Consider the following 72,089-nt stretch of genomic DNA (forward strand, 5'->3'; position numbering starts at 1 on the left):
TATGAGTTTTGCAAAAACCAAAGCACAAGTTTAATATTTAATAATTTAATACTTAAGCTAAGCCAGGAACTGAGGAACCACATCTCTGGTCTATATGATTAATTGATTGATTAATCATGTTTAATTATTTACTATTATCTAAATAGATAGGGTAGGCTTACAAATCGCTGAGTGTAAGAGCACCAATAACATTTGTTTGACTATAATTTTTTATTTTTCATTATAAAATTTCCTCGTTAGAATATCTGTCTGCCAATAGGGAAAAAGTCCACCAAAATCAACTTAAAATATTCAGCGACCCTATATATATAAACACCTAGGAAGAGGAGTTTTTGATGAATTATTTGTTATTTTTATATATAACTTTCAATTAAGTTAATTATCACCCGACTTAAGGACATGTTGCCTCGGCAAAATGTATTTGAAAAATCGAATCACTTTTAGTTGGTAAACCACCAATTTAATATTCGAAAATTTAATTTCTCAGATAAGATAAATCTCAAAAGAAATAGAATCATAAATGGGTAGACTAGAGTAAGGTTTGGACTTTATCATAAATTTATTCGTGAGTTGAAAATTTTTTTAAAATTTTATCTTATTCTATCCGCAGATTGAAAATTTTTCAACCTTAACCCTACCCGCACCCTAAAGTTCTAAACTCTACCCTATTCGACTCTATTAGTAGAAAAATAAAAAAATTTCAAGTAAATATAAAATTCAACTATTCCAAATTTCATACATATTAATAAAATAGAAAATAAGAACAAAGTTCAAATTAAAATTAAAAATAATAAAATTTTAAAAAAATTTAACATAAAATTACAAATAATATGATCATCAACTAGTTTAGTGGTTATTTTAAGTTTTTGTAAGAGAAAGATTGTAAATTCAATACTCACTTTCTTCACTACATACATAACTTATATATATATATATATATATAATATTAGGGATGCGGGTAGGGTAGGGTAGGATAAGATATACCCTTAATCCGTACCCTACCCTACCTGAGACGAATTCGTACTGCACCCTATCCTACTCGCAGCGGGTCGGGTAGACAACCCTACCCGAATAAATTGGTCCGAATTGGATACCTACGAATAAGTATAGATTACCAGCTCTAATCATATATGTCTCGAAAAAAATATAAAATACTTTTGCAGTTTATAAATTGTCAAAACAATGTGGGTTTTTTTTTAAAAGAATACTTTTCAAGATCACTAATTGTTAATATTTTTACAACACTTTTATTAATATTTAATCATTATTAACAGTAAATAATAAATTAATAATATTTATATTTTTATAGTCTATTAAAATAATGACTTTTCTAGTAAGTGTGTTAAATAAGGACATTATTTAAAGTTTCTATTAGAAATTTTTTTTTTGTCTTAATAAATGTATTATAAGTATATTGATAACTCCAATTATTTATTTTTTTTGTATAAAATGTTTTCTATTAAGGATTTTTTTTCTAAAGATAGTATGTTATATTTCATTAATTATTAAAAAATAAAATATAAAGATGTCCAAAAGTAGGACAGTATAATAAAAGGTGGGGATTTCTCAAAACAATACACTGAAGGTATTCATCTAACGGTGCATAGTTGAAAAACGAAAAAAAATCTTAAAGAAGAAAGAATGATAAATCAAATTGAATGAAACTAAGAGATTGCCTCATGGAGATGACGATCTAAATTGGGAGTTCTTTGGATTTCACGAAACAACTTGACAGAGCTTGCTAGAATCGCAGACGGCATTGAAGTAGAACCTTCAAAAATTAACTGGTTGCAAGCTTTCCAGCAGTTCCAACAAATGATGGCAAGCAATATAATTGAGGATTATGGTCAACATTCTTCAACGGGTTAAGCATATATATTGATGCAGTCCATCATGTCCAAAAGTCGTTAGGACTCTGAGGGGGAAGACAATCACGAAGATAACTCTGAGACTATACTTCTTTGATTCTAGAGCAATCGATCAAACAATGAGTGATTGTTTCTGTTACTTCATGACAACAGAGGCATATTGGCGATATAGATGGGATGCGATGGTGAATCTGAGCAAGCACCGGAAGCTGACTATGGAGAGCTTTCCAGATAAATAGCTTAATTTTATGAGGCAAGTTCAACTTTCATAGATCAATCTATGGCTTTTTTTGCTACATATAATTAGGGCAAAGCTCCAAAGGTGGATGGTGAAATAAATAGCCAATTTTGTAACCTAAAACTGTATCATATTACTTGAATTTATTCAAATTCCATTACAACTTGTTCCTACTCTACTAAATTTTAACTGACAAAATTCTATCTGCAACGTCTTGAAAATATAATTTTTGAATGAGATTCTGATTTTAATTCCTGTTTTCAATAATTAGATCTTTATTTAACTTTTGCAACTAACTCAGAAATAGGCTATTTGTTTAACATATTAGAAATCATTAGAAGATACAAAAGAGACGACTAAAAATTCTCAAAGATTCGGATATTCTCTCTAGTTACCATAGTTTAATTAAGACATTTTTCAGGCATTTGTATTTGACAAGACTCTTGTTTTTACTCATTGCTAATAATGATATTTTCTTCCTTATAATGTAAATTTTGCTCATAAACAACTGTTCATACTCTACCCCAACACTAAGACCCAAGTCTAAATAAAAGGTCCAATTCAAATATTAGTCCTCACTGGACACCGATCTTCTCTCAAGAAGTCGGATCCAACGACGACTTGCTCTAAGGAAGTCGGGAGCGAAGATTAGTTGGCAGATAATCCTTATTCAAATAAATAACTGCCCCTAAAATCTCTCAACCCACTTTGAGGAGCCATATCTCAATTTCCCTAAGATAAAGGGACGATTATCCTCCTTAAAAGGTGGAACTACTCCAATGGTGGTTATTGATTCACCACTATAAATACACTGACACCCATCAGGTATTTCTAAGTTCTAATACTCTTTAAACTTGCTTAGATCCTTGCTGACTTAGGTATCGAAGTATCTTTGCAGGTACCACCCCCCATTTTTTTACACACACAACTCGGACAGCGACTCCCTAACGCAAACCTAGTCGAGAACCTCCTCCTTTAAGCGATTGGGCGAACCTTATAAGTCCAGCCATTAATCTCCAGTTATCCATCGTAACAACAACCATGATAGAAAGTACATTCTTTAAATGTTTAAAAAACTGTTACACACACAAATGTATGTATGTATATCGATCTAGCTTCAGGTGCCGATTTGAATAACAAAATGGGATATAAAATATAAACAACTGCAAAGTTCACATTAAAGACAAATGGATGGACCATGCACTGTTATAGGTGTGACATATCCCATAATAATACTGCCTTTCATTATTAGTTTTCAAATTATGATTACAAAATACTATAGCATTAATCATGTTTTGTTAGCAGCAATGAATCTAACCAATGCATGTCTTATCACATTATATTACTTATATTATGTCAAACTATATAATATTCTACAAATTAACCAAATACTAAGGCTACGATGGTTTATAAGTACCAAATAAAACAGAAATACAAAGACATAAAATTATATTTAACAATAAAATATAGATAAAATTATATTTAAAAATATTAAATTAATATATTTTATATTTATTTTTATAAAACAAATACAAAAATACTAAAAAAAATATAATTTATTTTTTATTTTATTTTTTTTATTATTTTATCAAAATTTTTATAATTATATTTTTATTATTATATTTTTTTTTAAATTTTTTTACATTAAAAAAAATTTTTATAATTTATTTTAATTTATTATTAAATAAAATATAAAAATATTAATTTTTGTACTTTTATCTTTAATATTTTATTCTTAATATTTTATTTTAATCTATTCTCAAAACTAAACGCAATCTAAACATCTGGAGCATATGTATATGTATGAGAGGATAATTAAGTAGAAAAAACAAAATTAACAATCATGTGTCATAATGGAGAATGAGTTAAATACCAAAAACAAAAGAACAAATATATTCAGATCGTTTTTCCTTTTTGGCCACTACACTCAGATTCTTTTTTCTAACAAAAGGACATTTTCATTTTTATTTTCTAATATTAGAACTACAAGTATTTTTTTTTTCCTTTCTAAAAGCAAATAATTATGTTTAAACATGAGATTTCATATTAGGAATATGACTCTTTCGGCATCATACTCTGATTACTCTCTGTCCAAATCCCAAATTAGAGACCATTGATTAAAATAAAAAATTAATTAAGGATTGATTAACTATTTTATCACTTTAATGGGACAAGCGTTGATTCTTCTGGAAACTTATTATTGATTGCTATTTCATCACTATTGAAATTGTGTGATAGACCACATAAGATTGCAACTTCGTTCTCCACTTGCATTGCTCCTTGGCCCTTGCTATTAGTGTTTAGCCTCATTGTTGCTTTCTTCCAACTACTTGCTATCACTGTTCAACTAATGTTGCCACCATTGCCATGCATTCATATTATTTATTTATTTATTTAATTAAACGCTCATCATCATCATCATCTCATATTTGTCACTCGCCATTCATTCATTGAATGATTTATTTATTATTGAATGGCAATTTATTAACAATGAGTATAAACTAGTGATCTTGAATAACCTCTCTTTCTTTTATTTGTTACGAATAAATTATTATTTTAATCCTCAAAAGTTAATTTTTGATGAAATATTGTCCCAAAAAAAAAATATTTTGATATTATAAAAGTATATTAATTTAATAAATTGCACCATTTTTTCTTTTTATAAGTGACAAATAAATTATGTATTTGACTACTTTTTTATTAGAATATTTAAAAAATATTTAGAATATGTATGAAAAACAGAAAAAGTTTAATCTCTAAACGTAGTTTTCAATTTTTTTAATTCATATAAAAATTATTAAAAGAAATTTGCTTATAAAAATAGAAAAATCTTATTTTTCTAACACCACATGGAAATTTGATTATTAATTATTTCTGACTCCTTTTTCAAATATATGTTTTTCTATACTTGATAGATTTATAAGTGATTTTTTTTAACTTTTAATTTATGAAAATGTGGAGTATTAATGTCTGGTACAATTTTTAAAATAAAATTGCAACTTTTTAAAAAGTTATTTTAGTGCTTAAGGAGAAGTTAAAAAAATGACTTCTCTCATAATAAAAAGCTTTTTATCACTTTTAAAACTAAAAAACTAAATACAAAATAACTTATTTATAAGTTACTTTTAATATAAATATTTATTATTTAAGCTATTTTTTCAAAAGTAACTTAATTAAGTTGTTATTCAAACTAGATCTTAATGCATTTTGTCCATCTAAGATCAATTTTGGAGAGTTACAATGTCATTTTTTTAAGGATGATTTTGTTAAAAATTGAAATTTTTTGAATCAGAGTGATAGTTTTCTCTAATTTATTAGCACCTAATGTCTTGAGCTCTCATAATGACGTAATGAGTTAGTATTTAAATTTGTTTCTGAATAGGTCCCTAAAATTTTAACTTACTCCATTTAAACTCCAAAATTTATATTTGTAGCTCAATTTAATTTTTCGACTATTAACGTGGATGGCTAGTGTCACGTATCAAAATATTATTTGTTTAGATATATTAGGATGATAGTCAATCATACATAATATGTCAACATAAATAATAATACTATGTAGTAGAATACAGTTTATCTACGTGTCACTTTGATGTCACGTATTGTAATATTATTTATTTACGTGTCACCAATTTGTCATCATTATAAATAACTCAGTTTGGTCATTGAATTTTTTTAAGACGCCTCGATTTAGTCTTTAAAATTAGAGTACAAGAATTAAAATATTCGCAAGATCAATTTTTTTTTATAAATTTAAAATTCTCAATATTTTAAATATATTATTTTTTTATTTTCACCTATTATTTAAATACAAACATTTTTATAAATATGTTAACTTTTAAATTTTAATCATATAGTTTTTTATAATAATTTAATATTAATAAATTGACAATATATAATTATGTCATTTCAATATGATTGACTAAAATATACATAAAAAATAAACGTAACAAATTAAGAAAATGTAAACTTTCTTTTATTATTATCATCATATTATATATTTGGGTAAAATATATTTTTTATTTCTGAAATTTGATAAAAAAATTTAAGAATATTCCTAAGTTTTATTTTATTTCAATTTTGTCCCAAAAGTTTTCGATTTGCATCAGATATACTACCCTTGACGATTAATTTTTCAAAAAATTTAAGACCAATTCAACAATAATTTCATAAGAACAACCCTCAACACAAGCAAATCAAGCATAATTTTTATGCATTATTGTTATATTGGTCTTAAATTTTTTGAAAATTTAGCCGTCGAGAGTATATTTGATGCAAATCGAAAAATTTTGGGACAAAATTAAAACAAAATAAAACTTAAAAATATTTTTGAAACTTTTGCTAAACTTTAAAAACAAAAAATATACTTTACCCAATATATTTTTAAACATAGTTTGATTTAATTAGTGATCATGTATTACATCAACTAAAATGGTATCACTTTTAGAATGACTATTCAATATTTTTATATTTGAGAAACAATGAAAATTATTCAATTCAATAGAAAAAGAGAATAGTATTTATGTAAAGAGAATAATTTTTTAATACTTTTTAATATATAAATTATGTTATTATTATTTTTATAAAATAAATTGTTGTATCGTAAGTTTTTTAAATAGTTTTTTTATTATTATATGATGATAATATTATTTAAGTTACATGTAAAAAATATAAGAAAAATTAGTATGCTAAAAAAAATGAAAAAAAAAAGGTTTAGGTACCACTTTAATTTACGATTTTTAATTTTTAAAATTAAATTGAGTGGGTTAGTAAAATTTAGAGACTGACTTGAGTTACGTAACAAAATTCAGAGATTAAATTGAGTCATTTGTAATGATGGCATATTAATATATGGACAAATTATGTTGTAACATGTGGATAAATTGTGTTCTATCACATGGCAACACCATCAATGTTGGCATGTCATGTGTCACTAATTGCCACATTAGCATCCTATTATTACGTGGTCAAATTATGTTGACACGTGGTATTGATGGTCCACATCAGCATGTCATATCAATATGTCGTTAATGAAAAATAGTCGAGAGACTAATTAATTTGAGTTACGTATGTAAATTTTAGAAACTAAATTGAATAAATTAAAATTTCAGAGAGAGATCAATTTAAATATTAACTCTACTATAAATAGTTTTTGTGGAGATAGTTTTTCAAAGTATCTGTAGTTTATTGTATTGATGTTATTATAAAATATATTTTTTTAAAAAGATTATTCTTTAATCAAAGATTAATCATATAAAACAGTACTAATTCAAGTGGTTTACATATTTTTGTTGGTTCTTTTGTTACTAAGTTTCAGACATACAACTAAACTGAACAGGTCAATAATTCTCAATTAATCTAGTCCAACTAACTGGTTCAGTCTAATAAATAGATCGGTTGCAACGATAATAAGTGGTGATGAGTTCTTGAGGAAGAGGGTGGAAACAAGGTTGTAAGGGAGAGCATTGAGAAAATTAAGATGACAACCCCAAAAGGTTACATCTAACAAATGAAATCGAATTGGTAGACGTGACATTACAAATTTGAGTACAACCCCAACAAGTTCAAATGTTCAGCAAAAATCAATTAAGATAAATAAGTTAGCATCCAAAGACATTTAATTTAGTCTTGGAGAAAGAAGAAATTAAAAGGTTTCAATTAACATGATTTTGGTGTCATTTGATCTTAACTTTCTCTTATTAGTTGCCTAACATACATGTTGTCAGCCATCTTTACTACTCTCATCACATTTCAGCAAAAATAATAAGCAACCTAAAGAAATACAATCCGTAAAGTAACCAATATGGATATATACAGCCAATTTCAACCAACTCTTATTGTATTACATTTCAAAATCCACTAAAGCAAAAAAACATCTCACTCCATTTATTCTTCTCTTAACCCTAGTTTTAACTTTATATAATTGATACTTTGATAGTGAAGTAAAAGAAAAATACCGCAGCTAGCCGTCTCACTCTCCTACTTAGCACACTGTTACCTGCGCCGTCAGCCTTCGCTCCAGTGCTTCCGTGAATGAGCCCATTGCGCTGTGTTGCTTTTGCTGCGAGGACGTCATTTACCATGATCGAGAAGTCATGCCGAGTTGTACACCTCTTCTGCCGCGCTGCACAGCCTTCCGATTCGTCGCCACTCGTGTGTCGTCTGCCTCTTCCATCCCGTCGTGTCTCAACCGTCTCTGCCATGAAGCCGTGACACAGCATCTCTTCCTCCTCCTTCGTCGTGCCTTGCCTCCTCTTTCTCTTTCGTTGCGTCGTCGAGCCACGTTCCATCCTTCAAAAGTTAGTGAATGTTTCTTCTCTATTTCGGGTTCAGTAGAGTATACGTTCATGTGAGAAGAAAACATTCAATAACTGAAGAGAGAAACATCCCATATATTATATACAAATATCTACTCACACTAAAAAAGGAAACATCCAGTAACTTAAAACAAGATACATCCATATATTTATAGAGGAACATACACTTACTTGAAAAGAAATCTTTCATAAGGCAAAAAAAAAAAAAACATCCTACCAACTAATAAAAGAAACATCCAACATTATAACTAAGGAAACATCCAATAACTAAAGAAAGAAATATCACATATCACTGCAATGGCGCACTTCGAAAATGCAGGGGCCGTCACATAACACCTGCACGACGGTTAGTTGGCGTTGACGTCCCAACAACGTGATGATAGAACTTCACATCCACGTAGCATAACTACTAATTAGAAAAGGGTATAATTACGTTGCTTAATCCTAATTATTTAAAATTTTATTTTTAAAAATTTTAAAAATTAATTGTTAATTAAGTTCTTTAAATTAGCTGATTAGGGAGTTAACCCCTTATACTTTCTCAAACAAATAATATAAACCTAGTTAATTTGACAATATCCACATTCGATGACCAAATTTAAAAATAGATCATGTTAGGGTGAAACTCTCTTGTTCAATCAATTATGATCCATAAAATAGCTCTCCAATCCTTAACGACACATTCCATTATAACCATTTGAAAATCAATCACCACATTAGCATATTTGTGTTTTAGGCTTATACCACTTTGTCTTATATGGTTTCTTTTCCTTTGATCATAGTTATCAAAATCGAATTGATAATCGAACCAATCAGATCATTAAGTTACTAATTTAATCGGTGGATTTCAGGTTAAATTGTTTGATTCGGTCATAATTAAATAATTATATAAAATTTTATTTTATTTTTTATTTTCATAATAAATATTTTTAGTTTTATCTTATATTCAATTAATTATTATTTTTAAATTTTAATAACTCATCAATTAGTTTATATTTATTATACTCTTCAAGTATTTATAAAATTTATATTTATTATACTCTTTAAATATTTATAAAAAATAAAAATAACAATTATAAAAATAGAAAATAATTGTAATTAATAAAATTTTTTTTAAATTTATAAATATAATTAAATTTTATTTACATAATACATTTAAATAAAAAAATACGTATAAAAAAATAATTTTATTTAGCTCAACCGAATTTGGCCGGATTGATTTTAACCGATTTGAACAAATTTGACCAAGTTTTATCGTATTTGACTATCTTTAACCGGATTAATTACTTAACCAGTTTAAATAAAAATCCAACTTGAATTAATGACTGAATGACCGAATTTTTTATCCGACCGACCAAGTCGGTTCGAGTTTAATAACTACGTCTTAATGACATTCATTCCATGTGGTTTATTTTGCTAGAAGTTAGGGTTCGCAATGGGGCGGATAGGGACGGGTTTTTGCCCTGCCCTACAATAACCCGTATAAAACCCATTCTATTCAAACTCGCAGATAGTAAAAAGTTGAACATTAACCCATCCCCGCGGACTCCTGCCCCAGTGGATACCCACCCCGTCTCTATCCGCCCTTATAATTATTAAAATCCAACAAATAAAATAAAAGTTTAAAATTTATATAACTATCATCATATACATAACATAAATTAAGGTAAAAATTTAAATATGATACAATATTATTAATTATTTTACATATATCACATATATTATATATATCGGAGCGAGTAGGAGCGGCTAATATCTAAACCCGACCCCGCTCCGCCCTATTCAAGATCCGGCTCTATACCGGAGCGGGTAATTACCAATCCCGAGCGGATAGGGACGGAGTGGATACCCGCAACTTCGGGTAGTGTTGTCACCCCAACCTAGGAGTGTGTATTGCATGTTCTGCAATAACATATTCGTGATCAGTCCCAAGAAGATCAAATATTGCTCTTATTAATGTTCTTCTTGATTTTTTTAGATTTCGTTTTGGTAATTTATCATCTTGACAAGACACATTAATTACACTTAAGTTCTTACAATCTTCTATTTTTGGTTGAAATTTGTTGTGTCTTTTAACGAATATCTTTTCATCTTTTCAATACACACCGTCACTGTCCAAACATTATTCTTTATCATGCTCTCTTTGATTTCTTGGCTTCATTTTGATAATGTACCGTCTTGATTAGACACGTTAATTGCATGAGTTCTTGCTATCTCTTATTTTTTGTCGATATCCTTTCTAATTTGTAATGGATACCCACGTTGATTTCTCATCTTTTCGAGGCACTGAGGCAATGTTCAAGCATTGTTTTTATCATACTCTTCTTGATTTTTAGGCTTTATTTTGATAACTTACTATTTTGATAAGACACATTAATTACATTCAAATTCTTACTATCTCTTATTTTCTACTGCGATGCATTGTGATTTTTAATGGATATCCACGTTGATTTTTCATATTTTCAACACAGGGAGTATTGCTCTTTATCATGCTCTTCTTGATTTCTAAATTTTATTTGACGATCTACTATTTTGATTAGATTCATTAATTACATTCGAATTCTTGTTATTTCCTATTTTCTATTGATCGAGTTCCCTTTTTAATTTTTAATAGATACTCACATTGATTTCTCATCTTTTCAAGGCACGTAGTCAATGTTCAAGTATTATTTTTTAATTATACTATGTGTACACTAAAATCAGTCACTAAAATTAGTTACATATTAAAATATAATACACATTAAAAATAAATTAAACTACACATGTATTTATATATAAATATATTAATGACTGATTTTAGTTTGAGAATAGTATTTTTGTATTTTTTTTTATCATGCTCTTCTTGATTTCTAGGTTTCATTTTGATAATCTACTATTTTGACGAGACACGTTAATTACATTTAAGTTCTTGCTATCTTTTATTTTTCATCGAGATCTCTTCTAATTTTGATTAGATACTCACGTTGATTTGAAGTATATTTCAAAACTTATAGTTATCAAAATCAAATAATGGATACAATAAAAGCACTCAGTCAATGTTTAAATATCACTCTTTGTCATTCTCTTTTTTTATTTTTAGGTTTTATTTTGACAATTTACCATCTTAATGAGACACATTAATTGCATTCAAGTTCTTGCTATCTCTTATTTTCCGCCGAGATCTCTTCTAACTTTAATGGATAACCACGCGATTTCTCATCTTTTCAAGGCACCGAGGCAATGTCTAAGCAGGGACGGACTTAATTAGAGGTGGGCGAGTAGTAGTCTTGTTCCCAAAATTTTTAGAAACTATATTTATATATGAGATATGTATTTAAGAATATAAAAAATATTATATAATTTAGTATTTTTATATTTATTAATTTTTATTATATGATAGATTTATATTTTAATTATTTAATTCACTAATATTTTTTACTTAACTAATTTAATATTATATTCTCAAGTCTTTGTAATTTTTAAATTAGTTTTTATATAATAATTTTTATATTTATTTAAAAAAAATTATTTATTTATTTTATATTAATATATTTAAAATTTATATTATTATATTAATAATAACTTACGTAGTTATATTTTAGTAATCACATTATATATTTTAAATATTTTTTTCTTATAAAAAATACTTATTTTTCTTCTAAATTTACGTTGTTAAAAGAAAAACTTTTATAAAAATATCTTATATCTTGTATTCTATAAAGGTATTGTGTCTTTCAAATAATTAATAATTTATCATTTATTTTCAAATTTTTAAAATTTTTTGAAAGAATTCATTTTAATTAATAAGATATGTGATCATTTTTAACTAAACACGCTATAAATTATTGGTACTTTATAATTTTATAATATACTATTGATATTGTTATATTTTTTTATATAACTATCATATTAAAAATAAAATTGTGAAAAAATTTATAATATATATATATATATATATATATTGATAAATTTTTTAAAAAACAAACTCTAATAATTATATGTTAATTATTTTTATGAAATAAAAAAAATTTTATCTAAAATTCGGCCTCTCCATACTAAACTTTTTGGATCCGTTCCTCCTGTGTACAAGTATTGTTCTTTATCATGCTCTTCTTGATTTTTAAGCTTTATTTTGACAATCTACTATCTTAATGAGCCACATTAATTACATTCAAGTTCTTACTATTCCTTATTTTCTGCCGAGATGCCTTGTGATTTTTAACGCATACTCACGTTAATTTTTCATCTTTTCCAAGTATTGCTCTTTAGCATGCTCTTCTTGATTTCTAAATTTTATTTTGACAATCTACTATCTTGATTAGATTTATTAATTACGTTCAAGTTCTTGCTATTTCCTATTTTTTACCAAGACCCTTTCTAATTTTTTAATTGATACTCACATTGATTTCTCATATTTTCAAGGTGCCGAGTTAGTCCAAGTACTTTTCTTTATCATGGTTTTTTTTTTTTTTTTAATTTCTAGGTTTTATTAATTATATTTAAGTTCTTCTTTTCTCTTATTTTTTGCCGAGATCTCTTCTGATTTTCACTAGATACTCACGTTGATTTCTCATATTTTCTTGATTTGAAGTATATTTCAAAATATAATTATCAAAATCAAATTATCGATACAGTAATAAGACTGAGTCACTGTTTAAATATGACTTTTTGTGATGCTCTTTTTAATTTTTAGGCTTCATTTTGACAACTTATTACTATCTTGATGAGACACATTAATTGCATTCAAGTTCTTGATACACCCACGTTGGTTTCTCGTCTTTTCTTAATTTGGAGTCTATTCCAAAATCAAATAATGATTACAATTAAGGCAATGAGTCACTGTTCAAGTGGTAGGTCATTGGTTGATCAAGGGGTAGCATATGATAATGGCGGATCATCTAACTGAATGTGTTGTGGACGAGTAAGTTTGACTTTAATTGATTTGGGAACGACCTATGCACATCAATTGCAGTGACTTGAACTGTACGAGAAGGGATCACAATCACATATGAGATGGGAATAACTCCTTTGACATCAGAAATTGCAAGAACTGCTGGAGAAGAACAAATAATCTTTTGCAACCCAATGACACATAATTGGGAACGTGGAATACTGGAAATCCAAGCAAACAAAAAAGACGGCTGTAATGGTAATCTGGCAGGTGCAAGAACCAATAACAAGTTTGAAAGCCCAGCTGCGTGCGACCTCTCTATTTTCATTTTGGTGAACGCTATGGTGACTAAGATATGGTACCTGACTTACTGAAAAAGGTAAAGAAGTAATATTTAATAAACTTTAAATATTTTATTTTTATTTTATATATTTTATTTTTTACTTATAAAAGTAAGTTAGACAATTTAAGCACCATAATGAAAAGATACCGTAAAAACCACCTTTTTAGAGTCTTTATCTCTAGGAATGAAAAAAAGTTCAAGCAATAAGTACATGTTCAGACTCAAGTTCTTATAAAAGCTTTATTATGTTAATAAGCTAGATTCACGTTCATTAATTAATTTTATTGGCCTGTCAGGCCTGCCTGAACCTGTTAATACATAATTACATATATAAATAATTTTTTTATTATTAATAAAATTATGAAATATTTTAAAATTTAAAATTTTTTATAAATATTAAATATGACATATTACATATAAATATGTTTATTAAAAAAATAATTTTTTTAAATAATATTTTTATTTTTGTAAAAAAAAATTATCAAGCCTTTTAATAAGTTTCAGGTTAGGCTAGTCTGAATAACAGGCCAAACTTAATACTTTAAAAAAAATTTATAATAACTACAAGTTAAGCTCAGACCAATTAACTACATGATAGGTCAGGCCTGTTAAGACCAAAGTCTGACTTAACCTGACCTGATTCTACCCTAGTTATCTCTAAGGCTTGACCTTCCTTATTTTAATTTTATTTTGAATTTTATAAAATATCACATGCATATTTGTGAGATTATATATCATACAAATTAATTAGGATTATTCTCTACATACAAGTCATTTACACATACAAGTTTATACAAGTCATTTATATTGTATTGTTTAAGAATTTTTTATGTATGTGTATTGATAAGTTCTATATAATTCAAAACTCTTCCTCTTCTTCTTTGCATTATAAAAGTGAATTTTATTGAATTAGGATTAACTTGTATAAATTTGTACGTCAAAAAGACTTGTATGTATAGCATGCTTCAATTAATTAACACAAGTTGATACAGATAAATAAAGATTTGTATTCTTTAACTATCTCTTCTAGATTCAGGAGGCTGAAAATAGAACTTGTTTGTTTGAAAAAATTGTCTACTTTATATCTTTGTAGTGTCTAAAAAATTAATCATTAGGCATCCGATCTTATGGTTACATGATACAAATAAAAAATATAAAATATAAATTAATTTAAAATTTAATATAAAATTTATTATTTTAATATTTGATCTTAATTCAATTTAAATTTTATAACATTTTTTATTATTTAATTTAATAAATTATACAAGTGACAATATCTAATTGATCTTTTTTTTAAATAATAAAAAAATATTTACTCATTTTAAATATTATATTCAATACAAATTTTAATTTTAAATGAGTTCAGTTATTATAAATATAAAAAATAATATCCAAAAAATATTTCATTAAAATTGCTCTTAATTCATCGTCTTAACATTTAAATAGATAAAAATTTAAGTATATTGTATATATATTATTTATAGAAAATATCAAAATATTTTTTTCTTTAAAATTAAGAGATAACTTAGGACTTCTAATAATTTTTCTTTTATAAAAGACAATTGTGACGCCTTATTTAAAAGAGAGGTTATTTTATCCTCTAATTTTATTATTTTAAAACAATATGAATTCTTTGTTAAAAATCTATCAAAACACGACGAAAGAATCAATTTGTTCAATGTACGTCATTTTTTAGGACTTTAGAGAATAAAGATTTATTGTAAACTAAAATGTCTAATTTAAAAGTTCTTAGAACCAATTTAGATGTTTATTCTATAAATTATTATTGTTACTTTTATTTTTATTATTGCTGTTGCTCCTATTTTGCTAGTGTGTTGTTGTTGCAGCTATACTACTGCTAATCTACTATTGTTATTGTTGTGGTCATTATTGTTGATAATACTTTATCGTTGTTAATGTTATTATTGTCAAGGTTGTCAACTTTGTGAGTCTAAATAAATTTGTGGAGCTGACCTAAATTTGATTTGCGAGTTAATTTGTAGACTCGTACGAGTTTACCTATTATAAAGTGTATATATATATATATATAATCATATATAATGTATATTTACTCAATTTTAACCCTTTAAAATTTATAATATCAATTTTAAAGCACATAATAAATTAAAATAGTAGCATACATTATAACAAATACTTTAAAATACACATCCAAATCTTCTATAATTATTCTTATACAAATACAACATAGAACACATAAAATAAAAAATTTTTAATTTGTAATACTAAATCTTTAATTGAACATTGAACAATATCAAATAATCAAATTAACTCTAGTCAAACTAATTAATTACTAATCAGTCATGAATGGATAAACCGTCTGGTCATCTAACATAAATGATAAACAATAGGCTAAAATTAGAAGCAATAAAATTTAAAAAGAAAAAAAAAACTAAATCAAGAAGCAAAGGCTCAAAGAAAGGGCAAAAGGCATACAAAAAATAGAGGATACAGAAGAAAAGAAAGGGGTAAAGTCCCAACAAATCAAAGACAAGGGTGCAACAGGCAACGGTGGTGAGGGTGCAGCAGCAGCACAAAACAACGACAACAAAGAGCCATGGATTTCACGATGGTGCAAACCAGAGCAGAGATAGGACTGTAGGAGAAGTAGTCGAACTCGTGAATGGTGATAGCACGATGGAGTTAAGGATAGTGGAGATGTGAAGAAATACAAAGCAGAGGGCAAACATAGGTAAAATTCACAGACAATGGTGCAAATCAGTGCAGAGGTAGCAAACGCAGGCGAACAGCGGCAGCTCGACGGGGAACGGCGACTGCGACAAAACATGGAGAAAGTGAGACTTGAGAGAAACTATGCAGGTGACTAAGTTTTGAGTGAGTTTTCTTTCATTCTTTGGGAGTGTTATCGTAACCCTAATAAAAAAAAATTATTATTTTTTGTTTCAAAATGACATTTTTTTGAGAAAAAATAAAGAAAAACACAAATTCGCTAACTCGGTCCTAGACTCACGAGTTTGTCCGAGTTTGACCGAGTCTAGCCGAGGTTACTCAGAATAGAGTCTATGCTCGAGTCAACTCAATTCCATATCTAAACTCGTAAACCCGTACGAGTTTACGAGTTAACTCGAGAGTTTGACAACAATGATTATTCTTATTGTGATTGTTGTGATATTAACGTATTAAATCAAAAGATATATAAGTAAATAATAATTTTTTAAATTAATAATCAATTTTGATCATTTGATTAATTTAACGCACATGCATGATATTTTTTTAATTAGATGTTAAAATATATTATTTCTAAAATAATATAAAAATAACCGATTGAAATTATTAATATAAAGAATTTGTTTAGGTAAATTTAAAAAAAAAATTGATGATTTATTTTTCTTTAAAAAGGTAATTTGATGTTTGTATTTCATGTAAACATATATTTTTATTTATTAATTATATTTAGATATAATAATATAAAAATAATTTTTAAATAAAAAATATTTTTTAAAATATAAATTATAACCTTTGAAATAAATATTTATTTAGTATTTTTATTTTTATTATTAAAAATTTATTAAATACATTAAAAATAAAAAATTTCCTTAAAAAATATATTTTTTAATTAATTTAATTACACTCAAACAAACTGAGAAAGCTAGCTTTAACAATTGTTCTGGCAACGCATTGTAATAATGTTTATAAAGACCTAAACAGAAGAGAAAAAGCTTTAATTTGTTATTGATCAAAAACTTCATCTTATGGTTTGGAGAAATAACAGATTAGGTATATATAACCAAACTTTTCCCAACTAGAAAGCATGTGCTAAGTGTTGATAACTTTCATTATAATAAAATCAAAGTTTAGCAAACAAATAAAAGAAAACACAAAATCACCATATGATCGCAACAATCTAATAAACCTCATCAAATACCTCAGTTGTTAGATTATATCATCGAGTTAAAAAGAAACAACAGGATAATAAGCATCATGGCTAGTTCATTATTCTCTCAATTCATATCCTGTGCATTCATATACACAATCAATTAACTAATCAATTATTACTTTTAAACAAAATTCTATCGATACATAAAAAAAATTAGTTATCGTATTTATATATAAAATATATTTATTATTTTATATATTTTTTAACTAAATAATTAACTATTAACATAATAAAAGTCACTATAGTAGAATAATCAAATTTATCTATAAAATTATAATAATATATAAAAGCTTTTTTAACATATTATTTCTATAGATCAATTGATGATTGGATTTAGGCGTATATAATTGTAATTTTAAATATCTATAAGAAAGATAATAATAAAATTTTTTAAATATATTGATATTTTAATAATTTTTAATTATTATGCTATGTGTACATTAAAATTAACGATCAAAATCAATTATTATTATAAAATACATACTAGAATACAAATATATATTAAAAATAAATTAAATCACACATATATTTATACATAAATACATTAGTAATCAATTTTAGTGACTGATTTTAATATACAAATATTATTTTTAAATATATAATTAACATAACAGTTAAAAATCATCCTATTCCGACATATTTACAACTTGAAAGCTTTCAATAATAATTCTAAGTTTTTAACCAAAATTACTTAAGCAGGATTTCCGGGTCTCTGTTCTTGCCACGTCATCATGAACTTCTCAAACCGTGTTCTTTCATGCTATTTCTTCGCCGGCGAACATTATCTCTCTTTCTCTCTCCTTCTTTTCGCTCTTCACTATTCACTCTCTCTCTCTCTCTTTCCACTGAGATATACTTTTATATATAGAGAACATTTCTGTTCTTCACTTGCTTCTCTTCTTTTGTTTTTCTTCTCTATTCCCTTACAAAAGTTAGTTAATTTGTTTTGTAACCGCTATTTTCTGTGAATGAGAAAAATCCCAATCACAAAGAGGAACAAAACAAGGGTTAGAGTGTTTGATTCTCTTCAATATTCTTTAATTGCTTGTAATAATGGAGCTTTTGGTGGGTCCTGCTTTCACCATCGAGGTTCCTTCTTCTCCGCCTCACGCCACGGCGGAATACGACGCCGACCGACCGACGATTAGCAACGCCGGTACCACCGGCGAAATCGAACGCGACGGTACAAAGTCAAACTCCTTCTTCGATGAAGGTTCGGGCTTCCGTGCCGGAGGAAAGGCCGGTTTCTTCGCCGGCGATTCTTCGGAGAGCTCGTCGTCGATCGGAACCCCCGACGACAGCGACATCGAAAACGACGTCGTTTCACCTATAAAAGAAGATGACGAAGATGAAGAAGTTCAAAGCAAGTTGAATGGTTTGAACTCTTTGGACTCTCTAGAAGATTCTCTTCCCATCAAGTCAGTTCCTATTTCTCAACCCTTTATTTTCTTAATTTTTTAATTTCATTTTTCCTTTTGCGTTCTTTCAAGATTTTGAAGTGTTAGGAGTTTTTTTTTTTATATAATTAATATAAAAAGATGTGATAATTTTCTTATTAATTAAATTGTTGTGGTGTTTATTATTTGTTTAGGAGGGGATTATCGAACCATTTTAGTGGAAAATCAAAATCTTTTACGGATCTGTCACAAGTGAACACTGTGAAGGATCTTAAGAAGCAAGAGAATCCATTCAACAAGAGAAGGAGGGTTTTAATGGCGTCAAAATGGTCAAGGAGATCCTCTTTCTACACGTGGTCAAACCCACAGTCTATGCCGCTTTTGCCCCTCGACGAGGATTCCGATGAAGCCGCACAAGAACAAGAAGGCGACGAGGACGAAGAAGATGAGAAGGGTAGAAAGGTCTTTTCATCTCCTTCGTCTTCTGCAAGAGATGAAGTGTTGAGTGTGAGACAGCAGCAGCAGAACAGAGTGCCTCCCCAGTCTTATGCTGCTCATATGAGGCTTAGGTTAGGGAGCTTCAAATCTAGGAGCCTTTCTCTTGCAGATCTGCAAGAACATGATGAAGAAGAAGAAGATCATAACGATAATGATGATGATCATCATCATCAATTAACATAGCTTTTGTTTTCATTTTTTTTTATTGTTGCTTGTATTGTATTTTTAGATGTGGCTTTGTTAGTTGTTCGTAAATAAATTAATTAGTTTTATTAATTTATCATTAACCTTGTCAAAAATCTTACTGGCTCAAGTTATCCTCTGGGGTTGTGAAGTTGTGATATAATATCTTAATAAAAAGTTTTCTAAAAATTGAAAATGAGTTTTATGTTTTGAAATTATTATTAGTATATCATTATTAATTTATTATTGAAGATGATTGGTTGATTGAGTGAAAATATTTTAATGCATGCTAGCTTAAAAGTAGATAAAGTAGTTACTAAGTAATCTTGTTACTAAAATCCAATTTGGACACTAATTAATAATTTTTTAACTAATGTTATATACACATTAAAATTAGTCATTAATTAGTTATTTATATAAAATATATTAAATTATAAAATATATATTAAAAGTATATAAATAAATACATACTAATGAATTAATCATTAACTTTTTTTATAGATATATAGTATTTTTATTAATTTTTTTAGTATACATGTTCATACTAATGTAAAATCTACTACTAAAATGGAAAGTAAGTGAAGGGGTTTTATAAGGGATATTTATTTCATGAAGCTAGTTAATTCTTGAAAGTTATTGGTAAGTGAAAAGATAAATAATAATCTGAACTTAATATATATAGAACAATACTAATACCAATTAGAAGTTGTGAAAAGGAATTTTACTGAAGGATATTCCCTGTGGTTCTATGGAAGTAATGAAAGTTCCATTATGATGACCTGAGGGAGAAGTGCTTCGTCAATTTTCCAGAGTGGATGTGGATATTTGAACAATTATTCAAAAGAGAGAGAAAGGGAAAAAGAAAGAAAGACAAACAATCAATTAAACAACGTTAAGAATATGACAATTTTTACGGACGAGAGAATATGGATGAAAGAGTTTGAGTATTTGTTTATTTTTTTATTTTTTTTTATTCCCTTGCAATTGTGGTTAGGATGGCATCCAGTGGTCATGGAACCATGGTCAATTAGGCCCAGTATTCAGAATGTATATCTTGGACAGATCTTATCCTATCGTATAGACAATAGATGTATCTCTGAAATAAAGTACTTAGAACTTTATTTTATATACCAACAAATATTAGTTTAAATAGTATAGTTTTTGAGTTTGAATTTTATCGGTTGTAATTGATTAAAAAAAAATTTTTAACTGTTGCTATCATGTGTGATAAGTGTGTAAAAAATGTGTGAATATGTTGTGTAATACTTAAAATTGAGAGTTGTCCGATCTTAGAAAAAAAAAAACCTTTATCTAATGTTGTATTTAAATAAATAAGTAATTTTATCATGGTTGCTAGTTGGCCTCTCTTGTCTTTAGTCCAATGAGAATAAGAATCGAATTTGAAGTCTACGTAATCCGTTCTACTTTCATTTCCTTTTATGATGGTTTGTTTGTAGGATGTGACCAATTTATTTGGTGAGAAACTTAGAAATGTTTAACGAGGCCATAAATAACGCATTTATAAAAATAAAAAAAATAAAAACTGACGGGTATTTGTTGAATATTCTTTGGATATCATTGGGGACAAAATTGGATAAAATATTAGCAGGAGTTAAAAATATTTATACAATAAAATAAAATTAAAATAAAATTTTAAAAAAAACTAAACTAAAATTTATATATAATTTATATATAAAAAATTAAAATTAAAAAAAATTATTGTCTCTTTTTCTTACCACCTGGTTCCCGCCCCTAGATATCATATAAGTCATTTAAAAAAAAAAATTACATGATATAGGGCTATTATTTTAAATAAAATGAACACACAAAAATATAATGAATTGTTGAAATGTGTATGTGTGCCATTTTAGTAGTGTCATCCACAAAATGAAAAAAAGCATCATTCCGTGTTGCCATCCACGAAATAGAAGTTTGATGAGACACGACAAACTATAATATTGTTATTAGGAGTTTTTTTTTTTTTTTTTGTGGAAAAAATATATTCTACACCTTAAAGGATCAAGTTGTAAACTCAAATAATTAAAAATATATGGTCTGATTTATAAATAAAGCAAAGTAATGGTTGAAAAAAATTTGAAAAAAATATAAAATTTAAAAAGAGCTTTTGGTTCTAGAAAGTGAGTATCGGATTCGATGGTCCTAGAAGGTTTGGACTATTAAATGATCCCATAACAAAACATATTTTTTAAGTTTTTTAATAACTGCTAAATAGTCTTTTTTTAATTTTAATTACAAATTAACCTCATATATTTTATTTAATTATAAAAATTATTTTTTATTTTATAAATTATTATTTTATCATTCATCTATTATGTTTATTAACAATTAAAAACAAAAACAATAACGAATTAGATCTTCCATTAATCGTAATAATTTTTTGGCAATTCCAATCGATTAAAAATTTATCTTTGATCCATTACATCCATCGAGGGTTGTGAAATCGTGTTTCTTAGAAAATCAATCGATTGGATTAACAAAACAATCGATTGAATTTCAGGTTTCCCATAACTCAATCGATTGGACTTTAAATTATCACAAAACAATCGATTGAAAGTTGCAAGGCAGTATGGTTTGCCCAAAAATCAATCGATTGGTCATATTACCCAATCGATTGAACTCATCAAAGCAATCCGAGTTTAATTAATTCAATCGATTGGTTATGTTTTGAAGTTTGTACGTGACTAATGGCATATTCCAATTCAATCGATTGGTATGAGAATTCAATCGATTGAAATGTGACGTAAATAAGTTTTTATCTGCATCCAATCGATTGGTATGATAATCCAATCGATTGAAATTTGAAACGCGCTATATATTAATCCTGGTAACCATGCGTGTTTAGCCTCCCTCCCTTTTTTAAACATAAGAATACCATTTCTGCTAACCTCTCTTCTCTCTCTAAATCCAAAAAACTTCTCTCTTCTTCTTCTCCAATCTCACCAACATTCAATCCAAACTACATACATATTATTAATGATAAAGTTGAGCAAGAACTGCTTTCTGAAGCTGAGACTGCATGGACACAGCGTGAATGGTCAATACAACATGTGCTTTTTCTTTCCATGAGACTCTTTCTAAAACCACCTGTTTCTATGGCTACAGATGGAACCTTTGTTCGGGTAATGTACATACTTTTTTTATTTAATAATTCAATAAATGATATCTATTGATCATCGTTAGCATTTACGCCATGCAAATTTCATCCTCCATAGGTCACTATCGCAAGAAGTATTTCCTTTTTTTAATTTTAAAGAGCCACACGATGATATTTTTTATTAACTGAACAACAGATTTGTTTAGTGTTAATAATTTTGTTTTGTATTTTTAATGATAAATTCATGTTTTAGAATTGAAAATATAATGTTATAATTGTTGTTGTGTGGCCTAATTTTTCTATCGGTTGAATGAGCCAAGAACTAATTATTGATAGATGATCTTTGTGATGTGAAGAAACGTACAATTCAATCTTAGAAAAGGAATTTGACTATTGCCATTATCTATTTCGTTTATTGATATTTTGTGTCTTTAAACTTTATGCAGGTAGCTTCATTGGAGAAACTGTACAAGATTTTTGAAAGATGCTAGGCAACCATATGGATTCTTGCTCTCTGCGATATCCTCTTTAATATTGTGCTCTTGTGAATATGTAACTATAGTATTCACGGAGCTCGTCTCAAAGATTTCCTTGGTCTGGTGATTCTGAATCATGTTTCTTGTAAAGTACTTTCGAATGTAAAAAGTATTTTGAGAACAATTGAATTGGATGTGTTCTTGTGTATTACTTTCGTGTCATTGCAGCCAGCCAGCCACAAACGAACGATTCTGATATCCTGCTTTGTGGTCATTCTTCGAGCAGCCAATCCTAATGTTGGATAAATACTTCCGGTTTTGTTATGCAGCTAACGTTTACCATTGAATTTTGTTGATATATATAAGGATTGACCAAGGATTCCTTTATTTGAAGTAAGGAACTTTCTTAGAATGTAAAATGTAAATATAATATCCCATCACACACCGTGTAATGTACAAAAATCGATTGCTTTTGCTGAATGTGTCTCATATTAATATACTCAGATTTTTAGATTATTCCCAAATTCCGATCAGTAACTTACTTCTATCAAGTATCGTGGATCAACAACATAATAGGTTGTAACCTGAAAGTAATAAGACCAATCGATTAGGTAATAAGACCAATCGATTGATTTTTGGACAAACCATACTACCTTGCAACTTTCAATCGATTGTTTTGTGATAACCTGAAGTCCAATCGATTGAGTTTTGGGAAACCTGAAATTCAATCGATTGTTTTGTTAATATAATCGATTGATTTTCTAAAAAACACGATTTCACAACCCTTGACGAATGTAACAGATCAAAGATAAACTTTTAATCGATTGGGATTGCAAAAAGTTATTACGATCAATGGAAGATCTAATTCGTTATTGTTATTATTTTTTATTGTTAATAAACATAATAGATGAATGATAAAATAATAATTTATAAAATAAAAAATAGTTTTTATAATTAAATAAAATATATGGGATTAATTTGTAATTAAAATTAAAAAAATTATTTAACAATTATTAAAAAATTTAAAAAATATGTTTTATTATGGGACCATTTAATGGTCCAAACGTTTTGGGACCATTTAATGGTCCAAACCCTTTGCCTAGAAAGTGACATTGAGAAAAGTATTTAACTATAGTAGTAACAATAATAATGGTAAAGCTGAACTTTGTTCAGTTAATAACTAGTGAAGTGTCCGTGTGATGTATGGGAATGATAAATTTAATGAAAAATATTTAATATTAAAATATTATTAGATTAAGTATTTAATATGAACCTTTTATATTAAATTGGATCATAACAATAAAGATATATGATTTTACTTATTAGAAGAATGCAAGAGTATATAAAATAAAATAAAAAAATACAATTTAATTATATAGTGAAATTGTGAATAAAATAATTTAATATTAAAGTCCCATAAAAGAAAAGTTTATAAATCAACACAAATACTAAAAAATCTAAAATCAAGGTACAACCCAATTTGTATTATAATAATAAACTTGATTTTTATTTTTCCAAATCATGAAAACTATACAAAATCATTCCAACATTTCGATTATTTTTCAATTTTTACATTTGTTCCAAAATTCTTATGTATCAAACCCATTGTTCTTTCTTTTTTTTTTTTACTTTCCCCCTTTTTAAGAAAAAAAAAAGAAGGAGAAGATACTTTGAAAGCTTTAATACCAAAAACTGAAATGCTGAAAAATAAAGCAAGTAAAATATGAATAAAAATAAACAATGAGATTCAACCAAATAAAATTGTTATAAGATGAACATGAGATAAATTTTTATCAATTTTTCTCCAAAAATAATGAACAGAAATTCTCACATATCAAGACAACATCATTATTAAGACCGGTGATTTCTCACCATGAAAATAGTTAAATAAAAAATTGAGAAGATAAACTTAATATGATATAAACCAAATTGAATCATATGAGAAGAAAGGTAAGAAATATTCAGTTCATAATGCAACACTATTCAATTTGTCTGCTCTCATCCTATATTAATAGAAGCTAACAGAGTCTGTTCTTCTTGAGATTAACTTCTTATCATCATTTTTTTTTCATCGATAAAAATAGTCTAAAACGATGATATTGGATTCAGAGCACTTACTAAAAGGCACGCACATAGTAAAAAGTAATTTCACAAACTGATATGTACATAACAGCTTTCATTCAAAAAAGCCACAAGATACCAAAATATTATAAAAGATTGACATGAGTACCATATCAGAGGGAAGGTGAGAATGAAATTTGAGTTTGTGATTTATATAAAAACATATACATCACGTTTACCAACTACCGTTCTCCATAAAGAAGAGGCTTTAAACATTGGGTTTCATTAATTCAAAGAAACATTTTAATGGATTGTCCAATGCCCACGTACAACAAATAATCATTTCATTTGTATCTACTACAGCAAAAAAACTCTAACAGTAAATTGAAATTAGCTTAAATAAATTAGCAACTAAAAATATAAATTAATAGCTAACAATAACCAGAACATTGTGCACTTAAAAGGGTCTATTTCTTTTGGACAGTGTTAACCTTCCACTCTTAAGGTTTGTGGTGCTTCAGTCATGAATTACCAGAGCATTTAAATTGGGAATGTTCTCTATCATTCCCTTCCCATCAAAAGCATAAAAAAAAAAAGTTGTTGAGAGAATCTCCTTTTCCAAATATTGCCTTGATATTGTAAGAATACTCAACTTAGTCCATTATAGATATTATGGAAACCTGAAAGAAATATGGTTTGAATAAAATACCTACCCAAGGATTCTCCCAATAATAGCACAAATTGGTTAAAAAGTCTAAAGGCTGAGTCTAAATGAAATTCACAGAAATTGACTGCTCAAGTTGTATTCTGTTAATAGTTTTCTCCTTATTTTATATTCTATTGTAACAATATTAATTCAAAATAAGATGCACGCAATATTAAACACAGAAAGAAGTACATAATCATGTAGGAAAGTTAACATAAATATAAAATTTTCAAAGTTTCCTAGGGTACAAATTGCCCTAAAGCTGATTAGTTTCTTTATCTAAGAGGAAGGAGAACCTGGCACCATCTAAAAGTTATATTAAACATGAAATCAACGCAAGCAAAATCGCTCTTATACTTGATAGAGGCTAGTAGTGCCATGTACTAATTCGGTATTGGCACTCTGGATAATTATTATTATAATCACTATTATATATTTTACTAAGTATGATCATTATTATCCTCTTCTATTTTCTATCTTTCACAGTGACATCAGTAAATGAGAAAAACAAAAAATCAATGAAGAATCTAATTCAGAAAACAAAAGTTTTAAATAGAGCAGTTAATTAAACACACTTGAATAGCAAATATACCGATGATCCCATCATTTACTCTGGGAAAGCCCTAAACCCTGAAAACCAAATGTAAAGGCAATTCAAAACAGAATTAAGCAGGTAAAATGTACATAATTACGAACTACCTTAAAAACTGAAAGTACTTTGAAAGCAACAAAGCTTAAATCTTGGTGGTATCCCATAATTTGTTCCACAATTTTTTTCAAATGGTTCGTGGGGGGGAAAGAAATTAACTAAATTTTAGAAGAAAAAAGACCCAAAAATAAAAAATTAAAACTACCACCTTGAAGAGTAAAAAACATAGCCAAGCTTGAGAGGAAGGAGAGAAGATATGGTAATAATAAGCAGAAGAATAATAATAAGCAAAAGAAAACAACAAATTTAAGCAATTGAACAAAAAAAATAACTAATAAAAACACAATAGAATGGATGCAAACCTTCCACAGTAGCTACACAGCAAGAACTTCTTTTGCCTTAGTTCCTAAATTACTCTGAAAATACAAAAGGCAGGACATCAAAAACTAAAGGAAAAATGAATAGTTCATGCTGCATTACTTTGAAATCTCATTTAATTTTGTATATTGGATGTAAATTGAATATAAAAGGGAAAGAGATTAAAACCTTTTAGCGAAATGCAAATAAAATCTCGACAACAATAATGAGGTTCTGGATTTTCTGCATCAACAACTCCACACCAGAAAAAGAAGACTCTGCACAACAACAATAATATTTCAAATCTTACCAAAATTAGAACATATACATCATATCAAATAATAAGAAACATACTTAACTTCATCACAGAAGGCACATTTTATATAAAAAATAATATTGAAAAAAAAGAGGAGTATGACTGTATGAGTAGGAATAAAATTAGAAATCTTATATATACTGTGATTTGAAGAAGACGACGACTACTTACATAAGCAGAGCATACAGAATCATCACACCAAGACCGTTGCTGGCCGCTCCCGGTGCTGCAACTGTGACTTCTCTTTCGTGTCTATCGCCATCGGAATCATCCCATTGTTGTCGACACCAGTATGCATCTCTCGCTCTTTCCTATCATGTCTCTACTTTTTTCCTCTGTTTCCCTGCAACAAATACCGTGCCATAATACCATCAAGAACTCTCCACTTGACAAAGAGAAGACAGAGAGAACAAAAATAAAAGAAAAAAAAAATGATGTAGAAAGATATATAGCTCTAGGAGAGAAAGACATGAGAGAAGATAGAGAAAGAAAGACGGTTATGGTAAGAAGAAAATCGAAAGTTGATTATCTGAGAGATGGATTGAATGCTTGATAAGGTTGCACATATTTAAGATTCAAATTTTAATTTCAAATTACATGCAGATTTAGTTGGAATTAAAATTTGAAAAATATGTAAAAGAACAGACATCAGGAACGTATTGAAAATGAAGATGAATACATGAAATAACCTGGATAGAAAGATAAAGAAAGGGTTAAGTACTGAAATCGTCCCTAAGGTCTGGGGTGAAAATCAAAATCGTCCCCAACCTTTTTTTGTTATTAAAATCATCCTCAACGTTACAAAACGTTATAAAATCGTCCTTTTCCACTTCAATTTTATTTTTTTTTACCATATTACCCTTCATTAATAATAAAAATAATTAAAATTAATATTAAAAAATTAAAGCAAACTCCCCCCTCCCCTCCCGTAACTCCCTCACTATCACACCTACGCATCATGTTCTGCATCATCTTCATCATCCTTATCAGCTTCTGTTCATAACTTCTGCATCTAGGCAACTTTCTTCCTCTCCCTCTCATGGCCATCACCATTGATTCCAGAACTATCACACTTTCCTTCTCTCTAAATCACTATCACACACCCACAAACTAAATTCAACAACAGCAACAATAAATTAACCAACAAATTCAGCAACATTAACACACATTTAGCAACAGCAACCACAAAATGAACAACATCAACAACAACATCCACAAAATAAATCAACAAAAATTTTAAATTTAACAACAATTCAGCAATCATCATCTGCAACTTCAGATCCAAATTCAATAGCAACAGAAATTAAAAAAAAAAAGAAAGAATTTTTTTTCTAAAGAACAAAAAGAAGAGGGATTCGAGGCTGAAGACGACAAATTCGAAGACGCTTCTATCGATCCCACCACCCTCTGCTCTCCACCTTCCCAACCTCTCACAACTGACCTCACTCCTCCTACCCGCATCGATCCCCATGGAAAGTGGTGAGCTCCAGGAAGCAAAACAGAGAATCAAAGAAGCATAACAGGAAGAAGAATAGATCTGAATCTGGAAGGAGCAATACGGCAAGAAGGCAGAACGGAGGCGCAACACTGCAGGAGGCAGAATGGAGGCGTGGCGCTGTGAGAGGAAGAACGCATGCCGGCGCTGCGAGAGAAAGAGCGCGACGGAGGAGTCGGCGCCGAAGAAGAGTCAGAGAACATGGTTGTCGTCGAGGAGTAAGGATTGAGGTCGGTGATGGAAAGGGAGAAGAAGGTGGAGAAGGAGATGAGGAAGGTGAGGCCAACGTTAATGGAGGAAGGGTTGAGGTTGGTGATGGAAAGGGAGAAGCTAAGAAGGTGGAGAAGGAGGTGGGGGCGGAGATGATACGGTGGCGGAAAGAGAGAGAGGAAGAATTGGGGTTGTGGTTGGGAGGGAGGGTTCGAAGAGGGGTAGGAAGAAGGAGATGAAAGGGAAGAGAGGGAGATACGGAGACAGGATGGGGGTTGGGGGAGGGGGGTGTTGGGTTTTTTTTTTTAATTTTATTTTTATTAATTTTAAGGGTAATTTGGTCAATAAAAAGAAATTAAAGTAAAAAAGGACGATTTTATAACGTTTTGTAACGTTGGGGATGATTTTAATAACAAAAAAAGGTCGGGGACGATTTTAATTTTCACCCCAGACCTTAGGGACGATTTCAGTACTTAACCCATAAAGAAAAATATAAAAATATCAAATTGCTATTGTGCTCTCTTTCATAGTGTCACTGTATGTGCTGTGGCCGCGCGACTCAGTACTTTCCATGATTTGCTCTCTTCCGCCGCTTCCTCCTCCGTATCTATCACCACATCATCGATGACCATTACAAACTCCACCGCACTCACTGCAACACCACCGCCCATATTATGATCCACCACTATAGCTATCACAACCTCATCCACGGCCGTAACTTTGCCTTGGTGCGTATATGAACTCTATAATCTCCACCTCCAACTTAAATTAGGAAGAAGAAGAAGATTATACAAAAACAGAATAAGTGAACAGAGAAGAAAAAAGGAAGAGGAACTGAAGGTGAAGAAGGTGAAGAAGGAGAAGAACCGAATAAGAGGAGGAAGAGATAAAACTGAAAACAAAGAATGGAGAGAATCATAATTTTGATTTTGAATTCAAAATTTGAAATTTGAAAATTTCAAGTTATTTGTACATATAAAGAAAATTGAAAAAGGAGGATAAAAAGCTCAGATACAGTCATAAAAAATGTGGTGTAATGAAAATAGTTTGATGCAAATAAAAGTCATGATATTGATGACCGAAGGCATGGAAATTTTAATGATGAACACACTTATCAGAAATTGAGAATGAACCTGGAAGATGACACGTAAGAATTCCACTATGAGAATAACCTTCTTTTCAATGTATGTTATAGGATAAGGATCATTAGAAACTCTGTGATCTTTAGCAAAAGATTTTCTGGTAGAAGCAAGAGGTTAAAGAATTAAAGGAAAAATTTTTGTGGAACAAAGGTTTTGATGGCGTTGTTTTGTTGCTTGTTAGATTTGTTTTCTCTGTGTTAGCAAGGATTAAGGTTGTGTTTGGAATTAGGCATTGTGTTCCTTATTTGTCTCGTAGTTTATCAGTTTCAGCCACTGTTTTTCCTTCGTATCAAAATCTCAATAGTGAAAATTATGCTATTCATGTTGCTAGGCCGTTCAAAAGTTTGAAACTTGATGGGAATGGTAATTTGGGGTGTGGTGATTTTTTTTAGTTTAATTGTAAGTTATTGAAAGGTGTTGGATTCTCTACTTGTGATCCTGTTCTTGCTAGAGAGTGGAAAGAAACACTGGGGAGGATTATTGGTTGGATTTTACCATTGGCACACAACATGATTAGGTGGTAGAGTAGAGGAGGTTTGAGCAGATGAACATGATGGTTCCAAAAACCAATAGTAATGTGTTGTTGTTGCAGACTTTGTTTTTTGCAGGCAAAGAGAAGATAGAAGCTGCCATAACTGAGAAGATGAAGTTCTAGTGAGAATGGATAATGATATTGGATAGTGGGTAGTAATTGAACCTTGTTTTTGGGGTATGAATTTCTATAAGTTGTGTTTGGGTGGGTTGTAGGTTTGGCCTATGTAGTAAATTCCAAAAAAAAAAAATATAAATCAATTCTTCTTCAAAAAAAAAAAAAAACCGGAAACTAATTTCTCCAAAAAAAAAATAGTACTTACAAAGTTGGTCCAATTGAACTATGTTGGAATCTGTCTGCAAAATACATTCAATTTTGTGGTAAATATAGCATTTTCAACAAGTTTAGTACGACAACCATCTAAACCATTCATTTGGCATCTTATTGCATGGTCCTTTAAGGACTTGATTATTCTTTCCCCACGAAAGACATTTCTTTATTATTAGAAGATGATCGAATCTAATGAGCATGTGTGATGTGTCTATGATGTTTTTCTTTCATGTTGGCATTGCAAGTATCTATTGCATATAGTTATATATATTATAATTGAAGATGTTGGAAGTAGCTCTATGGATTCAAATCCTCGTGCCTGACTCTGCTTTTGTCACCAATGATGTTGTGTTGCAGCAAACTAAATGCAGTGCTCCTAGTTTAAATTTGCAAATGTTCGTACTAGGGAAGTTCAGAGAATAGGACAATCAATAACAAAGACAATTACATATTCCCCATGGTTCAAATAGATGCGACAATTGAAATTAAATAGTTGCAAAGCTTCTGGAATGCAAAACAAAAGGCTATTGAAAAGATACACAAAATGTTGCAAGATTACATTTCAGTTATTGAGATTTTGTGGGTAGTGTTTTTTTTTTTTTGGATAGGTGCGACAATGAAAAAGTAACTAGTCAGAAGTGGTTAATAGATTTTTTTGCTATTGTCTGAAATACTTGGATAGAAAGGAATCGAAGAATTTTTTAGAATAAGATAGAGAGAGAGTTGAGGATGTTGTTGCGTCGTCTTTTAGAAGCTATAGAGTGTAGAGTGTAATTGATTCCTTTTGTTGTTAATGACAATGCGGGAGATGACAAAGAAGTTGAGTTTGCTACTAATTTGTATGATCTTTGGTTTGTTTCTTTGTTCCACCTTGTTGTGTTGAATTTTGTATTTAAAAAAAAAAACTTTTTTCCCTCAAAATATCATGGGAGTAATGTAATATGCATGTTGCAGAGACAATCATGGATCTCAAGACTCATGTATATATATATATATATATATATATATATATATATATATATTGTATGAAATTGATAGTTGAAGACTGTTACATGATGATTTAGTCAAACTTGTAATGATTCTTAAATATCAATTTCATATGAAGACAACTCCATGTGAGTTTCTATTTATATTTCTATTCTCAAGACTAAACCATATTACATGGATAATCTTTCACGCAATGTTTAGTTATCTATATCTCTCTAAGACATGGACACAGTCACATACATCCCTTGTTTGGTTTAAAAGACACAATTTTTTTATAGATACGGAGGACATGAATAGACATGGAGACACTAAATTTATGTACCTCCAAATAATTGAGACATAACTTGTGAGGAACTAATTTTTTACACTTTTACCCTTATTTGATTTTCAGAATCCCAAATTCACTCTTCCAAACCTGTGTCCCTCCTGTTTCTTTCTCATGCATCTTCCACCTCCCTTTTTTCAATTCCTCATTTTATTCTCATAGTTCACCATTCTTCATTCTCCCTCCATCTTCCCTTCTCACTCTCTGCTGCCATCACCACTCTCCCTCTTTCTCTTCGTGGTGCTCATCACTTCTCTCCCTCTCTCTTTGCAGCACCTATCACCACCTCTCTCTCACTTTTTGTCTTTGGCCACTGTGCTTTCTCTCTTCGCTTCACTCTCCTTATCAGATTTTTAGATTTGAGTTTATCTTTTCCGTCGATCGCCACTTCTCTTCCGCGCTCATTCAACCTTTTTTTTCTATCAAAAGGCTTAGTCTCTGGGTAGTTGTCCAGATCCGCTGCTGGTTTTGGGCTTTGTCGACGTCACCCTCCATCCCCTCTCTGGTGACGTCGTTCTCTATGCAAGGAGAACGTTTCCTCTAATCTGCTCACTTTTTCTCCTCTTTTTTCCTTCATTGAATTGTTTTTTTTTTTATTTAAATCTGTGTATCTTATTTTGTTTGGGATGCATCAAATTGATTTTTTTTATTGATTTTATACATATTAAATTTAATTTGAATTAAGGTATTGTTTTTTTTTATTTGGTTAAAGGTGGTGCCATTGATGACTAATGATATAACTCTAAAAAAGGGAGAAGGACAAAAATTGTGGTGGGAGAATGGTGAAGATAAAATTAATACTTTAGTGAAATTTTGAGTTGTGTGTTGCATTGTGTCTAAGTTATAAAATAAGATGAAAAATTAAATATCTTCTTGTGTCTATATACTCGTATAAATTATTCTCCACATACAATCGTTTTACCCATACAAGTCATACAAGTCCATATATTCTATTTTACGTTAGACGCACCTCTTCTAGCACGTCGATTTCACGCGCCTCCTTATTTAACAGATTTTTCAATCAACGCGCGCACGTTCTTCTTCATGCCGTTACTGCACGTTCCAACACCACCTCTTCCTCCTTTTTTCATTGGAATTTCTTCTCCTCCTTCCTTTTCCTCTTTCTCCTCCTTGTCTCGTTGTTGAAGATAATGAATAATTCAAGTTCAGATTATCAATTGAACCAAAACGAAATTGATTATTGTTCAGATTATTGTTTTGAATGTAATGTAAAAGTTCTGTATTGAATAAAATATTTTTCTGTATTTTCAGTAAATTTGGATGTAACATGAAGATATTTGGGTGTTACACGAAGATATTTGGGTGTATTCTTTAAGAATTTTCGGTGTGTATGCTGATAAATTCTGCATAATTCAAACTTCTTCTTCTCCTTCCTCCTCATCTTCTGTTGCTTCTTTTTCTTCATTTTAATCATCATCATCATCTTCTTCTTCCATTTTTTTTCTTATTCATCATTTTTTTCTTGTTTTATCTTCTCAAGTTTCTTCTTGTTTTACTCTTTTAACAAGAATAAAAACAAAACAAATCAAATAAAGAAGAAGAAACACATAATAGTACCAAATTACTTGGAAGAGGATGAACTTACATTCGTTCAACTAAAAGAAAGAAATAAGGAAAAAAAGAAAAAGAAAAAAAATACAACATTAAAAGAAATATTTTTCTGTATTTGCAGCAAATTTGAGTGTAACACAAAGATATTTGGGTATATTGTTTAAGAATTTTCGGTGTATCTGTATTGATAAATTCTATGGTTTTGAAAACCGGACCGAACCGGTCGGTCCAACTAGTTTAACCGTGAACTAGCAACAATCACGGTTCGATCTTAAAACTGCTAATTTAAAAACCGTCAATGAACCACTGAACCGGCTGGGAACCAGCCAGTCAGACCGAACCAGGACCTGGCCGGTTTTCACTTTTCAACAAAAAAAAAAAGACGTCTCCCTGACCCTGACTCCCTCTCTGTCTCTCTCACTCACCGCATCTGCTTCATTCTCTCAACAAAACCTAGCCTCCAATACCACTTTCTTCTTCAAGTTGTGTCACCGCCACCGCACTACCGCCGCCGTCGCGATCTGCACCGCCGCCGTCCGCACTGCACCCATGGTAGTCAAAACGCATCTGCTCGCCTCGCTTCCCCGTCAGTTTTGAGCTTCCGCGTCAGTTCTGAGCTTCCGCCACCTCTGTATCGCCGTGCTTCCGTCGTGGTGCTCCCTCTTCGTCGCTTGGTCGAGCTTGCCTCAAGCCCTTGTTTTTGCTCCAGCCTGCTGTTATCACCACGCTTCGGCCTCTGTTTTGGCTGAGTTTACGCCAGTGCTCAGCCCTGATTTGAGCTCCCTCTCCCTCATCTGAAATGCTGAATCTCTGTGTTGTTCATGATTTTTTTTAAGTAATTTCTTGCTTATTTGTTTTGAGTTTTCTTAGGTTTCTTGAATCAATTTAATTTAGTTTGTTCGTTTATGATCAATGCTTTTAATTGCAGACTTGTTTTTATTACTGATGATGAGTAATGAATATTATTGAATATTATTAAGCTGTTCCTGTTATGAGTAATGATTTTGTTAGGTTTTCCTGTTATGAGCAATTTAGATTATTTTATTTTACAGTAATTATGGAACTGTTTTTGTTGTTCAGATGTATTTTTTCATTTAATTGTTCAGTGTTGTGTTTATTGTTGTTGCTGATTGTTCTTGATGGTTTTGATTGGTGATGTTTGTTCACTGTTGTATTTATTCTTATTGTTCTTGATTGTTGCTATTTTTTTCTTATGCTATTTGTTTTCTGAGTTGTTGTTTTTCATATTTTTTCTATTTTCATGTTATTTTTTAATGACTATTTGATTTCTGGCTCCTATATGTTTAGTATCTCTGAAGATGTTGATTGCTGGCATCCTGAAATCTTGAAGTAAGAAGTAATATTTCTAGAACCTGATAGTTATGAGCCAACCATAGAAAGAGCTTTACTAACAAATAATATCTGTTCAATTTTTATTAATGGAACCTGCAAACTTGAGTCTATGGATATCTCTGATTTAGTAGAAATCATATATTTTCTTTTCACATACCAAAACTCTATTGGAAACAACAATAATCATATTATACCCTTAAAAATTGCTATTACAATCTGTTGATTGCTTACATGAAGTATCTGTCTCTGGTTGCACATTTACTTTGTGCTTGGGTCTTGTTCAAAATACCTCGTGTTCAAGAAATGAGTTCAAACAATTGGTAGCTCAAATGCTAATTGTCATATCTGACTTGGTGCGAGAAAACAATTTGACAGCCTCTGAAAGGTTAATCACTGAATCCCCTCACTCAATTATAGTGATGAGTATTATAGAGCCTGATCTTCATGTAATATTTTAAATTTGAAAGATATTTTAAGATTTTAACTTATGCACTACAAATCAATGCAACTATTTTTAATGAAAGTATAATTATGTTAATTGTCAATAAATTTGCAATAAGGTTTTGCATATTTTGATGATTAATTACATTTAGTTGGTGATATTTTATGTAAGGTTTTAAATTTGAAAGATATTTTATTATGTTCATTTATAATTTATTTATTTATTTATTATAGAACGGTTTTTCCGGTTGAACCACGATTAGACCAGTAAACCAGTAAACCAGTGACTAGAGCGGTTCGATGACCGGTCCGATTTTTAAAACCTTGATAAATTCTGCATAATTCAAAACTCTTCCTCTTCCTCCTCCTCATCTTCTGCTGTTTCTTCTTCTTTTTTTCTTATTCATCTTTTCTTTTTTGTTTTACCTTTTCAAGTTTCTTCTTTACTCTCTCACCAACGCCACCTTTTCCTCCTCCTTTTCTTTCTCCTTCTTTTTTCATTGGAATTTCTTCTCCTCCTTCCATTTTCTCCTTCTCCTCTATCATCATTTATCTCGTTGTTGAAGATAATGAATAATTCAAGTTCAGGTTGTCAATTGAATCAGAACGAAATTGATTATTTTGAATCCAATCAAGTGGTTGAGGTGTGGTTTGATTCTAGTTAATATTTTCGCTAGTAGTTTATGATTCTGTAGGTGAATAATGTTGTTTTTGTTTGTGAAAATTATTGTTCATTGTTGATGGTTTGAATTGGATGTAATGTAAAAGTTCTGCATTAAAAAAAAATATTTTTCTGTATTTGGGTGTAACATGAAGATATTTGGGTGTATTGTTTAAGAATTTTCGGTGTATGTGTGCTGATAAGTTCTGCATAATTCAAAACTCTTCTTCTCCATTCTCCTCATCTTCTGCTACTTCTTCTTCTTCTTTTTCATCATCATCATCATCTTATTCTTTTTTTTCTTATTCATTTTTTTGTTTTATCTTCTCAAGTTTCTTCTTGTTTTACTCTTTTAACAAGAATAAAAACAAAAAAATTAAACAAAGAAGACGAAGAAATGCATAATGATACAAAATTACTTGGAAGAGGATGAACTTACATTCGTTCAACTAAAAGAAAGAAAGAAATAAGGAAAAAAAGAAGAAAAAAAAGCAGTATTAGAGGAAATATTTTTCTGTATTTGCAGCAAATTTGGGTGTAACACGAAGATATTTGGGTGTAAGATGAAGATATTTGGGTGTATTATTTAAAAATTTTCGGTGTATGTGTGTTGATAAGTTTTGCATAATTCAAAACTCTTCCTCTTTCTCCTCCTCATCTTCTGCCGCTTCTTCTTCTTTATCTTATTTCATATTCTCATAATTCTTCTTGGGAAGAAAAAAAATAATGTTGCAAAATTAATAGAAAGAGAAAGAGGGAAAAAATGCAGCAACAACAAGAGTAATAAAAAACGACAATGAAGATGAAACACATGAAGAAAAAGGAGGAGAAACGCAAAGAAAAAGGAGAAGAAGGAAGAGGAAGAGGAGGAGGAGAAACGTGAAGCGCGCTATAAAAACCGTTGAGTAGCGTGCGTGTTGACACGCTCGTATGGATGAGCGTCCTTTTTGTTGGGTTTGACCTAACTTGTATGACTTGTAAACCAAAATGACTTGTATGTGTAGCACTTCTGTACTCTTATATATTTATGTATTTATTATTTTGAGACATCAACCAAACACAACTTTTTAGATCATAATTATTATTCCATTTGATTTTTTTTTTCGTTCATGTAGCTAAGCATTTAGACCATGTAAATCACTCGTCACAGATGGGAGAGTTAATACTCAATTTAACTACTAAAATTTGAGATCGGATTCAAATTGATTCTTAAAATTACAATTAAATCAAATTGGATCCCAAAATTTACAATAGTAACTCACGTTAGTCCCTGAGCTGATTTCTGTGAACAACGTGTTGATCTTGCAAGTTAAGTTGTTAAGATTTAGATTCCTCACATAAATATAATGTGATTAAAACCTACTAGACCTCTTATAAGTTTGATTGACTCCTCAACATCTTCATGAAAACATCAATAACAAGTTCGACTTAAAAATTTTGTGGTTCTGGAAGCAACAATCAAATTTTTGAAGTTATAATAAATCTTGATCACATAGAACTTGGACGAAAAATTTAAATTCCAATAAATTAGCGTACCAAATTAATATGTCGTTTATGAAAATCAATTCAAAAATTAACGTGAATTACTATTATAAATTTTAGAGTCTAATTTAAATTAATTATAATTTTAAAAATTAAATTAAATTTAATATTAAATTTCAAAAATGAAATTGAATATTAACTCGTAGATAAAACACATTCGCACAGTAAATATTTGGGCACATTACTAATTGCAATAACAATATCTTACCTGTTGCATTTTGCATTAGACATCTTTGAATGCGCATAAACTTTGCACTAAAATTAAGGTATATTCTCAGTGGATATGAATGCGCATCTGATCGTCATCTTTCGAAAAAAAAAAAAAAAAACTCTTATTAAGGAGTTAAATGTAATTTGAGAATTTTAGATAATCGTTTATCTAAGTTAATGAAAATTTAATAATTAGATATTTTTTAAATAAAATATATTTTTTATGCATACAGCGTTAATTTCGTTTGTTTTTAGTTAATTTTATGAAAACACAAATATTTGAATTAAATTAAAGATAAAAAATTACTCATTCTACTTTATTAAAATCATAACAAAGAAGCATAAATAAAATCCAAAATAACTTTCGTTTGACTCCATTAATTTAATTAATTTAAAATGTATATATAAAAAAATTAATAATTAAATCAGTTATTATATATTTATATATGAATATATATGTTATGTAATTTATTTTAAATATATCTTTTGTATTTTAATATGAACTGGGGAAGAAAGTAAAACCGGCGAATCGCAATAGACAAGAACTCCAAAAGTAACAAGGATGGCAAAATGACAAAAGACGGATATTTCGTTGAGTTACGATGTCTACATGTCGGATACATTTCAGACACGATATTTACCGACACTCGTTCGATATGTGTGTTTGTCGTGTCTAACCGTGTCTTAATAAAAAGTAAATTTTTTTTTCTGGACACACTTAAATATAATCATGTGTCAGCGTGTCCAGTCTTATTCTTAACATATATTTTTAAAATAAATTAAGATATAGTATATATTATTATTTATTAAAACAAAAAATATTTTAAATATTTGATATAATTAAAATAAAACATTAAAAATAATTAAAAAAATTAATTTATATTTTAATATCAATAAAATATCAAAATATCATTACAATTTATCTAAAAAATACTTTATATTTTATATGTATGCATGTTTCTGTATCTTATAAAATTTTAAAATTTACGTGTTAACATGTCTCGTATCATATCTCATGTCGTGTGTGTCCATGCATCCTAGCGCAAAAAAGATAGAAGAGGCTGAACACAAATTAGCGACAGTTGCAATGCAGTGATCCCTGGTGCGAGTAAGAAGAAGACTGAAAGTGGCTTTGTGTTTTAGATGTGTGGAAGGCTTAGTAAAGACTTGAATTGGACAATTAAAATTGAAACGAGAGATTAGATTAAGGTTAAAATTAAAAAAAAAAATTGATTAACTTTTAATTATTAAAAAGTTAACAATGGAAGTAAAATTGAAATTATTTTAAGTGTTAAGAATATATTAAACTAAATTAAATATTAAATATAATTTTAAAATTTTTAAAAATATTAAAAAAATAATTTTATTCTTTAAACTTTAATAAATATCTAGTGGGACAATTCTTTTTTACCCATTTGCTAACTGGATGACGTGGATCACCTAGCCTTTCGTATAAATCACGGTCATACTTAAAAATTTTAAATATATTATTTATATATTAAAATTAATTATTAAAATTAATTAATAATATATTTATATATAAATATATATAATTTAATTTATTTTTAATATATATTTATATTTTAATATATTTTTTATGTTAATAATTATTATTAATAATTAGTATACATATAATATAGTCGTAAAATTTTAAATAAAAAAGACTTTATAATAATTAACGGGATCCATTCAAATTCCTTACAGTTGTGGGCCGCCTCCACTATATTCTTTCCTCAAATAAATACATAATAATCTATTTTATCAATCAATAATGGAGCATTATCTTATTTTTATATACACGACGTCATGACGATGTTCTTCTATATTTGACTATTTGTAATTTTGTATTTTGAATAATATACACTTACTATGGTTTCCAAAAACGAAAACATATACCATCCAGATATTTTTCAATAAATTTTAAAGTATATTAAAATTATGTTTCAGGGTAAATTAGGCTAATTCTTTTAGATTTTACTCTTTCTATTGATCAACTTATTATAGTATTATTTTCCAATAAATTAATTAATCTCTTTACTAAATTAGCGTTCTATTTTACTTTCTTTTCTTTGAAAGATTAATATATTTAGAAATATGTATTCAAATATATATTAACATTTTAATCAACTTAAAACATAAAAGGAACAATTAATTTAAAAATACAAATGATATAATAGGTTATTAATAGTTTATAGTGCAATTCAAACACAATTATATCAAAGTAAAAATAATACTTTGCTAGTGGAGAGGATTGTTAGGTGGGCAGATTTTACAAATTATTTTACGGTGGATCTAGTGGGTCACACAGAAAATATGACAGTTGTATAAAAAGAAGGCATTAATTTGCAAGTTATTAAGTAAGAAAGTTTCTTTATTCACTTCAAGTGTCACAATATGGAATCTAATCAACAATGGGAGGTAATTGGGGTTTATTTAGCCACATAAGAAACAAGAAGAAGAGAACAATTCGAAAAAATACTGCAAAGAGTTCAGATTAGGGACGAAAAGATGATTGTGATAGAGGACTTTAATGCAATCAGATTCCATCATGAAAAGGAAGGTGGTCGAAATAAGGCAGAGTTCTCAATTCAAGAATTTAATGACTTTATCAGTGAGGGTGAGTTGGTGGATATGGGTTTCGAAGGAAGAAAGTTCACTTGGAGCAACCGTCAATTTGGAAGTAACCTGATAAGGGAGAGACTGGATAGGGTGCTAGTCACTAATGAATGGGGAGTGGCTAGGCCGAATGCATTCGTTACGCATTTAAATTGCATTGGGTCAGACCACAAACCAATTTGGTTAAGTGACAATCGACAATAGAAGAAATTTAAGAGAAGATTTCGCTTCCAAGAAAGATGGTGTGAAAAGGAGGAGGTGGTGACATTAATTAAGGAGGCATGAAAAATAAAAATCTCTGGATCTCCAATGTTTAAGTTGGCTGAAAAGCTAGAAAACTACAGACATTAGCTGGTGGACTAGCAAAAGAATTCCCCCACTAATTCCCAAGTCTGAATTTCATACATTAAGGAAAGACTGGTTGCTGAATATGGAAAAGGAAGCCATATTAATCCCATAGAGATTCGGATATTGGAAGCAGAACTTGAAGAGGTTGTGGAGGATGAGGAACGGTATTGGAGAAAAAAATTTAGGATTCAATGGCTGAATTGGGGAGATAGGAACACTAAATTCTTCCACTCTAAATTCAAATCAAGATCAAGGAGGAATAAGGTGTGTGTTATAGAGGATGAAGAAGGAAATTCAACAACAGACCAGGACGGAATTGCTCAAATCGCAGAGAATTACTTTGTGAATTTTTTTGCCTCTAACAACCCGGCTGATCCGGAGGAGGAGATTCAACATGTGCCTCTGAAAATCGATGCAGCCACAAACAAAAGGTTGATTCGGCCAGTTTCAGATACGAAAATCAAGTCAACAATTTTCTGTATCAACCCCTTTTCAGCTCCTAGGGATGATGGGTTTATAGCTAAATTCTTTCAATACTTTTGGGGGACAATTAAGGATGCTGTGATCAGAGCAGTCCGAAGTTTTTTTCTTGGAGGTAAAATTTTGAAAGCTTTTAATCACACTCATATCTGCCTTATTCCCAATGTTGATATTGCTAGCTCTATGAAGCATATTCGGCCTATAAGTCTTAGTATTATTTTTTACAAAATTATCTCTGAGATCTTAGTACACCGAATGCAAACAGTCATGAATAAAGTCATTAGTGACAATCAAAGTGCTTTTGTTAAAGGGAGGCTGATTAGTGATAATGTTCTTATTGCTCATGAGTTTATACATTTTCTGAAAAATAAGAGATATGGTGACTGTGAACTAGCTCTAAAGCTTGATAGGAGTAAGGCTTATGATAGAGTCGAATAGTCTTTTGTTTGGGCAATAATGAAAAAATTGGGTTTCGCGATAAATGGCTGGATTGGATGAAGGAATGTGTGACGACGGTTTCTTACGCTGTTACTGTGGATGGTCAACCACGTAGTTATTTTAAACCATGTAGAGGGTTGCGTCAAGGCGATCCTCTTTCTCCCTACCTATTTCTATTTTGTGTAGAGGGTCTCTCCCATCTGCTCCTCAAAGGAGAACAGAGACAGGATCTTTCTGGTTTGAGACTGAATCACAGATGCCCTATAATTACCCATCTATTTTTTGTAGATGATTCAATTTTATTTAGCAAAGCTACAGAAGGAGACTGTCGAGGCTTACTGAGTATCTTACAGACCTACGAGGGTATAAGTGGCCAAGTGATTAATCTAGACAAGTCATTTATTTTCTTCAATAGAAACACACCACTTCAAACCCAAGATCAATTGTCTAATCTTCTTATGGTTCCGCATATTGAAAATCAAAATAAGCATTTGGGGTTATCGTCAGTTATTCAGAGGTCCAAGAGAGCTACTTTCAACTATATTAAAAACAAGATTCGTCAGAAACTCCAACAATAGAAACGAGCTCTACTTTCTCCTAACAGTAGAGAGATTTTGATAAAGGCAGTAGCTATAACAATTTCCATTTATACTCTAAGCTGTTTTCGATTGGCTGATACTTTGCTAGAGGAGTTACAACACACTATCTTACAGTTTTGATGGGGACAAAAAATAGAGAGCGAAAGATGCAATGGATAAGTTGGCAGATTACATGTAGACCAAGAAATCAAGGAAAACTAAATTTCAAAGACCTAAAGGCTTTCAACCTTATAATGCTTGCAAAACAAGGCTGGAGGCTACTTACTAAATCGAATTCAGTGCTTAATAAAGTCTACAGGAGCAAATACTACAGGTTTACAAGTTTTCTGAGAGCAGAGATAGGGAATAACCCATCATGAGACTAGAGGAGTGTCTTGGAAGGCAGGAAAGTCTTGGAAAAAAGACTAATCTAAAAAATTGATAGGAAAAATATGGTGAGCATTCATACAGATTCATGGGTCAATGACTACACTGCAATTATGCCTATTTCTAACCAAAACACTGATAGAATCCCTCAGTGGGTCTCAGAACTAATTTTGCCTAACAAAACTTGGGACCAGGTTAAAATAGCACAATTTTTTCAACCAGAAATCACTGAAGCAATCATGAATACTCCTATCTGTGAAGGCAACGATAAACTAACTTGGATGCGGACTAACAATGGCGGATATTCTGTAGCGTCAGGTTACCAAGTAGCATTCCTCTTCTACCACTCTCCAGCGGAGTTCCTCCCTGATCGATGCAAGTAGCAAGAGCTTTGGATGAACATATGAAAGATGAAAAGCCAACCTAAAGTCGAAAATTTTATTTGGAAGATGGCTCATGAAGGCTTACCAGTCAACTAAAAACTGCATTCCAGAATCACTTCTTCTAACCCGATGTGTATTCGCCGCCAAACGAAAGAAGAATCAGTGGGTCATTGCATTTTTGGCTATCTGGACTCAGTGGAAGCATGGAGGCTCGCGGAGCTTGAAGTTCCTGCACAACAAACAGAACCATGGGAGCGATGCTTAGAGTTCATACAAGCAACCAGACATAGAAGCCACAACTATTTGAGTGATATAGAGCTGGTAGCGAACCTGTACTGGCAGATTTGGAAAGCAAGGAATGAATTGGTTTTCAATAAAGAATGGAGGACACCTTAGATGTATGTTGAAGCGGCTCACCGATCCATGCAGATGAGATGAAGAAGATGAACTGGACATGAAATTCTTCGCGAAAGAAAGGAGAACGGAACTTCAACTGAGGAATTAGGAAAATTACTTATTCAATTAATGTAATTCAATTATATCATAGTTTTTGTTGGATTTTTTCAAATTTGCCCCCGTGTGTAGTCCCTAGTGGACCGTTCATGTCATTTCATTACATTAATAAAATATTTCCTTTGAAAAAAAAAAATTCAAACACAACATTGTAAATAGTTTCCAATAAAATATGCAAAAAAGTTTATTTCGTGCGTTAAATGTGTCCACAATTAAAATGATCATCAATATATTAATAGAGTATATATTTAAATAGATTTCTAAAAAAATTTTGCATCAAACATTTTTATCTCCAAGAATTATGTTAAAGTTTTTAAATTTTACAAAAAATAAAATATATAGGTCTTTGAATCACTTTTGAAGATTTATTTGTCTAAATAAAAATAATATATCTAACTAAAGTAAAGACTTATATATCTTATTTTTGTAAAGTTTAAGAACATCAATGTAATAAAATTTTTTTGGAGACAAAAATATCCGATGCAAAATTTTTCAAGAACCTATTCAAATATATACTCTCAATAATAATATAAAACGATAATTTAAGGTTTAATTACTCTGTTGGTCCTATAATTTCACGAAATTTTTAATTAGGTCCTTATACTTTTTTCTTTTAATTAGGTTCCTACACCATTTTTTTATTTAAGTTTCCCTTGGCAGTAATTGACTTAATTTTATAGGGACTCAACTAAAAAAAAAATTGGTGCAAGGACCCAAATAAAAGGAAAAAAAGTGTAGGAACCCAATTAAAAAAAAATTTAGTACAAAGACTCAATTAAAAAGAAAAAAAATACAGGAATCTAATTAAAAATTTCGCAAAACTATAGGGACCAAGCCCGCAAAATGAAACCCCGCGCGCTCCTCTAGTTCGGCGCGACGAGTGTTGTCATCGGTAGGATCTGGAAAAAGCATGCCATAAATGACTCTTCTCTAAGAGCTTGCCCCAATCTCGAGGAATTCACGAAGCGACCCAAGTCAAAATAAAGGGAAGGCTATAAAGGCTCAGCCCGCATTTTTGACCCGAAAAGAAGGAATTGAAAATGAAACAAGAATCTGTGTTACAGAATAATTAAACATTAAATTCTCGTTTTATATTATTATTGAGAGTATATATTTGAATAGGTTCTTGAAAAATTTTGAATCGGATATTTTCGTCTCCAAAAAAATTTTATTATATTGATGATCTTAAACTTTACAAAAATAAAATATATAAGTCCTTACTTTAGTTAGATATATTATTTTTATTTGAACAAATAAATCTTCAAAAGTGATTCAAAGACCTATATATTTTATTTTTATAAAATTTAAAAACTTTAACATAATTCTTGGAGATAAAAATGTTTGATGCAAAATTTTTTTAGAAATCTATTTAAATATATACTCTATTAATATATTGATGATAATTTTAATTGTGGACACATTTAACGCACAAAATAAACTTTTTTGCATATTTTATTGGAAACTATTTACAATGTTGTGTTTGAATTTTTTTTTTTCAAAGGAAATATTTTATTAATGTAATGAAATGACATGAACGGTCCACTAGGGACTACACACGGGGCAAATTTGAAAAATCCAACAAAAATTATGATATAATTGAATTACTTTAATTGAATAAGTAATTTTCCTAATTCTTTAGTTGAAGTTTGCAAAACTACAGAAACCAACAGATAATTAAACCATAATTTAATTACCTTATAGCTTTTAAAGAATACCAAAATAATTACTACTTATATATAAAAAATAAGAGTAATTACCCAAATCAGTCCCCGAGGATTTTAGAATCGGACATTTTAGTCCCCAAGAAAAATTAATACACAGATCAGTCCCCAAGGTTTTACTCCGGCAGAAAAATCAATCCCCAGTTCATTTTCCGGCAGAATAATTACCCAAATCAGTCCCCAAAGATTTTAAAAACGGACATTTTAGTCCCCAAGAAAAACTAATGTACAAATCAATCCCCAACGTTTCTCTCTCTTAAACATAATAGTCCCCATCCAAAAATAAAATAAAATAAAATAATTATTATTATTAATTGCACAATAATATTGTACTATATTTTTTGTATTTTTTAGACAAAAATAATGATAAATTTATTCATTAAATTCTTATATATATATATATATATATATATATATATATATATAGTCACTCAATAATAATAATAATAATAATAATAAAATTATTAGATATTATTTTACAAGAAATTCAAAGTTAAAATCATTTGATATTTTTGTATTTAATAATCAAAAGATGTCCTATGTAAAAAAATTTATATATGTTTATATTAAAAAGTATGTATTAATTTTTTTTTACATAGGACATATTTTGATTATATTAAATACAAAAATATCAAATAATTTTAACTTTGAATTTCTTGTAAAATAATATCTAATAATTTTATTATTATTATTATTATTATTGTTGTTGCGTGAATATATATATATATATATATATATATATATATATATATATATATATAAGAATTTAATGAATAAATTTATCATTATTTTTGTCTAAAAAATACAAAAAATATAGTACAATATTATTGTGTAATTAATAATAATAATTATTTTATTTTATTTTATTTTTGGACGGAGAACTATTATGTCTAACAGAGAGAAACGTTGGGGATTGATTTGTACATTAGTTTTTCTTGGGGACTAAAATGTCCGTTTTTAAAATCTTTGAGGATTGATCTGGGTAATTACTCTGCCGAAAAATGAAATGGGGATTGATTTGTCTGTCGAAGTAAAACCTTGGAGACTGATCTGTGTATTAATTTTTCTTGAGGACTAAAATGTCCGATTCTAAAATTTTTGGGACTTATTTGGGTAATTACTCAAAAAATAACTATACTACCCTCTTGGCCTTTTCTTCTACGCTACCAAACCAAATTATTCTCTCCGTCTCATACATACAATCTCACTCAGAGCCAATCTAGATATGTTATCCTCTCTGTCTTTCTCCAGACTCTTTGTTAAGTATTTGGGTTGTCTGCTGATTCAAGAGAAAGCATCATGAGTGAAAATCTAGGTTATTGAAAAAACCAGGGTGCGGTACTTTGGCAAAATTAAAGTTGCTTTCACTTCTGTGTTTTTTTTTTTAATTAAACACTCGATCACAAAAAGGGAGTTCAAAAACTCAGCAAAATAAGACAATCCAAGCACACAAAATGACAACACTATCCTAACAAAAGACAAATCAACTGAAAATTTTTTCCTAACAAACAATTACTCAACCCAAATTGATGATTAGGTGTGTGTTTGGATTACAGTTTACAAACGGGAGTTTGCATAGAATTGATTTTGCAAACTTGATTTTGATGAAAAGTAAATTTGTGTTAATGTGATTTATGTTTGGCAATCTTCATGTCAAAATGGATTATAGTAAAGTAAATGTTGTTTGGATTATACTACTTAAAATCACTTTTAGATGAAAAATTACTAAAAGAGACATCAATTAAAATAATTTTTTATATTATTCTATTATTTTACTTTAGATATTTAAATAAATCTTATTAATTCATTTTATAATAAAGTTAAAATTTACTTACTAAATTAAAGTAACATATAAAAATTGACAAAATATATTTCAATACATAAAAACACTAATAAATATTAAATTAAAATATAAAACACTAATGAAATACATAAAAAATAATATCTTATACAAAATTAGTACATAAGAACACTATTATTTCTACTGCATGTGATTAATAATTTGATCCCTAATCGAATCTCGAACACGGTCTATTTCTGCAGAAGAGCTAATAGTTAGAGTTTGATCTGAGCTTTCACCAACATAACTATTATCTTCTCCATCAAGAATGTTTGCATGTTCATATTGATTAAACTCAGTATCTGTTTCAGAATGTCTTCTAATAAAATTATGAATAGCTATTGTTGCACACACTATCTGCACTTGAGTTTCAATTTTGAACTTAGGCATGTGTCGCAAGATAGCAAATCTATTTTTTCACACTCCAAAAGTCCTTTTTATTGTGCATCTTAAGCTTGAGTGATAATAATTAAATACTTTATTATGATTTGTAAATCCAGAAGAACGCCTAAAATCTGCAAGATGATAGCGCTCACATTTATATGGACCAATATATCCTTTCGGTGTTGGATAACCGGCATCTACCAAATAATATTTACGTAATGAAGAAAAAAAAAAGTTACATGATAACCAAGTAAATATAGTTTATTTGTAAGAAAATGATAAAAATTAATCTGGAGGAGGATGCAAAAAATTCATGGTAGGAGTTGTAATAGCATTATCAAATACACGAGCATCATGCGCAGTGCCTTCCCATCCAGATAAAGTAAAAATAAAGCACATGTCCCAATCACATACAGCCATTATATTTTGTGTTGGATATCTTTTTCTTCCAATAAATTTGGGTTGATCACTTGGGCTAACCACACATGGGATATGAGTACCATCAATTGCTCCTATAGCATTTTTAAAAAATGGCCAATATCATTGGTCATTTTTTATTTTGCTATGAACATTCTGAAATTTAGGATCCGATGACTTAATATATTTAATAGATAATCTCAAGCAAGCAACCAATACCTCATGAAAATGTCTACTTATTGTCTCTCCAGAATGTTGAAACCTTTCTTGTATCATCCTATTACCCACTCCATGACCAACCGTATTTAAGAACATTGCAACCATTTCCTGAACTCCCATTTGTCTTGTAGATTTTAATCCTTGTTCAACTAGTTCATCACAAAATTGAAAGAAAACATATTTTTCCATTCGAAACATTTCATAACAACGAATGCCATGGCTACATAAAATTTTTTGCACCCATAAATAACCTGTTTGTTCACTAGTTTTGCATGATTTTTTGCACAAATAATTGACTGCATATTGACCAATTAATGCAGAAATATTTTCAATTTCATCTGTTTCTTCTTCTATAATGAAAAGTAATTTTAATTCTTCATATTGTTCCTTTTCATACTCTTCAAACAAATATTCCATGTTCATTCCAAATTAAATAACAAAAATTAAGTCCTACATAAGAATTAAGAATATAAATAAATTCTTATCAATATCAAGCTAAGAAATAAATTATATATAATAAGAACAATAACTAAGTACCACAAACATTATATAAAATGATAAATAACTAAATAAGCAACACACAAATTTTTCTATTGTCTTATCCTAGCATAACAAAAAATTCATGGATAAATTAAAATGGAGTACAATAATAACTTAACTAGTTTTGCATAAAAATCACAAAAAAAAATAATAATTTTGCATGAATGGTAATGGATTATATGCTGCATGTTTGAGCCAATCCAACAATTTTTGCTCATATCCTTTTAATGATACAAACATTTCTCTAGCAGATTTAAACATCATTAGTTGACAACAACGACTATGAAAATCGGGATCACTAGTGATCATTTCCATCTTTTGAATCTCAGCCATTACTTCTGCAATAGATGCACCGGGTACTAGAAATGTGAACACAATAGTTGAGCGTGATTCAGATGCAGAGGCAATTCTACTTATTGCATCCGCAATTTGCTTTGAGACAGGGACTTTAAAATTTTTCTTCTGTTTTGTTGTTTCATAAACCACATCTCTCTTTCTTTTTTCCGTACTCTTTTGACTATTATTTTCTTGAGAAGAGCTAGATTTATATGTTGAAATTCAGAATTAACTCCCACACTAGCACGTATACCTTCTTCACTATCTCCGGAACCTTCTTCTATATCAACATGACCTTCCTCAAAGTATGGTCGATATTCATCACCATATTCTTCTATGCCACTAGGTAACATCCCAGATGAGGGAGCCCAAGCAAATTTGCCATTTGCCATAACATCTTTAAATAATATGGTTAAGTCATCTTTAAAAAAAAGTCCTTTATTTCTGAATTTTCCATATAAGGGATTTTTCTGCATGTGTACAATTAATCAACACAAGACTTATTATCAAAATTAAAGTTAAAATTTTTGCTTTAATAATAAGTTACTATGTACCAATTATTTTCTCTCCCACCATTCATTTGGTGCATCAACGGTATGTTTAGTATAATCCCATCCTAAACCCGTTTTTTTGCCAAAAAGCTTGTACCATGCTGACCATTCTTTCTTAAGATTGTCCCACTTATTTTTTAATTGAATCTTATCATATTGTTTTCCAGTTTTTTTATTAAATTGAGACAAAGCATCCTTCCAACCTTTTTTTGTAAGAATGGTTCCATTACGTTGCTGTTTAGCAACTTGATCTAAACATGCTTGGATAAATTGTTTAGTAGTCTCCATGTCCCATGCTGCTTTTGTCTTTAGAGATTCATTGTTACTCATTGTTCTATTAGAAAAAATATAAATTTTATATATATATATATATATATATATATATAAAAGAATATTTAGTCAAATATGTTAACTTTTTTTTTAAATTTCAGCTAATAACGTGAGAATATTAATTTAATATTATTTTTATACCGTATTCTCAATAATTTTATTTTTATAAGACTTTTTTTTGCATCCAACATTCATAATTTTATTAATATTTATGAATAATTTTTTATTTAATTTATCTTTTTAATGTGATCAATTAATCTATATTATAAAAAAAGTTACAATAAAATATAATATATGAGAATTATAATTATAAATTTTACATAGTCGAATAAAAAAAAAAATTTCAACCGAAAAAAAATAAAGTATAATAAAATATAAAATGAGAACTCACGTAAATAAAAACAATAAAAATTTTATAAAACCAACAATATATATCATATGAATAAAAGAAATATAATAAAAGATAAAAAAAAATTATATGAACTATATCAAATAAAAAAATAAAATAAACTTCGCATAAGATATAAACACAGTGCATAAAAGAAAAAAAAATAGAATTCATATGAACAAGAAATAATAAGAATACCATTAAAAAAAGTAATAACATACCTGAGGGCTGAGGGATTAGAACACTGAAAAAACAATATAAAAAAAAGTCAATGATAAAAATAAGTAAAAAATAAAAAAGAACAAAGTCAAATAAAAATAAAAAAGACATTTTACATATTAAACATAAGGAACAGTAAATAATAAAAAAAATTCATATGAACTAAAAAATAATAAGAAATAAAAATATAAAAAGGAGTAATATACATTTTATAATATTAAACAAAAAATATTTTATAATTTATTTTAGTGTCGTTAGTACTCTTTAATTTAGTATAATTTATATAAATAAAAAATAATAAAAGTATCATAAAAATTAATAAAAATAAAAATTTATATCAACAATAGTTGTCATATAAATAAAAAAAATACAATAAAAATATAACAATAGAAAATTTAAAAAATAACATCAGAATACTAAAAAATGATATGAAAAATATTTATCATATAAATAAAAAATACAATAAAAAATATAAAAATCAAAATATGAAAGAAAGAATTAAAAATAATAAAAAAATTTAAAATCTTTACCTTAGCAGTGATGAAAATAAATCTAGAAAAAAAAATTTATAAAGAAGAACATACAGAGAACTAATGGTGAAATGATGTGGTTATGTGCATCCTTTTTATATAAGAAATGAAGGGTCCAGTTGGTAGATATGGAATAAATTTCTTACCTAATTCCTCTAACGGTAATTAATTTTCCCAACGTGAACGCAGAAGCTTGAATTTGTAGCTTCACGTGAACGTACGTTCAGAAGCAAAAGCACTTCTAAGTTAGGAGTTCCAAAAAATTGCCAAACATAATATTGGAACGTTCAAGACGCTCAAACATGCTTTTCTATTTCTTATAGTGATCCCCAAACACACCCTAGGTGATTAGATTTTTGCTTTGACTGACCATGTGACTGAATTTTGGGTTCCATTATCTGAGTCGAACCGAGTTTGATAACTATGCTACCACCATCCTTCTCTTGTTTAACTCCTCTCCATCAATATAATCCTTATAAAAATATACTACTTCCTGTATTTCACATCATCATGCACTACCAACTGATCTTCAAAAAAAACTCTCACCTTATTACAATATTCTTTCTCTTGATCTTGTACTTAACTTTTTATCTTGTCTGATGTCTGCCTTTTTTTTTTTAATTGTATGTTCAACGTTATGTATTTTTCTTTTTTTTTTGAAAGCAAAAAGCTCAACACAATAGCAGTGGAGCACCAAAGATCATCCAATTCTCAAAAAACACCTAAAAAGAAAACCAAAATGAAAACAAAAACCAAACTAAAACCGTCCCCATGTCATCTCCGGCATAGCCATCAACAACTAAAGGGATCACCACCGCTCCACTCGTTAGCACTATTTGAAGACATGTTGATAATTTCTTCAACTCCTTTGCTTGTTTGCTGAAAAATCCGTCTATTCCTTTCCAACCATAAGTTCCAAACGATCGCAGAGAAGCACCTCAACCGGTGATTATGCTCTTCCAACCTCCTCGGTTCCTCTGTCCAACTAATAAAGTGTTCTTTCATTGATCCCGGATAAGTCCAACGTCGGCCAAAAGCTAAGATCCAAGCGCTCCACACCTGCCAAGTAAATACACATCCTAGAAACAAGTGACGTACATCTTCCACCTCGTTGTTACAAAGAACACAAGTAACATCGTCCTGACTGATGATTCCAAACCTGCTCAACCTGTCCTTAGTATTCACTCTTCCTATTAGAACAAACCAAACAAAAAGCTCCACTCTAGGCGGAACCAACCCCTTCCAAATAGTCCTGGTGAAGCTGTAGCTAGTTACCTCCTCTGGGATCAGTTCCTCCTGCATCACCTGCACAAATGAGTTAGTTGTAAAAATACCTCGCCTATCATATTTCCACACCACTCTGTCCTCTCTGTTGTTAAGTAATTTCACAGGTCTCAAAGACTCATGCAAAGCACTCAGAAGCTCCAACTCCCATTGGAAGAGCTCTCTCCTCCATTGGAAATTCCAAATCCACTCAAGTCCATCCCAAAAACCACACTCCCCTATAACAGATCCAACTTGGTTTGAAACAGAGAATAGCCTCGGAAAACGATCCTTTAGAGATCCACCAACCAACCATACATCCTCCCAAAAACGAGTCCGACGTCCGTCACCAACCTCCATGGACAGGCCTGCGACTATCTTATCCCTTAAATGTTGGTTCCTAATTTGTAGCTGGCAAATATCTTTCCATGGTCCACCTCTAGCAGGCAGTTCTTGTGTCGATAGTGGCTCATTGGGATTCAGATTATGACAAGAACATACGACCTTTTTCCACAGTGGACACTCTTCCTTTGCAAATCGCCACCACCATTTAAACAACAGGGCCGTGTTACGAATCATAGCGTCCCCAACTCCCAAGCCACCTAATTTCTTCGGCGCCTGCACCACTTCCCACTTTACTAATGCCATACCAGTTCTACCTTCTTCAGAACTCCATAGAAACCTCCTCTGAAGCGAAATCAATTTCTCTATGTTTCTTTCACGAAGATATCAAAATTTTCTCTATTTATCAATAATAATTATATCGAAATTCAGTGACATCTATGTTGTGTAAATCATAACTCTGGCCGAATTAAAATTATCTTCCAAAATTAATTTTCTATCCACTTTTAAAACAGTCTCCCAAACAATAGTTATTTTTTATGTTAGTCTATAATTTTATAAAGATAAAATATATTTTTTATTTTAAATATATTTTTTTAAATTTTTAAATTATTCTTAATATTTAATTTGATTTAATTTTGTTTCCAATATCGAAAATAAATTTCACTTTTCCTCCTACAGTTTATATTTTACAATAAAAAAATTCATCAAGGCAAGTTACATCAAATTAATCAATTTTTGGTAATAAAAGTTGAACACAGAGATTTTGGTAGACAAATGTTTATTATATCTCTTTATATAACCGTTTAAATTTAAAAGAAAATAATATTCAAAATTTTTAAGAAACAAAAAGTCTAATTAAATATCGACAATTATTGTCTTTTAATGTTTTAAATTAAAAAAATATTAATATAAAAAGTAAAATTATCTACAAATTATTTATGTCTCAGGCTCAAAGTTTTATGATAGTTCTATTTCTACTATTTATTTATTTATTTTTATCAAAGTTAGTTTTTTTTCCACTGATAATTAAAAGTATCAAAACAAAAAGTAGCCAGAAACTAAGGATCGAAATAAAAGAAAACAGAACAAAGTCAACAAACTAACGATCGAAAGCAGAAAATTCATCGAGTTTCATGATAGTTAGATAGAAATAAAATGAAAATAAAGAATCAAGCATAATACAATAATGTACATAGATGTGAGGACGATATAAGTTGAGATGGTGTTAAAGTGAATGTTGGAAAAGGAGAGTACGAAAAGATAAGAATGGAACCTTGGCACGATGTTAATATGGGGCTTGAGTTGAGTGTGTGCACGTCACAGGCAAATTTGTGGCAAAAAATGTCACTGTTCTAAGATTCCCAAATGTTAACTAGGTCTAAAAATGGAAATCACTTTTTAGTTATATTGCATGTGATTAACGAAGCTTGGAACATTATCATGTGCCCTATGAACCAGCAAAGTGAGTGGTGTTTTTGTGGATCATCAAATATGCATATTCATGGGGTGACATTTGAAGTATCCTAAGATAAAGATCAGACACGAGTTTGTGAATCAATCAATCAGATAACCAAACTCTGGGGTTTGCTTCGATCCCTTAGCATTAATTTAGTCGCGCAAAAAAGAGAGTGAAAATAATTTCGAAGTTACATCATAGAGAATGTGATGTGTAAGTCAAATACGGTGTAGAAGGTAAATTCTTTCTACACCTATATGGCGAATACTACGGTGTAAAAATATAGAAGATAAATTTTTTCTACATTTATAAAAACATACGTGTCATCTTATCATAAAGTTAAGCTGCCTGTTTAACTCAAATTCAAATATGAATTCAAGATGTGCTAGTTGATACACAAATTACTAGCTGTGATTAGCCCTATGAGTAGGTAAATAATTAAAAAGTGTAATTAAATTATATTAAATCCTTAATAGTAAGTTTTTTTTGGTAATTATCCTTAATAGTAAGTTATTAAAGTAAGCTGATCTTATGTGGTAGTGAATAATGATTTTTGTTTTTTGGGCCTTGGAAATTATGTAAACCTTTGATGGATCATAGATGAAATTGTCTACTTGAAAACTGAGGCTCCACGATGAACCTATCCAAAAAAAAAAAGAATATAAAGAATTTGATTAGTATTTTGCTTAGGCAGGAAACAAGCACACTCTTTGAACGACGCAACCCAAAGAAAAAAGATTAAAAAAATAGCATAATTTATTTATTTTGAAATGTGCATAACTATGTCATGTATTAAAGCTGAAATGTATTCTTTCATTCAACAATCCTAGTAAAATAAGGAGGTTTTGTATGCATAAATAACTGGCAGAAATATATAGGATTTATTTGTAAGTTTAGTGACAGCAAATTAAGATAGAATGTTAGAACAATGATCTGACATAAAAACAAATTAAAGTTGTAGTTTGTTTATAATTTTATGCACGAGGTTTTATAATTGCATAACAAATTAGGTTTATTTTTTGTTAAATGTTGTTAGTAGTGAGGCAAAAATATATTAAAATATTTTTTGTTATAAACATCAATATTTATACTATATATAATGAGATATGAAAATTAAAAAGAATTGGTGCATATATAGTTTTTTTTAATATAATTTATACATATTTAATAAATAAAAAATTAAATTAATAGACACGATAGAAGCTATTGATACACTAGTCTTTAATTTTTATACATTATCAATACTTATTAAATTTTTATTGAGTTGGTTTATTCATTTATTTATAGTGTTAATCTTAAATCAAATTTAACAAAATAAATATTATTGTGTGTTAAGTTTAATAAAATACAATTTTTTTAACGTAAACCTAAAAATAATCTTTTGTAACTTACTATGAGAGAAAAGAATAATATATCGATAAGGACAAATATATATATATATATATATATATATATATATATATATATATATATATATATATATATATATATATATATTCAAAATCTATCTAGTCCGGATAAATGACTAAATCTCTATTATGGTCTTTCAGATTCACGTGATTATTTAATTTGGTCTCCTAAATTTAAAATTATCTATATATATACTAGTCTTCTAGATTTAAGTCCGGACATCAATATGGTCCCTCGACTCTTTTTGACGATGACTAAGCAAACAGAGCGCTGAAATAACACATTTTCTATCACGCTAGATGATGAATAAACAATGTTTTTACTCTTGACGTCCAAACAAGTCATAAATGAAGAATAATGGAGGTAGAGAAGAAGAAGGAATACTTTATTTTAGGTTTCTATCATTTTTTCTCTCTTCATATATAAAATGATGACATTTCTGACTTGTTTGAGTGCCAAGGATAAACGACATCGTTTACTCATCATTTAACGTGGTAGGAAGGGTATTATATTAGTATTCTATTTGTTTAGTTATCGCCAAAAAGAGTCGATGGACCACATTAGTGTCCGGACTTAAATCTAAAAAACTAGTATAAATAATTTTAAATTTCGAAGACTAAAATAAATAATTACGTGAATCTCAGGAATAAGATGAAAATTTAATCGGAGACAAATACACTCCTCATTTGCAGTTAGGTTTAAAAGTTATATTGACATTGCCTTACAATTATGTTAAAATATTATGATCTTAAACATATAAATAAATCAAATCAATATTATGATATCCGTTAATATTTTACCTAATATGTGATTATTTGTTTCGTAACAAATAGTTGAGTATGATATTAAATATTTGTCTAAGAGAAATATTAAGGCTTCACCACTAAGAATGTTTTATCTATTTTAATGAGGACAATTGTTTAGACCAGGACCACTTAAGAAAAAAAAAAAGTCAATATGTCCAATTTAACTCCTTAATATTTTGGTGTCTTAAAAAAAAGCCATATCCAAATTTCAAGTCTATAAAATATCCACACAGTCACAAAAATAAATTAAAAATAATTATTAATTAATATTTTAATTAATTTGACTCAACAGTCAGAACTTTTAATATAAAACACCTTTTTAAGTAAAACTTACTATTATATAATAGAAATAGATCCTTTTAATTTTTTTAATATTTAAAAAAATAAAATATAATTTTTTTATCATTAACTTTATAAATAGGACTAAAAATAAATAAAAAAGAATCAATAAAAATTAAATTAAATAATTGACACCATACGATTTTTCTCCACTAAAAAAATCCGCTCCCTTATATAACCCTAAAGTTTTATAGGATCCAATAATATAAAAATTGTCTCCATTAAAATTTTCTGTATAACATGCAAGGTATTTCTAATAACGACAATGTTTCTTTCTATAAGTAACTGTTTGTTTCTTTCTATAACTAAATGTTTGGATCGATAGAAAATGTAAGGAAGAAAAATGCAAGAAAAAGTTTATTTTCTATTGATTGGATGATAATGAAAATTGAAAGGAAAGGAAAAAAAAGTGGCCGAGAACCCATTTTTAAGTTTTTCTCTCAAACTTGCGATGAAAATGGATGATAATTTTAAAATGAAAGTCAAATTATTAATTTATTTATGGTGTTAAAAAAAACAAAAAAAAAATAAAAGATATTAATGTAATTTCACTTGATTATAATTTTTTTATTTTTTTTTTATTTATTTATTTTTTTTTTCATTTTTTTTATTCTTATTTTTTTTCTTTTATTTTCCATCTTCCATCCAAACAGAGTGTAAATGTTACTTTTTACACGATAGCACTGCCTATATTCAATTCACTTTTTTTTCTTTATATTTTTGTTATACCCTTAAATTAGATCGATGTATTTTAATATATACTATTTTGTATTAACTAGCAATGTGTTTATTAATCCACTATTATTTCACTCTATTATACAATAATAATAATAATAATAAATATTTTTTTAGTAAATATATATGATAAATATTTTATATTTTAGTTAAGAATTTTTAAATTCATGTTTTAAAAATAATAAAATAAATTCTTTTATGAAAAATATATAAGTGAAAAAACATGTATAACACCGAATTTTATCATATTTTGGTATGATATATAGAATATAGATGAAAATTCTCTAAGATGAAAAAGTTAGTAAAATGATAAAGTATGAAGTTAATTATTTTTAAATTAAGATAGTACAGTGAGGTATACAATTTATAGAAGTTATAAAACTAATAATAATTAATCATTCACTTTATCATTTTACCAATTTCTTTACTTTAGAGAATCTAAATTCATATAATACTCTATTATATTAGTTAAGTGTGGTACTCATAGTTGATTTTCTCAAGATATATTATATAGTTCACAAGTGAACACCTTAACAATAATATAATATAATTTAAATATAATTTTTTCAATAATAATATAATAATATATTAAAGAAAAAAAACTAAAATAATAATATGTTTATCTTTTATTAAGGGAAGTTACTCATTTAAATTGTTTGGCAACCATAATTACCAGAATATAATTTTTGTATATTACAGACGCAAATGTAACATTTACATTACTATGAATGGTGGTTTTTGGATTGTATGTAAACCACAATACCCTGTAACGGTTTTTGAAGAAATTCAACAATAAAAAAACTGCGACAGTCCTATAGCGGTTTCTTCACAAATAGCGCTGATGCCCTAGAACTGTAGACGCCAATTTTTAACTTGGCATACAACTCGTGTATTCTCACTTCCGAAAAACTTTGCCGACAATGAAACAAAATCTGTATATCTTCGTCCAACCCTACCACAAATGTTTTATACTTCACACCAGTTGACACAATCACAATAGGAATCTTGTAAAATAACTCCTTCACCCATTTCGTCCCAGACACCCCCGTCTTTTGCAATATACTCATTTTTAGTTTTGATAACGTATTTAATGACCGGATAAAAATACTCACTGATTCTCTATCAGTAAACTTAACGCCGTGCATTTTGTTTTTTTGATTTTTTCTAGAACAATGGACTAGAATTAAAAAAAAATCTCCTCACTATCCATTTGTGAATTTGTGAAAATGACAATCTACTACTACACCATTGTCTCTTGCTTGGTATTTATAGGCATTTTTTATATAAAGAAATTGCTATAGGCTCTAATAGTTGTCAGTGGCTAAGAAAAGGGGGGGTTAAATCTTAGCTTCTTTTTCGTGTATAGTTCTTTAACTTTCTCTCAGAAACTTAGGAGATATTTTTACTTTTGTCTCGTGCCAAGTTGAGAGACATTTTTCATTTTGTCTCCTAAGTAACAAAAAAAGAATTGAAGTAGAGAAGAAGAAATAACTCCAGATATATCCTGGTTCAACTACTTGGTGCAATGTAGCCTACATCCAGTCTCCATCACAACAATGACGGAATTTCACTATCTTTAACAGATTACAAACACCAATTCTTTCCCTAGGATCTACCCAATCCTATCTGGGACAAATCCAGATTCTAACCCCAATCTGAATTTAACTAAAACGCATCCTAGCTTTCAACAGTAAAGTGCTAACCCAACTTACAAGGGAATCCCCTCAGGATCATGACAACAAAACAGAAATACATACAAAAAATTTCTGAGATAACTATGGCTTTTTCTTTAACTCTCTGCCTTTTTTCACTCATTGAATTTTTCTTACAAAACCTCACATTTTTTCTTTTACCAATAAAACACAGACAGACTAAACTGAGAAAAAAATATTCAATGATAGCCATGAAGGAGAAGAATAAACAACTCAAAGAGCTATGGAAACCCAAACGTGTGCTCTCATTCCTTGCTCAATCCTTAGCCGTTCACCCCTATTATAGAGGAGTGAAGCTTCCAGGGCTTGAAACCTTCTTCAACACATTTTGGTTCTCTTCTCCCAATACACAGATGCAACAAGGGCGTGACAGGGGAGAGAGAGAGGGTAGAAGCAGTGACCGAATCAAACATGCAACCATACCTTCAATCTTCTCTTTCAACCTTTTTCTTCATGCATATTGAATCTGAGCCGTTGAACTTTACTTTGGCTCCAAGTTTTGATTCTAACCATTGATGTGCTTCTAACCCAAGACGACTTCTTGTTTTCCATTTTTGCTTCTTCCATGCTTGAGACTCTGAAGCTTTCTTCTTCTTTGTAGCACAAAAGAGGAAATAAATTTTTTGTTGTGCTTTCATATAGATAGATTTGCTTTGTGACTGAAGCCTTTTTTTTTTCTTTCTTGGCAAAAATCTTTTAGCCTTTCTTCACAACCTACTCTCTGTACTTTCTCTTTTCTTTCTTTCTTTCTTTTTTTGGAAGATGAAATGATTTGACCGAAGCAAGTGAGAGAGGAGAGAGAAAAGAGAAACTTTTGGTGGAAGTTTTCAACGAAATTAAATTGAATTGAATTTGGAGTTACATTTACCAAGAATGATAGAATCCGTATGAAGCTTGTGAACTCTTAGGTTTCTTTCTTTAATTCTTCATATTTTATTCTTTGGACTACTTTACGCTTGGACTTGGTTTCTTTTACTTGGCTCTTTTTGTTTTTCTTTCTTCGACTACTTGTTTTCAATCAACTTGTTTATTGATGGACTTGTTAAATTGGGCCATAATTAATTTGCTTTTCTACTCATAACATGTGGCTTGTTTTTTTTTTTTTTTATTCAACCGTTTTCTATTTTGGATCAAGATTTAGATTATTAGCATGGACTTATTTTTCATGCTTCTTGGGCCAATTGAAATTAATTAATTTTTCTGCACACAAACACAAATTCATCAAACAAACAATTGAAAATAACATTTAATAATACTTTTAATAAACATTTTAATTAATATTTTAATAATATTTGATAATCATTTTAATACTAGCTTTCCAAACTCAACAGGCTCACACGGTTTTTTAGGCTGGCCATTTGTGAAGAAACTGCTTGAAGGTTGTAGAAGGCTTAGAGAAGGGGTGTTGAATCTATGACCTTCTTTTAATTTAATAAAATAACCCTTTGAATTCAAACTTTAATTCTGAATCTGTTTGAACTTAGCAGCGAAACATTTATGAGACATTTTGGTTTTGTCTCATGAATTTCAGAAACCAGAACAGAGAAGGAAAGAGAGAAGCTGCACCATCATGTATTCTGGTTCAGTTGCCTTGTGCAATGCAACCTACATCCAGTCTCCACTACAACAGTGGTGAAATTTTCATTATAGTTAAAGTATTACATGCACCAATTCCAAAGGATTGACACAATCCTTTCCTTCTCAAGTTCTAACCTAACTTGATTTGGTTATGCTAATACCTAACTTTTCACTCTTAGTGCTAACCCAACTAAGAAAGGGGTACCTCACAGGTTTGTACTAGATACAAGACAATAGCAACAACCTAAAAAAATCTGAAAAATCACTCTAGGCTTTACACTCAAGTGTGTCACTCGGCCTTTTATCACTCTTTGGCTTTTTCTTAAGCTCTCTCTTTCAGCCTTTTACCACTCAAGAAATTACAAAAAGATATACATTGAAAAATAAATTACAATCTGTAAAATATGAAGGAGATTGATACTTCAACAGCCTTGCTTGCTATAGGTTGAACCGGATTTACTTGATTCTGATTTCGTTCCTCATTCTGGCGGAATGCATCTTTAACTAGAGAGCATTGTCCAAGTTGATGAACTCTTCAGAGAAAACTTCCCAGAACAAAAACTTCAAACCCTGGTTCTCTCTCCTTACCTTCAGAAGCATAAACAATTTTCTTTTGTATCTCATTGCATGTTGCTAAGATGCTCTCTTCCAGGTCAACTTCTCGAGCTGTGTGCTTCACCAATCTACCCTTTCACATTCTTCCATTAATCCTCAAAATGAAAAAATGAAACAGATCCCTTTTTCTTGACCGAATGTCCCAGAACAATAAAGAAAAAATATTTTCAATAGTAAACTCAGATCTGAACCCTTGAGCTACAACTTTGTCCCCAAGAAACAATCTTGACCTTTGATTCACAGCAGTGTTTACCAGAGATCACTTTTTCCATGTATCCCAAATTGCATTGACAGAGAGTTAGAGAAGAGGAGGGAAAAGTAAAATGCATGCAAGAGGAAATAAATCACCTTTAACTTCTGACTTAGCCTAAGATGGTTAGATTTGGGTGACTAGACTTTTGCCTTTCTGATTAAGCTTTCTCTTTCTTTCTTCTTTGATGAATCAAGCAAGAGGAACGAAATTCTCTCTCTTTTCTATGTGTCTGACCGAATGAAAAAGGTGAACGTTGCCTTTGGAGGATCAGCTTGAGTGAAATGCTTTGGGCTTGGATTTTGTTCACTTACCACTCAACCCATTTGATTTCTTTGTTAATTTTTATTTGGGCTTGTTTAAAAGAGTTGCCCATAATCGCATATTCAGTTTGTTCCGTATTGGGCTGCTGTTGTGTTCATTACTAGTGGCCTGCATCACTTAATCAATATTGATTAAACCTAATTGGGTAGTTAGCCCAATAAAATAATGTTTGTCATCATCAATCATGTTAGTTAATTTCTTAAGTCAACACTGCTGTAGAGGTACTGTGATTTTTTCATTGTCTAATTCCTTCAAAAACCACTATAAAGTATAGCGGTTTCTCTTAACACGCATTCCAACATAAACCGCTACACCTTATAGCAGTTTACGTACAATTCAAGAACTACGTTACCCTCTCGCGATTTCTATAATAATGTAAATGTTGTATTTATATTAGCAATTTTCAAAAGTTATATTCTAATAATTATAATTGCCAAATATTTTAATTAGGTAACTTGCCCTTTTACTAATTTTTCTAATACAAAAAAAGTGAAGACTATCAACATAACTCATATAAACTTCACTTAAAAATTATATCATATATTCATATATGTAAACTTTGGAAGTGGATCCTTTCATTTTTTTTTCAATTATTTGATAAAATATTATCTTTCACTATTTAATATTTTCTTTTATATGTTTTTTTTGTCCCATTTAAAAAATATAAAGTAAGAGATCATACTTTATCAAATACTTTATCAAATAATTAAAAAAAAAGAAAAAAATTCATTTTCATAAACTTCTATTTATAAACAAACAATTATAACTAATCTTAATTCCTAAAAATAAAATTGGTAGTAGAGACAATTTGTATTTAATTTGCTACTTGTTTTTCAATTCTTGAGGATTATTATATATTTTTTAATATTAGTTAAAATTTACAATTCATGTTTTACTTTAATTCAAATGATTTTTTCTATTTAATTTTTCTTGCTTTCAATATGCATAGAGTACTTCTTACCATTTGTAATAATAAGAGAATTCCAATGGATTAAAACTTTGAGTTGGCTATTGGATATATTTTAACTTGTCAAACATATCAATTTTTATAATTTTATTGTTTTTATCAAATTAATAAATTCAATTTAAACGTATCTTAGACACTTGGATCTCAGTTATTATATTAGAGCTTCTATAATCTTCAAACAACTTGATCAGTGATAGCAAACTTGTTTATATATCTAACATTACTTTTCTTGAACTAAGCTTGACAAAACCTTTTTCTTCCTTCTTCTTCTTTGATCTTCAAGGCGACAACATTAATCAACTCTATTTTTATTTGTTGATTCTAAATCCTTCGTAAACAAAATTTTTAAATATTATAATCTCTTGTTGTTTCTTGTTTTTTTTTTTTAAATGATCTTATAACCTCTTTGTTTAAAATCTCTTTAACATCTGTTTTAAGGGTCATGCTACAGTACAGATTTAAATTTACAGATATTTGCTTTCCTTTCAACACGTGTATTTTGTTTTTATGTTGGGAAAGCAGCTTGGCAAACTTCGATAGTTTAGAAAGTTGGCTGCTTGTTAGATATAAGGAAAGAGAAATTATTCATGTTGGACCCATCTTTGTATATGGATTGGTTCTTGACTCCTTGAAACTTTTTTTTTCTTAACGAGTCCTACAACAAAAATAGAGAAAGAGTTTTAATACCAATAACAATATTAATTAGCTAAGACAAAACAATAATATTAATTAGCTAAAATATGGATTAAATTTTAATTGATATAATTATTTTTTAAAAAAATTATGACATATATGCTTTTTAATTGATGGAAAAAATTAGTAACTAATTTCATATATTATAATCAAAGAGAGCTTTTTCTTATATAATTCAAAAAGATTAAAGTATTAAATTGGTTTTCTATATTTGGGTGTAATTCTGTTTGGGTCTTTAAGGTTTAAAGTGTCTTATTTGAATCCAAAAAAATTTCATTTAACTTCAATATAATCCTACTGTGAGGTCAAAGTTAAATAATAAACGGAATGTACTACATAATAGCAATATAAGAATAAGATTGATAACATGGAGAACAAGTACAAGCTCCAGAGTCACAAAATCAACCGTAAATGCATCAATACATTTATTTATCATTCTTCTTACAATTTAAATAAAATTGTTGAGTTAAAAAATTAACTAACATAAATGATGATGACAAACAATAGGTTATTAGACTAATTACCTAATTAGTTTTGATTATTTTGATTGAGTGATGCAGGTCAAAATAAATATACAAAGCTGCAGCCCATTAAGGAACAAACTGAATCTGTTGGTGGGCTAACAATCTAAAGGAACCCCAAAGGAAACAAGGCAAAGAAATAAAACGGGCTGAACTTGAATAGAACTGATCCAAGCCCGATTTGGCTTCTTTCAAGCAAATTCCTGCAATTTGCTTTCACCAAAAGCAACGTTCACCTTGTGTCACTTCGGAAAGAACACAGAGAAAGAGAGAAAAAGCTTAGCCTTTAAATTGTTCACCAAAGAAAAAAGAAAGAGAAGGATTAAGTAAGAAAGGCAAAGGTCTAATCACCCAAATCAAGCTAAGGCAGAAGTTAAAGGTAATTTATTTCCTCTTGCATGCATTGTGGAATTTGTGCATGTAATTCTTTAACTATAGTGAAAATTCCACCACTGTTGTGGTGGAGACTGGATGTAGGTTGCATAGCACAAAGCAACCGAACCAGGATACATGATGGTGTCAGCTTCTTTCTTCCCTGCTCTGTTCTGTTTTCTGATATTCATGAGACAAAATGAAATTGTCCCATAAATTTTTCACTGCTGAATTCAAACAGTTTCAGATTGAAAGTTTGTTTTAAAGGGTTAAGGGTTAAGTACGATTTCGGTTCCTAACGTAGAGGCCAAAAATTTATTTCGTCTCCGACCTTTTTTTCGCCACAAAATGGTCCCCAAGGTTTCAGTTTGTTTTAAAATCGTCCTTTTTTTCAAATTTTTTGTTTTTATTACCAAATTACCCTTAATAAAAAATAAAAAAAATACGTAAAGTAAAGGGGAAAGGGGGAAGGGGTTACGCGAAGGGGGAGAAGGGTGGGGGGGGAGAGGGTTCAGGAAGATGAGGGGGAAAGGTCCTCGCTGTCGCCATCACTGCCGCTGCTCTTTGCCGCCGCCGCCATTCAACAGCACCAGAATCAGTCGCAGTTTCGCTTTCAAATGTCAGGGCCCCCATTGCTCGTCGTCGTTCGGTGGTTGGATCTTGCTGCTGCTCCTCTGGGCTTGGCAGAGGTGCTCGATGGCGGTGGATTCTAGTTTGAGGCAAGAACAGGGGAAGGCTTCGGTGGTGAGACGAGGGAAGAGAAGAGGTCGCGCTGTGATGGTGGCGCTAGGGTAGCGCAAAGAGAAAAGAAGAAAAGGGTTGCGGCGCTTTGATGGCGGATCGGCGCTTTGATGGCAGTTTCGGGTGGCTCGCCGGATTCTTCTTCTTCTGCCTTTATTATTGTTGTTTCTGGTTACTTCTGCTTCTGATTGATTATATTATTTTATTGTTATTGTTGTTCTGTTTCTGTTTCTGCTCCTGCTTCTTCTGTTTCTACTTGATTCCATTGTTGATTCATCGATGATTCATTGTTGTTGTTGTTGTCGTCCTGCTGCTGCTTCTGCTTCTGTTTGATTAATTGTTGTTGTTACTTCTGGTTCTGTTTTTGCTTGTGCTTCTGCATGATTTTGGGAAAGAAGGAGAAGGGGCATTTTGGTCCAAATGACGGTTTTAAAACAAACTAAAAATTAGTAAAATTTATTTTTAGCATAGTTATTAAACTCAGTTTAATTTTGTTAGTCGAATTGGTAAATCCAGTTTAGCTTAGTTGATTGAATTGAAAATTCGGTCATAATCTTGTTAGTTGAATTGGTAAATCCAGTTTGACTTAGCGTGTGTTTGGATTGTAATTTGTCAAATTAGAGTTTGAGTAAAAGTGATTTTATAGAATTGATTTTGGGTAGAAATAAGTTTGTGTTAACATGATTTATGTTTGGCAACTCTACACCAAATTTGATTTATGTTTGGTTTTATGAACAAAATCACTTCTGCATTTGTAGAGAAGAAAACTAGCCAAACAAAAAATTGAAACTTTCAAAAAATTTTAACATGTTTTTTCCCTTCAAACGTGTTTACCAAACACACTCTTTAGTTGATTGAATTGAAAATTCGGTCATCAATCTTTATTGGGTCATTAAAAATAATAACAACATTATCTATTACAACTTAATCTTTCAACAACAACAATAACAATAATAACAACATTAATATTCGAATACAAGAAAAAAAAGATTCTTTTTAAAATGTGGGGTTATTTTTACATTATCTATAAGTTAATTTAATTAGTATTTAATTAAGTGAGGTTCTAATACTTTTACACATTCAATTAGCATTAAATATTTTAACTTAAAAAGATCTAATTTTATATCAACTTGACAATGAATATATAGTGTTTTTGTTAAAAACGAGTCTTTAATTTTTAGTTAGAAACAATCTTCCACCATTAATTAATTTACATACGATTAAAAAAATATTATAAGAGAGTTAAATTGTATTTTTTGGTCTAAGAATCAAAGATAATGTACATTATAAATACATAACTCTCCAAATTTTTATTCCAAATTTTTTTACTCATGTAATTATTTTATTTAATTATAAATAAAAAGAAAAATCAAGTCAATTTCACTACCATCAAACTCAAAGACCATTTATATATAAACATTGCATAATTAGACTCTTCTTATAATTTTTTTTATTTTTTAGTCATTTTAATACATATATTAAGTATATAAATTAGATACTATTAGAATTTAAAAGTATTTAACAGATTAATAGAAAAAATAGTTAAGTAAATATGTAAATAATTAAAAACATAATGCCAATTTTTAAATATACTTCATAATTGACTAAATAAAATATTATTATTATTATTAACAATTTTAAGCATTATATTTATATATATATATATATATATATATATATATGGCATATTATAAATAAATGAATAAATAAATTTGCAAGTAATTAAAAGGGATACTAAATTATGGATAGAGAAATTGTAAGTTGAATTAGAATATGAGCAATACTACATAGCCTCTAACAAATATGATTATTTTTTTATAACAAAAATTTATATATATATTTACAGACGTTTTACACATAAAAGCATATAATTTATATTTATATTTACTAGAATTTTACATACATAAATCAATACAGTTTGCACCTATATTTTTTAGAATTTGCATACATAAATTAATAAAATTTATTTATTAAAATAATTTAATATTCATGCTGACTAAATAATGACCAAAATTACTAAAAGTTGCTAGTTCCCAAAAATTTCTCATAAAATATTAGTTTATAAATGAATTAAAAAAAGTCATGTAACTCTTTTTTCATTTTTAAATTATACAAGAAAAAAGCCCTCTTTAATATATATATTATATAGAATTAATTATCAATTTTTCCATTAATTAAAAAGTACATATGCCATAATTTTTATAAAAAATAATTATATCAATTAAAATTAAATTCATATTTTAGCTAATTAATATTTTTTTATCTTAGCAAATTAATTTTATTATTGGTATTAAAAGTTTAAAATTTTTTTTTATTTTTCTTGCAGGACTCATTAAGAATTAAAAAAAAAAATTAAGAGAGTCAAAGACCAACTTATATATAAAAAGAGGTCCAATGCAACATAAATGGCTTCTCCTTTATTGTATCTAAGCAAGCCAAGCCACCAATTTTTTAGGTCACTGAAGCTAGCCAAATTGCTTCCCCAACATAAAAATAAAATAGTACACATGTTGCAAGAAGAGTTATGTGATGGGAATATCTGTAAACTAAAATCTGTACACTATAATCTCCCTGTTTTAATAATTAAATCTATTATCTCTTTTATCTTATCATTTATAAGGTAATAATTCCTGTATCTTTCAAATATTTAAATTATGAAAAAGTATATGAACCAAGAGGTTACCGGCCGAAAATTAAACAAAAACACATTAATTTATATTAATAATTAATTTTAAATATTTCAAATTTAAAATTTAAAAAATTTAAAATTAATTAAGTAAACCTAATTAAAACCTATAAAAACCTTCATCTTCTCTCTCACATTAACCTACCCACCTCCAACAATCACACACACAGACCTCTCTCTCTCACCGTCAGGCCCTCTCCGCCTCCCCACCGCGACCCACTCCTCTTCTATCACCGACATCTGGCTCGTCGGATTCGCCACTGTCGACAAGAACTGCTTCCCTTTCGTGAACCAGATGTGTTACCGGAGCCGCAAAAACTTATCTTCACTGAAACATGGTTGTCCATTCCATGACTATGTCCTCAAATTTGGGTTTAGTTCACACATCTCTGTAGAAAATGCACTTATAAATATGTATGCCAAATGTAGTTGTCTGGATGGCTCAATTAAGATATTCCTAGAAATGCCAAATAGAGACTCTGTTTCATGGAGCACTTTGATCAGTGTCTACGGTCTTCATGGATGTGGTGACCAAGCATTGCAACTTTTTCATGAAATGCAAGAGAGAGGAGTGAAGTCAGACGCAATTACTTTACTCGCCGTATTATCTGCTTGTAATCATGCCGGTCTTGTAACTGAGGCGCAACTGGTATTCAAACAAGCGAGTGCAGATTGTAAAATTCAATTAACCTTAGAGCACTATGCATGCCTAATTGATCTTCTTGAAAAGAAATATAAAAAAAAAAAAACATTCATTTAATATGAAAAAAAAAACATCCTAATACTTAACAAAAAAAATATCCAGTTATATTTTAGTAAAAATAATTAAATATCTATAAAATTTTAAAAAAAATATAAAATTCTTAAAGAAATAGAGACATTCACATTTACAATACAAAAAAATTCGAAAAATATATAAAAGAACATCCATTTAGTATCACTAAATAGAAACATTCTGATACTTAGCAGAAGAAACATCCATATATATTAACTGGTAGAGATTTTAAATTCACCCAAAAGTATTTAGCTGGTTTTTGGCTAATACCCTCTTGATTCCTAGCATTGTTGTTAAATTATTTATTGTTATGGCCAACTTCTTCAAAAAATTATTTTCTCTGTATCTTTTTTTATTGTTGTTGCACGATCTCTTTTCAACAATCATGACATAATTGATAATTCAGCATTGTGTCGAATTTTCTTGATTCTTTCTTGTAGTTGTGGTTGGTAACATTCTTTTCTCTTCTAACATATTTCAGATCAACTTCTTTTTCACACAATTCTGCATCAAGTATATTAATATTTGTAATGTGTTGTTGTAGTTACTGTATGATTGTACCTTAATTCTGCACTACAATATCAACTTCTTCTCATAAACTTACATCAACAAGATTTTAAATATTATAAATTTTTTAGTGAGTAAAGATTATCTCCCATTTTTTTTATTTTTCATTGATTTAAAAATCTCATTATTATGGCTACAATTAATTTAGATCTTTTAAAGTAAGAAAGTTGATAAAAAAATAAAATAAAAAATTAATCACCATTAATTTTGTGTATTCACTATTTTAGTTTAAAAGTGATTAAGTTCTCATTTTATTAATTTACCAACTTCGTTATTTTAAAAAATCTTGATTCAACTATAATAAACCAACATAAAAACATTTTTAATTCTTATTATTTCTCTAACAAAAAACTCTCTTATTTAACAATATTTTTAATAAGAACACTCACAAACTCTTTAAAAAAATAATTATTCTAATACATTCTTCTTGAACTCTTCATTTATTAGCGTTAAATTGAACTTACCTTTCAAGTAAATAACTTACTCTTTAGTTTAAATTATTTTTTCTACTTAATTATTTTTATTTCTAATATTTATAAAGTGGTACTTTCTATTTATAAAATTCAAATTGATTAAAACTTTAAATTAATAACTGAATATACTTCAACTTGTTAAAAATATTAATTTTTATAATTTTTTTTTATTTTCATTAATATTGATAAATTCAATTTAAACTTTTATTTCACACTTAAATCTAATAAGTTACCATATTAAAACTAATTTGATCGCAAATTTGTTTACATAATTTTACCTGTTGTTATCTTACGAGTTTGTGATGAACATGTAGTATTATTACCATTCAAAAAACATGATCATATATAATTATATACTATTAACAGTCATATTCTATATATCTCTAAATTTTTCTGCTAACACAAATTTTATCATTTTAAAATTGATATGACTCTCAAATAAACTTCCTAATTTTTTTTGCTCGCTTAACTTATATTTGACACAAATATATCTTTAAATTTGTCTGCATATACCTAAATTTGCAGGCAGGATTTTAAGTTTTAGGAACCAGAGTATATATAATTGACAAAAGAGAAATGAAAAAGTTATTAGATAAATGAAGATAATTTTAAGGTATGATTAGATCATTTTTTTTAGAGAGATATTTATTTTCGTATTTAATTGCTATAGTATTAATGATAATACTCTTTCAAAATATAATAATAAAACTAATAAATTTTTTAATTAGTAATAATAAAAAATTCTTAATTTTCTTAAATAAGAAAATTAAAAGCACACTTTCTATTTTTTTATGTGCACACTTTCTATATATATATATATATATATATATTTTGCAAGGATAATAATCAAAAGTCACGTAACTATTTAACACTTTTTAATTTGAATATGGAAGTAAAAGTGGTGTTGGACTCGGATATGGAAAATACAGGTGCTTCACAGCCATGAGTGGAACAGAACTTGGACTATGCGAGTTCTCCATCAGTAAACGAACGGTCCGAATTGCGTTTGATATTCTATTTCATAAAAAATTTGACAACAACAAACAACCGGAGGGTCCGTTTTCTAGCTTCACAAGTCAGACCATGCGATTTCTTAAAAAAAATTTTAAAATCAAACAACTCGCATAGTCCGATTTGTGTACTCTGAATTTTTTCAATTTTTTAACAAAATCAGACCCTCCGATTTATGTACTCTGAATTTTTTTCAATTTTTAAACACAAATCGGAGGATCCGATTTGTATACTCCCACAATTTTAAAAAACACAAAAAATTACCATGTTAAAGTATATCACACATTTTGCTTCCATATCAAAATTTTTTAGCTACTATTTAATGGTTGTGATTTTTTTAATGGATTTTAAATTTAACAAACATGTCTTATCAATGTACATATTTTTTTTACGAAACACACTCGAAAGATATCATTTGGTCAAATAATACAATAGTTCCATACACAAGATATTACGGTTATTATTTGTACCATGCTAAACGGTTAATAACGGTTAATTATTTCATTATTATTAAAAATAATATTAATAATAATTTTACAAATTTGTAAATATTTTTTAATTTTTCACTATTTATAAAATTTAAATGTCATACAAGTATATGCATAAATAATATGTCACTAAAATCAAACATTTTTTAGTGTAAATTTTAAAGTTCTAACAAAATAATAGGTGTTTAATCGATTAAACTTATATTTTATATGTTAGTACAAAAAATCACACACATTACTTTTACCCTCTAAGTTCAAGAATTTATAATGTTAAGCACTTATATAGCTTTGTACTCATCCTGATTTCATAAATATTGATGAAAATAAAACTTCTAAAATTCTCGATTAGAGCGGCACCACTCCTATATTCGTATAGATAAAAATCCTTTGATAAATAATATTATCATTTCATTAAGAGTTTTAATTCACTCTCTTAATTTATTGTAAATAACACTAAATCATATACCTTAGTGCTCCAATTGCTAAATAACTTATTATTACCGATTAAACCTTGAAACTAGTGGTCTACTAGAATAAGGTTGGATTCCTATCATTTAAGAACAATAAGTTTTAATCCCATTTTAACAGTAGTCTCTTTGATTTTATCACTTGACAAACCTTTAGTCAAAGGGTC

The 72,089-nt window shown here is 29.1% G+C and overlaps 1 protein-coding gene and 2 long non-coding RNA genes across 4 annotated transcripts; 2 read left to right on the top strand and 1 right to left on the bottom strand.

Annotated features, from left to right (window-relative positions):
* The first annotated feature begins 18,218 nt into the window (after window positions 1-18,218).
* LOC112755474 (KID-containing protein 1) lies at window positions 18,219-19,819 on the top strand. The gene is made up of 2 exons (XM_025803592.3): window positions 18,219-18,970; window positions 19,144-19,819. The coding sequence occupies exons 1-2, from the start codon at window positions 18,606-18,608 to the stop codon at window positions 19,628-19,630; spliced, it is 852 nt and encodes a 283-aa protein (XP_025659377.1). The 5' UTR covers window positions 18,219-18,605; the 3' UTR covers window positions 19,631-19,819.
* Window positions 19,820-22,626: 2,807 nt separating this feature from the next.
* Window positions 22,627-23,429, top strand: LOC140180402 (uncharacterized). The gene is made up of 2 exons (XR_011874618.1): window positions 22,627-22,770; window positions 23,192-23,429. It is a non-coding gene; the product is annotated as an uncharacterized lncRNA (long non-coding RNA).
* Window positions 23,430-25,551: 2,122 nt separating this feature from the next.
* On the bottom strand, window positions 25,552-29,252 carry LOC112755475 (uncharacterized). 2 transcript variants are annotated; one of them, XR_011874619.1, is made up of 6 exons: window positions 28,264-29,252; window positions 27,482-27,653; window positions 27,184-27,272; window positions 27,000-27,053; window positions 26,581-26,618; window positions 25,552-25,962 (listed from the first exon to the last, which is right to left on the bottom strand). It is a non-coding gene; the product is annotated as an uncharacterized lncRNA (long non-coding RNA). The 2 variants fall into 2 exon arrangements; XR_011874620.1 differs by having other exon boundaries at window positions 28,870-29,249.
* Between the last annotated feature and the right edge of the window lie 42,837 nt (window positions 29,253-72,089).

The sequence above is a fragment of the Arachis hypogaea genome, chromosome 16, assembly GCF_003086295.3.
Source record: "Arachis hypogaea cultivar Tifrunner chromosome 16, arahy.Tifrunner.gnm2.J5K5, whole genome shotgun sequence".
Classification (NCBI taxonomy): Eukaryota; Viridiplantae; Streptophyta; class Magnoliopsida; order Fabales; family Fabaceae; genus Arachis; species Arachis hypogaea.

Coding starts and splice junctions, on each gene's coding strand:
- LOC112755474 (XM_025803592.3), top strand. CDS start 18,606: ATGGAGCTTTTGGTGGGTCCTGCTTTCACCATCGAGGTTCCTTCTTCT. Junction 18,971..19,143: donor GAAGATTCTCTTCCCATCAA/GTCAGTTCCTAT, acceptor TTATTTGTTTAG/GAGGGGATTATCGAACCATT.